This window comes from Lagopus muta, chromosome 2 (assembly GCF_023343835.1).
Source record: "Lagopus muta isolate bLagMut1 chromosome 2, bLagMut1 primary, whole genome shotgun sequence".
Taxonomy (NCBI): domain Eukaryota; kingdom Metazoa; phylum Chordata; class Aves; order Galliformes; family Phasianidae; genus Lagopus; species Lagopus muta.
The window spans coordinates 49,367,434-49,427,709 of record NC_064434.1 but is presented as its reverse complement, the minus strand read 5'-3'; the positions used below and the strand labels follow the sequence as shown (position 1 = coordinate 49,427,709).

The 60,276-nt window shown below is 39.6% G+C and overlaps 1 protein-coding gene across 4 annotated transcripts; it reads right to left on the bottom strand.

The window, feature by feature from the left end:
* Positions 1-6,024: 6,024 nt before the first annotated feature.
* PKIB (cAMP-dependent protein kinase inhibitor beta) lies at positions 6,025-58,617 on the bottom strand. 4 transcript variants are annotated; one of them, XM_048937040.1, is made up of 3 exons: positions 58,510-58,617; positions 11,311-11,488; positions 6,025-6,917 (listed from the first exon to the last, which is right to left on the bottom strand). In XM_048937040.1, the coding sequence occupies exons 2-3, from the start codon at positions 11,459-11,461 to the stop codon at positions 6,832-6,834; spliced, it is 237 nt and encodes a 78-aa protein (XP_048792997.1). In that variant the 5' UTR covers positions 11,462-11,488; positions 58,510-58,617; the 3' UTR covers positions 6,025-6,831. The 4 variants fall into 4 exon arrangements, with proteins under 4 accessions (XP_048792997.1, XP_048792999.1, XP_048792998.1 ...); XM_048937042.1 differs by lacking the exon at positions 58,510-58,617 and adding an exon at positions 33,142-33,365; XM_048937041.1 differs by lacking the exon at positions 58,510-58,617 and adding an exon at positions 27,786-28,333.
* Between the last annotated feature and the right edge of the window lie 1,659 nt (positions 58,618-60,276).

The following is a 60,276-nucleotide window of genomic DNA, read 5'->3' as shown; positions in this document are numbered from 1 at the left end:
GCTTCTAGTAACATCTTCCTCCAGACCTTTGAAACTTCCTTGAGCAGGTGGTGGGAGCTACACCCAGTGCTAAAGACACCCAGAGTCCGGAAGCAAGGAAGGGTGCAAGAGCAGGTCTGACTCACTCATGCCAAGATGGGCTTGGCTGCTTTGCTTAATGAAGGACTGCAGAGGGAAGTGACACAGCTTTCTGTCTTTTAACTCTTCTCACTGTCCTTTGTCTCCCCAACTTCAATTATTTTCATTCTTACATATCAGTATTTCATTCTATCTTTTATAAACTTAGCTAGAAATTCCCACTCCTGAAAGCTCATGTTAAAAACAACAACAACAAAAAAAACCATGAAGTCAAGAGATCGAAGGCTGTCTAAAAGGACATGCCTGGGATAAACTTATTTTAGCACTTCCTTACGTTGCAAAACCAGCTCTTTGCATGATCACGTGCTACTTTTCTCTAGAGCAACTTTAAGTACACAATGCAGTCTATTCAGGTTACAGCTCAAGCTGCAGACATGGTTGGCACCCACCAGATATGGCTGCTCAGGGCCCCATCCAACCTGGCCTTGAACACCTCAAAATATTGAGCCCAGCTTCTTTGGGTAGCCTGTGCCAGTGCTTCACCATCCTCTGAATGAAGATTTTTTTTCCTGAAAATTAACATAAATTTCCCCTCTTTTAGTTTAAAGCCATTCCCACTTGTCCTGTCACTATCAGGCTATGTAAAAGGTCTGTCTCTCTCCTGCTTATAACCTCCCTTTAAGAACTGGAAGGCTGCAGTGAGGTCTCCCCAGAGCCTTTTCTTCTCCAAGCTAAACAACCCCCTCCAACATCCCTGCATCCTTCCTATGCTGGGGGCCCCAGGTAGTACTCCAGATGGGGCCTCACAAGGGCAGAGCAGTGGGGAACAATCATGTCCCCTGCCCTGCTGGCCATCCTCCTTTTGATGCAACCCATGACAGTGTTACCTTTCTGGGCTGCAAGAGCACACAGCTGGCTTATGATCAGATTTTCATCCACCAGAATCCCCAAGTTGTTCTTTGCAGGGCTGCTCTCAATGAAATCTTCCCCAGATAATCTGGGATTACCTTGACCCAAGTTCAACACCTTGCACCTGCCCTTGTTAAACCTCATTAGGTTCACGTGGACCACTTTTCCATCCTGTCCAGGTCCCTCTGGACGGCATCTCTTCCTTTCTGTTGTGTCAACTGCATCACTCAGGTTGCTGTTTAAAGCACTACCTGGTGATATTGGATATAAGGAGGCATGAGGAGGTCTAAGGGAGCAAAGCAAGGGGCAAGCACTGAGGAGAGGCAGCGATGAGATTGATGCAAGCTTTGAATGGCGTTAATATGAAATTCAGGCACAGGGGAGGACCGGAATGGGCAGGCTGGTTGGATGCTTCAAGCAGAAGCTACCCGCTCGACGAGACGCAGACCGGCTGTACCGGCTGTTAGCAGCGGTAGCCGAGGCCCCAGCAGGGCGGGCGGCAGCGCCCTCTGCCGGCTGCGCTCGGCTCCCCTGTGGAGCGTGCTGTGGGTCCCTACAGGGGCCGGGCTGCGGGGCGCTGCCGCAGCTCACACCTTCGGTTCTTACAGGAAGAGAACCGAACTCTGCCATTTCTGAGGCGGGCTCGGCAATGAACACTTTCAGGGCCCGGCAGCTGGCCTGGCGTGGGCTCGGGCGCCATCTCGTGCCCGGCCTCGTGAGCGTGACCTGGTTCTCACCCAGCTGAGCAGGGAGATAAAGTGAAATAATAAAATAGCAGGTCTCCACTTACTGCTAATCATTACCCAGTATAGAACAGCTTCAAGTAGGGAAGGTGAAATAGTTCTCCTTGAAAAAATCAAAACTGTCATGTGGTGGTGTTAGCACCCCGACCCAAAGCACAGAGCAGGGATGTAACACTATGTGGGCAGACACTGTGCAAGGGAGTGAGCTGGAAGTGACACCAGGAAGGAGCAGTGACAGCGCTGTGTAGCTGAGAGTGTTTAGCTAGGGCTATTTTCCCAGCCTACATAATCCATTAGAGCAATATTCTCAGCGATGAGAGACTGCTGTTTGCAGTTACCTTTCTGCATGCTCAGAATCACATGACTCTTACAAGATGCACGGACCCCTAGTAAAAACCTGTGAGTGCCTCAGATAAACTGGACACATTCAATCTCTAGCCAGGCCAGCTGCCTCGCACTTTGCTGATTTTGAGGTTTCTTGATCACCAGACTCAGTTTATTCAAGCAGGCTACCTGGCAGGCTGAGGATCCCACTAGATGGCAGGACAGTTAAGCTCTTGCTGCTTTCAGCCAAACCGCTTTGGATAGCACAATCAGTGCACTCCAGCGGGCTCAGCCCTTCAGGTCTGTGCTGGGCTGACCTGGGCACCCCTCGCGATTCACAGCAGATCTGCAGCTCTTAGCAGAGCAAACATAGTCTGTGCAAAACTGGTGGAGAAATCAGTATGGAAATCTCTGACTCTTTAATTCTTCCTCATGTGTTTTACCACACACAAAGCACCAGCAGGCAGAACAGAGGAATACAAATCAACCCTAAGTAATCTGCTGCATCCTGAAATATGTAAAAGATATTTGGAATACATGATGGTAAAGTGTGGATTACATATCATATACCTACTGCTGTGTTGTCATTGTTAACTAATGCAAGCACAGTTAAGACTCCATATGATCACCACTGTATTTATCAATGTGTAATAACTGTGTATCCTCTCACTATCTGGGAATGATAGAGAAGATACACTTCCACATATCCTATTGTCAAACAGTAGGCCGTTGTGGTATAAGTATAAATGCACTGGTATAACAAGCAAAAATTAACAATCAGCTAATGTTTTGATGTGACTCTTACATAGAAGTAGCTAAGGATTATTTAAATAAATACATGGTATATACGCATATAGCAGCCAGTTTATCATTTATCATAATCTGTTTATTAACAGCATTCATGAAGTGAGTTAACTAATTAAAATACACTTTGAAATTGACTGGCTTGCATGGTAAACTTGAAGAAATATTTATATGCATAACTCTTCATCTGCAAGGCCCAATTTGGAAACATACAATGTATGCAAAACATTGTATATGTTTTGTCATTACTGTAAGTCATTACTGCCCTGTTATGAGCTGGAGTGAATGTTGTGCAACAGAGAATTGGTCACTGTGAGTAGGATCATGGATCCATATAATCAAATATAATGTCTTGGACAATGCAAAAGTGTGTGATGTTACCAATGAGTAGTTTCCTTGCCTCAAGTATTTGTTCAAGGACTTTACAGAATGGGAGACATTTTCTGTACACTTAGTAACTCCTGAGTTAAAACTGCAGTTGATGTAAAACAGTCTTTTCCTTCAGTGACAACTGGATATGACCTATACATTACCATCAATGCTTTGGAAATTCCTTATAAAGTATACCAGTGCTTTGATGATCATTTCATCCAGCATTTCTTTTTAAAGCTCAGCCTATGCAGTTACACCAGAATGATAGTATGTGGCACAGATGAAGGTAGCTAAATGAGAAATCATAAGAAAGCATAAATCATGAGAAATCATGAGAAAGCATAAATTAGATTGTTCTAATAATCAGTCCCCTACCTTAAAATCTACTTACTCCTTCATTGCCTTCCAGAAAACAAATGGAACTTTCCTAATTTATAATAACAGAAGATATGCCTCAGCATGTTCACTTGCCTCTTACATGGAGCTCATGATGAACAGCTGAACAAAAGAAAATTACCTTCTTAATGATATCTGAAAAAGAGTGAGGCCAATTTTTTTATGTGTTCGAAGAATCTAAATTATTACATTTTCTAATGTATGCACAATTAAGTTACAGAGTTTTATTTTCTATCCTTTTTTTTTTTTTAAGTATGCAGAGTGGCTGAGAATTAATCTTTACCTCATTGAGTTCTGAAATTTGGAGACAATAAAGTTACTGTTTTTGCTTGGTACTAAAATAAATGTCTTGGCTCTGTATAAAAGCCCAGGATGGTGCTTTTATGCTGATGAAAAAGATGCTATTACCTGTGCTGCACTTGCTGCAAATGGAAATTGGGATTAATGCGTTATAATACAAAATTAGCCTTAATAGAAGTTTGCTGCTGTAATTTATCAAGTTAATTAAATATGCACCTAATTTTAAGCACTAAGTATTTCTACTTACTTCAGTGAGACTAATCTACATTTAAAGCTAAGCATATTTTAAAATATTCTGCTGATTCATGGCCATAACTTTGTAACTATATGGATTAAGAGAAAACACTAGCATTAATTATTCATTATCTGAGCTAATAGGAAGGTGGTATGTCCTGGATATTAGTTAAAACTGGATAAACTGGCTCGGCAGGGAGTATTCAGAAGCACTTAGCTCTTTACAGGCACAGCTAAAGTCCAGCAGGAGTTACTGTCTATCTTCAAGATACCAGCAAGAAAAGGAACCAGAGCTTGCCCAACTCTAGCTATACTTTGGACAGTAACCCTGCTTAAACCCCTGATTCCTGGGTACTGTGGCCTTGAGGTACCCAAAGAGCTCAGAAGGGGCTTGGCTAACTCCTGTCTGCCTGAGTGAGGAGTAATACAGAACTAATAAATTCTTCTGGACCAAAGTTTTCAGCACAATGTCTCTCATGCCAATTGTTTTTAACTGAGTTGCATTTTAAATCTTCCTGTTTGTCTTTACATCTTATGCAGAGTTTCTTCTTAAGCTTCTTTCTACACTCTCAATGACAGGTTCATACAGCAAAAGCAAGCACCAATTCTCCTACTTGTTTATCACCCTGGTTAAGGTTCTAAATTCAATATCTGTGAGTAGTGGGATGTATGTATGTCTGCTGAGTAATTTTATAGACGGTTTAACACATGAATAATTTGCTAACTTTAATTGGTTCACATGATTGGTATTTTAATAGGAAAAAAAAACCAAAACCCTTCAAAGCTTTTCAAAGTAGAAAAATATTTAAGTATCTGTTCCTGTAACCCAAATTTCAGAGTCTGTTTAACGTAAGAGAAAATTCTAAATATATCCAGTGCTGCAACTGTGAAGGAAGAATTCAATATAGGCTATGACCCAGAAGAGCACTTTAACATACGCTCCACTTAAAGCGTATAAGGAATTCTGCTTCAGTAATACTCAACTACTTGAATCCCATTGGATCATTTTAACATCTTAAATTGAACGCTTTCATGTGTCCCGATGCTATTAAGGAGACTGGAGTATGAGAAAAGGACTGTAACACAGAACAAAAGTGTGCATCACAAATACAGTTAATTTTATGTCCCTCTCCATTGTGGTTTTCAGCTTTTGTCCTCTGCTAGCTCAAGTTTTCAGACTGTCTTAAGCCACCCGTTTTGCTACAGCGGAGTATGTTATTTCCTATTCCAAACTTGAAAGTAATTCTGGGATGCTGCACTTGTTGAATGAGCACAGATAGCTGGAGAGAACCCAGTGTTGCTTCAGCTGGATAAAATCTACCCTTTACTGAATGGTCCCTAAAAGACAGCCTATTAATAAATGCAAATGCCTATTATGAATGGTAGCTGTGTGGAAAAGCCTCTTGCAAGATGTCCACCAGCCATAAAATTCACAAATATTTTGTAGGTGGAATATCAGTCAATTGTGTGATGTGCCTATGTGGGACACTTCTTCCATCTTGCCCAGCAAGAGAGACTGTGTGGGTAAATAAAATACTTTGATTGTCAGTATTGGTCAAGTCTCACAAAGTACAAAAAACAGCCTCAGCTCTAGACAGCAGTAAGGGTGTCTGTGCATGAATCTTGGATTCCTACAGTAAAGGACTGCATGCTGGGTAGTTTCAGGAGCATGGCCTTCATCACACACACACACACACAAAAACAAAAAAAACCCAACATTTAAATAGATAAAACTCTGTAAAAATCACACTGGAACACTTTCATCAGCAGCAAACAGTAAAGCAAAAATGAGATGCAATAATTATATATTATTATGGGGTTTTGAGTCTTGTCATATAAAAGAAACATCAAAGATTCAACAGAAGACAGAAAATATGATAGCTATTTAATTTCCATAGTGAGATGAACAGTTTTAATCACTTACAAACATGGCTATTTTTTTTTTCAGATATACATGAACAGCTACAATAATAAGCCTCAAAACAGAAATGACAGAAATAGCAAGACTGCTAGGAGTGGGATAGATGAGATGATCTGCCATAATTAAATAGAGTGTAAAGAGACTTAAAAAATGAACACTGGTAGTTTAAATGCTAAACAAAATGCTTTGAAGTCAGGAAGAAGAGAGAAAAAAGTTAGTTTTCCTATTTGTCACATCCATCTTCTTATACCTAATGAGAACAAAAATCTCTGAAGATATACTGCAGATTGGGTCTGTAATCTAATACATACTTATTATCTTAAAGGAGAGTGAATACACCTCTGTGTAACAAAGAAGCTATTTTAGAAAATTAAGAAATAGGACTTTTATTTTAAAGTAATCATTACCTGGTACATCTGCTATCTATGTTCATTAAAACTCCCGAAGAAGATTAGTTTGGGTGAATAAAGTAATCATTAAGCAAACAAACAAAAAAAAAAAAAAAAGAAAAAAAAAAAGAAGCAGAACAGATACATTCTTTAGTTCTCTTCCCATTTGGATGTGTAGAACATTTTTTCTGATGAACGACAGCAGAAAAAACAGTAGTTCCATGTTAAAGCCATCTACATATAAGTGTGTCACGAAAGTCTTTCCTGTGCTGTTGCAATTGCTACCACACTTCAAAATAGGTAACAGGGAAACTCTGCAAAGTCTGTCGACAGGTTTCATCAGTCGAGCAGTCCTCAGGTATCAGGAATTGCTGCTCTTTCCCTCTGCCTCTTGACTTTCCAGCAAGGCTTTGGATGATGATACTTCTCCACCCTCTGCTCCTTCATCTAGAAAACAACACAAACATTTATAATGCACACATTCTTACAGCTTTTTAATTACAGTCAAATATTTGGGCTTATCGATCACTTCTATTTGGATTGGCAATTTATTACCAAACTCATGGGTGCTCTGGAAAGAGTGATAAACTCAAAATATAAAGAACCTGCACAGACATTGTCCAAAAACAATTTCCTATTGGTTCTGATTTCCATGCTCCTTGCACATTCTGATAAATTTTAAGCATCAGATCAGATATAACTTTTCTTTTTTTCTGAGTTGTTTTCAAAGTCAGGTTAGAATATAGCACTCCTCTGAGCACAGTTTGGGTTCTGGTAGATAACATTACATTTTATGAACATGTCCGTTATTTGTCTGACCTTCTTTGCCACTAAAAACATAGCAGAATTATTTTTTTTTTCACAAGATGAGGGTATATATATATATATTTGTAATTCTGATTTTGAAGTTCACTCTTTCATAGATCAGAATGGAACGATGACATGGCTAGTACAAATAAAAGCACACCAGCAGAACTGATTCATGGTTATGGTCATCACTAGATATGTGGAATTCTGCTCTGTCTCTTCTGAAGCCCATATTCTCTCACTGAGAAATGACAGCTCCTCTTGCCTTGATTTCCTTGCAAAGCACAATTATTTTCACACTATCCTCAAGTCTCACATAGCATTAACAATGGTAACAAAACAGTTTGTGTACTCAGACCTAAGACAGACCGTAGCTTCTGCAAATCTGGTTGTATCATCTTCCAACTTTTATCTGATTTAATAATCATAATCTAAGAGGTGAAATTTCAGGAATTTCCCTGGAGATTTGCCATTAACACATCACAAACAGACAATATTATATATATTCGTCACTGCTTACCACAGTAAATTTACACCACTGTACACAATAAACTGCTTGATGTTGTCTTCAACAGCCTCTGGTTTGGAGGCTTCATAGTTTAACACTGGTAAATTAAGAACTCAGTTATTTGACATTCTTCAGTATTACATAGCACAGCACTTTTAAGGAAAGGGAGACAGAGTCATGTCCTCTATTGTCTGCTTCTGTTTGGGGTTTGATGTCCAATATTAGTGGAGTCTTGTAGACAGGGTAAACAGAGTTTGCTAGAGGAAATCCAAACTCTTATTTGCAGCACAGGTGCTACAGGTGCTAAGCTGCTGTGTATCCAGACAGTTATACACAATTACCTAGAATTATTTTCACCAAGCAACATAAATTATTAGCAGAACAGACCCCCAAAGCAGATTACAGAAGGTCAGTGTAACCTCTTTGCTCTCAGACTTTTTGCAGATTCTTCTTTAATCCTGGAATCAGGTGGTGACACACTGCAACAGGTTGCCCAAGGATGTTGTGGATGCCCCGACCCTGGTGGCATTGAAGGCCAGGCTGGATGTGGCTCTGGCCAGCCTGGTCTAGTAGTTGGCAACCCTGCGCATAGCAAGGGGGTTGAAACTAGATGATCATTGTGGTCCTTTTCAACCCAGAACATTCTATGATGCTATGATTCTATGACTCTGTGATTGCTTAATATGGTTCCACTATAGCTTCCCATCAGACTACCTTTGGGAAGTATCAACTCTCCAAAACTAACACATCAGCAGAGGTGGGTAGGGTACAGATAGCCTTCCTGTCAGACTTGGGCTCTGTGAAAAATAGCTGATGCCAAAACATCTCCATTCATTTCAAAGTGAATATTAATTTAGTGGAATGTCCAGAGTGCACAGAAATTTGTATCACACAGCAATGGTCCTTGCATTTTCATAAAGAATATATGCAAAGTCTCCTTTATCTTCTAAACCAGACAGAAGGTATTAGCAAATCCCGTTTCTGACCTTTCACTCTGACAGCAAGTGACAGCTTTTTAGAAGGAAAAGAAATGTATGATCCAATGAGCATTAGCTAAATGTGAAGCAAGATGGAGAGCCCTCCTCACCATTCCCCGTAGTCTTCACTAAATCTTTCAGAAAAAAATAGGGCATGCTTTATATAGCCACATGTTCTATCTTCTCTGCTTTTCTCATTTATCTAACCTCTTTGTTCTGAGCTGGCAATGGCTTTCATTTTAACAGCTTATTGCTAAAGCCAAAAACACGCAAGTTTTGTCCATTACAGCCCCAAATGTATCACAAACAAACAATTTCCCAGTCATGGCATTGTAAACTTTCGTTTTATTTTGATGACTTTCCCTCAGTTTTGCTTGCTGCCCAATTGGAAGTTTAACTGACAAGAAAATGAGGCTGCAATTCCCATTTTGATGCTTGCGGAATTCCCAATTCACAAAAGCACCCAAGCAGTGCCCACTAGTCACAGTGTGTCTAGCTGTATCCTGCATTCACTTATTATCATGACTGCAAAATGCTGATAACAGCAATTACTCCTTCTGGGAGTGCTCTGGTGCCAATGAAAAAAGCAAAGGATAATTCCATGCTATGAATTGTTCTTCAAATCTCCTTTTGTTTTTAAGAAAGCACTGGTACATACTGCTCAAGCTAATGTAGCTGTGTTTCATTTCTTCTTAATGCACTTGGATGAGCACCAGGAAAGGATTACTCTGTCTGGAGTACTTCTATTATCTTGTACTGTAACATTTCTTTTAAGAAGACACCCACTCTTTCATGTTTACTTTTATGCAGGAAAAAATATATATATATCGGAGAATAATTTTCTATGCCTTAAAAAGTATATTATTTCCAATTTTCCAGAGTCAAAATGAAACAAACATGAGGAACTTACCTGTACTGTTGTATTTTTTGAGCTTTGTTTAACATGGTTTTATGTATGGCCCTCAAGGTTAATTGCTCTAAGCAGTACAAAGGTTAGTTATTCATAGCATAGCAATGAATATTCCAATGGGTTGCACTTCCCAGTCCAAGAGCTTTACTTCCACAATGTCAAATTCCCACCTGCCTCCTCTTTGACAAGGGAAACAATTCCCTCCTGCAGGAGCGTGGCCCCTGGTCACTGTGTGCAATGGTGCCAAGTGGAAGAGCTTTTTCGGAATTAAAAAGAAGATATTTGAAAATGAAAGCATTAAATGTTAATTGCCTGTCTATACTTTGGAATGGATTTGCAATGCTGCAATCACGTACACCAGAAAGAGGACATCTGCAAGGACATCTCAAATTCAAGGAGTCTGAACTGCGTCTCATCTGCTGTTACTGACCTGCATAACTTTGTATGCACTCTTAACACAGTGCCCTTCCATCTGCTTTTCCAGATTCCCCCAGTTCTCCTCACTACTGCCCTTTCACCTAGGCATATATAACTGTCCTTGCTGGCTTTCACTTATTTATGTCTGTCTTCTCCTCTTCATAAATCCTTGGCCTTTTCTTTTGCAAAAGTAATGCCTCCTTCCAGCACCCATTCAGATAACGTTTTTTCCTCCCCTTCCTAGTTTCAAGAGAGGACGTTGTGATCCAGTCTCTCTTTTCATTCCTCGTAGAAGTGATATCTCTACTCATCCTCTTCTTCACCCCCAGAAGTCCTTCAACAGGCCCCAGATGGGCGTGGATTACAAAAGTCCAAATACATGAATATAAATGAAATGATCAAAGCAAGGACAATTTGTAATCAAAGAATTTCCCACAGTTTTATGGTGCTTTAAGAGGATGTAAATTCAACACTACTTCAAGTAATATAGAAGCACGATATACACCCTTCGAGCTTGAGAATTTTCCTGTAACCTATTTCAGTTGGAATTCATGAGCCCTCTACCCTTCAGCACAGGCTTGCCTCCTACTCTGCTGCCTGCAGACCATTGCTGCTGCTGGAATTGGGACCACCTTGGGAGCGTCAGGCATGAGAAGAAGAATATTCTTCCAAATCAAGATTTAAAAAGTAGGAGCAACCCATGCTCAGAGGCAATCTATAATTCTCACTTCATCAGCATCAGAAATGCAGCACTGATCTCAGACAGCAAAGTCTGAAGCTTAGCAGGAGGACTCAGCACTCCTAATTTTTATCTCTAAGTTAGAATGATAGCTGTAATTGGATCAGCAGCACAGCTTACTGTCTTGTGCTAAGCTACCCTTGAGCAAGAGGAGACTCTAATTAATAGCTGGCATGGTGGTTTGCCAAGCAGTCCAGCAATGTTACTGTGGTTCCTCTTCTTCATGTGAGCCAGCATTCAGTTCCCAGCACCCTTCCCCAGACTGCTGCACAGTGAGTCTGTGGGTGGATATGGCAGACTCAGTCTGGGTTAAAATTAACTTGTCTTGTTAGGAGTACAAAACTGTTTTGGAAGACTGAACTTAAACCCAAATGAAGAAAGAACTATTGGCACTGACATCAAAATTACATGGTGCCAGAAGTCTTAAGGAGAAAGCAAAGGATGGCTACATGCAGATGCCCGCTTCTGGAACACACAGGTGCTACCTTCAGAAACAGACAGCTCGGCCAGTTTGTGCGGCAAGTCCGAGGTCCCGGCACCAGCAGGAGAGCCCAGGATGTCAGGTAAGGCATTGCGGCGGCCTGCCCTGCCCGATGCTGCGAAGTCTGTCACCAGGGGCTCCACATCAGTCATTGCTGACTCTTTTCCTCATAGCAACATCTGTAGATAGAACAAATAGAAGAAAAAAGGTGTAGCCTGGAATCAGAACACTAAACAGGTCTGCTTCTTCAGTCTGGATTCTATTCACCAGATCAACACAACAGCCATGGGCTTTGTTTGCCCCAGAGGGTCTTTTCTTAGTAAAGCCATGTACTTCAATGCTGGGTGCTAAAGCCTTAGAGAAGAACCTCTGTGCATTTCCTTATGTTGCCATTGGCACAACTGAGGAGCATAATGAGCAGTTGTGTATCTACAGGAAACCTGTAGATAAGGTCAGCAACAGACTGTTCTGTCCACCACTTGTGTGGCTTCTTACCACCCGAGCATCGCTTTCAAGTGGTTTTGCCACACTGCCATGGGGAAGGGAACTGAAACTCTGTTTAGTCATACTGTCTCCATGAACCATTAGCTTTTCTTTATTAGGAATCTTGTTTGGACTCTTATTTAGGATGTTATTACAACAAATTCCTTTCACGAGGAGTAAATTGTATAAAAAGGCCTCTCAACAAACTAAAAATAAAAATCTGCAAAAAATTTCTTAAGCCTACAAATACCAAACCACTTGCTTTGCTCTGCTCCTACGGAAATAACTAATTTGGTCTAACTCCAGCTCATGCATGTGCCTTTTCTGAATAAATAATGCAATCCTGTGCTTAACAGAACCAGTGGTGCTGAGTTTTCTCAAAGCTCATGGAATTGAATATGAAAATTCCTGCTGATGAAAATGGGCTTTGGTTAAGGCATAGACATGTGTGAAGGATCACACCTCAGGGCAGTAGCTGAAGTGAGAGCGCTTGAAACAGAAGGCAGATACTTCATCGCAAGTAGCATGCAAGGACAGTTTGAAAAAACTTCCATTACCCCTGTTTTATTAAGTATCACAAAAGATTATCATACCAGATGTGCAAATCATGACTTCCATTAATTAACAGAGTAATTCCTAATAATTTGCCATTAACTGCTCAATCAAAAACAATACTTGCTCAAATAAGTGCAGTTCTGTGTAGAGTGCAACAGGAATGTTGTGTCTTAGTGTAGCTATAGTAAGCACATTATGTAGGAAAGTGTACAGATGGGGTTGGAGACCATTTGATGAAAGAGTACCAGCTTGATTGATGACTGCCTGTATTTAGAATAAGAATTAGATAAGCAAAGTTCAAAGTTCCATTTTTACTGTTCTTCATGTAAGAAACAGAGCATCATGATCACCATTCTAAATTCCTGCTAGGGTTAGAAATTATTGGTACTCTCCTTTCATGGATAGAAAAACTGAGGCAGATCTTTAAATCAAACATAACCTATTCTGATGTGCAAGAAGGGAGCAGCAGCACTTCAATTACTGATGCTGCCCTTGTGTATCAACAACAAAGAGCATTTTCCTTTTCTCTCTCAAACTTTTTTTCATGTGTGATACTCCAACTACAATAATAAATATTCTTAACTATCTCTATATCTCTGAATACTGAATAATAAAATAAATGAATCCTACTTGGCAGGAAGTGATGACATGAATAAAATCTGCACATCTGAAAGATGACTTAACTAACAAATAATCAACTTTCTTTAAATAAAGTCAGTGATTAAAGGTTCTGACCTTGAGATTTTGAAGTTCCCATCTTATGTGAAAACAGTCAGAGCAAGTCCAAATGAATCCTTTCCATAAGTAGCAAAAACATTGAAGCAATAGAAAAATTTGAGCATCCAATGTTGAGAAAATATACAAGATATATGTATCACAATTCTGATAGGTACAGTATTATACTGTATATTCACTGAAATGAATGAGCTTGACACTTTACAAGAGATATCAAAATAAGGAGAATGAATCCAAATTCACAGACGCAGTCTCATGGGTTGCTCTTTTTTTTTTTTCTGAGTGTTCATATTCACTTAACTGTAGGTGTCCAACATATATTTCTTCAGAGTTGCAAGACACTGTAAATTACACTTCAGAACAATAAACAGCATCTTCCTTTGCTGGATAAAGCTGTTAAGTTTCGTTCCCAGTGACAAAATACCAGCATGGCCACAGTGCTTGCACATTCAGTTCAGCTCATGCAGTTGGTAGGACAACGCAGTTCTGAGCTGACTGCTACTCACTTAAAGATCAACAGACTGACATTAACGTTAAAACACAGCAAAGACCTTCTCAAGTCTGTCTTCTTCTTCTTTTTTTTTTTTTTTTTTAACTTTTTTTCCATTTTCCACCCCAGGCTCTCTCTCCCCGATGTAATCTTCTTCCAGTGCACAACACAAGGGAAAGATGATGAAGGACACAGTCTGACTTGCTTCCATGTACATGAATTTTGATTTATGTACTTGATTTAAAAAGCCTGCAGAGACAAATCTTGGAACATCTGTTGGGCAGAAAATCAGCCCATCATCTGTCAGACTGGTGGACGTAATTCAAATGTAGCTATGTAAAAATAATAAAAGCATACTGTCTTCTGAATAGCAGTTACCATTAAAAGTGAAGGTTTCACCTTCGCTTTTTTTTTGTACCAAACTTCAGGTATCAGAGACGAGGAGAAGGCTGAGTTCAAATGCTAAGGGCTTCTCACTGAGCTAGCACACTTCTAATTTGGACAGGAAAGGTCTGAACACAGACACTGACACTGTCCAAGTATATTCCAAAGAGAAGGGACTACTCCAGCAGGCTTATAATTGATGATATAAATCAAAACTTTGGTCCATTTATGTTCACATAAATCAAAACGTAACTCCAAAGGTTCAACAGACCATATTCAAAGTAGCTTTCTACTGTACTCTAGCCAAATGCCATTTCTTTCTTCCATTCTACGAAATTTGTTCAGTTTCATCCTGGTGCTGTCTTAGAATAATTTAGTTTCTTTGCTCTTTATCTGCCTCTAGCTTTAATTTTTTTAATATTTCCCTCAGGAAGTAACTACCTTTTTGAGGCAGGCATCTTCTTATATGTGTTATGTTTAGCACTTTTCTTGCTTCCTCACAGGGTAAATAATAATCACAGTGTGCAAGGCTGCAATTTTCCCAATGCCATTCCTCCTCCTGCTGGCAACATCTCCTGCAGCTTCACTGCACTCATTTTTCTGTACTCTTACCCAAGATAAATACACACATACCTTGCCAATGCCAGCATGCAGTTGCTTCTCTCAGCTTCTAAATTACTGTCATGTTCCTCCCATGTCACCACTCATTACACTATTGGCACACAGTTGTAAAAGAAGAGTGACAGATTGCTAGAGCAAAAGATTGCCTGCTTTCCTGCCTCTCTTATTTTATCACAGCAAGACCCATGTGGTCCAGACACTGAAAGGCACTGAGTGGGACATGAGTCACACAGGGAAGGTGGCTGTTTGCAAAATGTCAACAGAGGAAGGCAGGTGGACTTCCAAAAAAGCTCTCCTACTTAAATTAGAATCCAAGGTCTTTGACTGTCATGATAAATTACAAAAACTATGCCATCAAGTATTCCACCAGTACTCCATGACACCAGATTAACTTTGCTTATTATTACTGGGCCATGACACTGTGCTAAGGGGTTTTCAAGAGTGAGGAGTTAACCTTCTCCAATAGCCCTCCAAAATGCCTGCAGGACCACACAGCTGCACAACTGACCACTCTGGTGTACAAGGGACTAGGAAGCGTCTGCTTGTGCAAACTGGCTACCAACAGAAGAAAAAACTGATAAGCAAATCTATCAGACATTCAAGTGTCCTCAAAGAAAACTACCAGCATGTTTTTGTCTATGTGAGACAGATAGTTAATCTTTGAGTCCTCCTTTGTCAGCAGCATTGTCGTTCTCTTTTGAAGGACAAGTCACAGAAGCTGATAGGAATTCGTTTAAATAAATGACAAAGGGAAAGAAAAAATACTTCTCCTGAAACAACTCATGTTGAGGATCAAGGGAAAAATGCTTTACAATGCTCAATTGTAACAAGTACTATGATCCACATTAAATGTCAGCGCTGTCTCTTCCTCATCCTCTCTGCTAGGAAGTAGATAAATCATCACCATACATGTTTGTGAAGCATCTTTTTCTCTCTGATCTTTTCACTGTCTTACACAGATTGAAAATACTGGTTTTGTTCTCTCTAGAAGGACAAACCATTCCTCAGGAAATGTCAAAAATGTTTCTGACACTGGTGTTGTTGGAGCTCTGCACAGGAGGCTGAACAACGAAACACATCAGTCTTTGCCACTCAAACACACTTTTCTCCTTTTGGAAACTTTTCTCTTAGATCTCTGTCTTTGTCTGCCGTATTGAACAGAATGGTGCACTTCCCAAACATTGTTCCTTTTGAATGCCCATTACTGAGAATAGACTGGAAAAAAATGAAAACCCCTAAGAAGCATCTGCAAAACACAGTAGCTGTGTAATACTGCTAGAGCTGGACTGATCAATTTTGTGTCTTGATGGTCTCATGCTGTAAGATGCATTTCAGTATCCTGTGTTTATTTTCTTGCTTTACTTTTAAGCAGTAAGAGTGTTCTTCAAGCACCTTTTCTTAAGGTTTGTAGTTGCAGAATTGTTTCAGTAAGGAAAACAGAAAACTTAATAGAACTTCTCACTGTAAAACCCAAATGAAAACCACTTGATATACAATTGCCATGCTTTCACATCCTCTTCTGGTGCTGCTGCATCCTGCTGGCTTTGCTGCTTTTCTCAAAGACATCAGAATAAGAATGTTCTCATTTGTGTTAATGTAATCCTCATGCTTAATGCTGAGGTAGCACTGGGCCAAAGAAAGGGAAAAAATTAAGAACAGTCATGATTTCAATGAAAACAGCTCAGGGATTATGACAATGACTAATAGTAGCCTGTGCTGTTACGTTATATTTTTTGTGAGTAGATTTCTGTTTCATGTTTTTCCCCTCCAATTAAATTTATAACGCATATCTACGCCTAGTGCTAGGAGGCCACATGCATAGCATATCTCTATCAAAACCAGAAATCTTTATTGTTTTGGGCTTATAGATTTCTTAAATGGCAAGGTGAAAAAAATACAGACAAGTATACAAAAGTTAAAAATGAAGCACTTAGGCAAAGAAGTAAATTCTTTAGCTTTCAGGGTTTTTAATATATCACTGAAGTTGAAACAAGTTCCTTTTAATTGTCCATGATAGATTTGGCCTTCTAGTACCTTTCAGGTATTCCAGGGCATCTCCAGCTCAAGTCCTCTAAAAAATTTGTAAGCTGTTTTCCCATTCAGAGAAAATAAATTATTTCCTGTCTCAATGAATCTACAGTGTAGAAACATGCCTGGATCCTTCTGCATCTTTTATCTCAGCTGGGGGCCCATAAGTCATATGACATTTGCGGTATACCATCTGAAGGCTCAGTACGTTGTATAACAGGTTTTCATTCGGGGTTATTGGCAATGTACACAGCTGGACACAAAGCTGTGCTTTTCTGCTCTAGGTATTGGGTATGCTCTGGGTATGACTTACCTTTCCTCTTTGTTCCTTGGGCAATATAATCTGATAATGTGCAAAAGTGGATCCCAGATGAGATTTTTGGAAATTTTTATCACTTAGTCCCAAACCAGTCAGCCCAAGATAGCAAGATTACACAATTCCTTCATTTCCTGCCCTGGTTTCAGAAGCATTGAGTCAAAGTCCAATATCTTGATCATATTTTCAGGTGCTCATCAGTTTAGGGTACAGAATCTGAAAGCTTAGCCAAAGCTGCAGAATAAATAGAGGAGCTGACAGTTTGTATGCCTTGGTACAATTCTAGATATATCTTATCTGTGTTTTCATTAGAAATGGCTCAATATGGAGAATTAATTTTGTTAAGTATTAAGGACTATCATGAACATCTTCTGTCCAAAAGCAAAATATTGTTCTTAACCTCTACTTTCCCTTGTATGCAATACCTGAAAATCATCTATGTGCACTTGCATAGGTACAACAGTTGAAAGGACTGGTGTAAGACAGATTGCCAACATTACAAGGCATATAGGGTATGAAACCCCTTTCTATACAAATTAAATGAGATGGAAAACTGACCATATTTGAGAGCTTTCTTATTCTTCATACTGGTATACTTTTGATTGATTTTCTGATCACTTCCACACAGCCAATATTATAGTAAAGAAAAGAGAGAAAAAGCTACACAACTTTTTAGTTGTGTTGCTTTTTTACTTCTATGCTACAGTAAGGTTTACCTTCTACAAAGCCATATAGAGTAGAATAGGCTTGCTATGATATGCGTTATATGCACGATATGCATGGTGCTCTGATATACAGAAAAACAAATCACAAGACTAATAATAGCACTAAGTAATGGTACAAATGTCCTGTTGTGAAAAAAAATAAGGAATAAAGGGGAATGGGTCATAATACTGACAACTTAATCAGAAGTTCTCTACAGCAAGCGATAAATGAAGTGACAGTAGCTGAAGGCAGTCAATACCAGGCAAGAGAGACTATTAGTTTTGTTGCTATCATCATGCTCACATCATACTTTTTCCCCACATTCTCCCATCATTTTGTTCCCCAGCCTCTGAACTATGAATTCTTTGGGGGGGAATTTTCCCTGTGCTTTGATAGCTGTGGCCCCAGAGTCCCAGGGACACTTCTTGAAGCACACACAAATGCATAGCTATAAAAGCCAGCACACACATGCATGTCAGTACTGTATTCTTTATGAGATTCAGTGAGTGATTTAGTCCTCAGCTTGCTCTCCCTGTGGAAGGAAACTGCTTCAACAAGCCACTCAGTGTAACTGAAGCAGCACAGAAAGCAAAAGACAGGAGCACAGGGATGACAGAGAAATAGGAGACTATGACTGTGTTTGTTTGTACATTGGGAGAGGCAAACTGAAGAGACAAGAAAGGAGAGCTCTGAAAAATTACTGAAAAGGGATGAAATCATGTAATGAGGAGCTCATCTGGATGGCAAGTTGGATGCAGGCAAGAACAGTAACATTTGGGGATGTTTTTAGAAGATCAGCTCCATTGGAGATCGCCAGCAGAACCTACAGATTAGCAGCAAACTAGCTAGGTAGTAGTAAAGCAGGCATTTATTTGCTTAAAAGATTATATGTACAATTATCCCAATATGCCCACATACAGAAAACCAAGAGTCCATGCAAGAAAGAAGAGCTTACTTAACTACAGATTTCTAAATTTTATTTTTAGAAGCATAAATAATTTTGTTAACATGACACATGATAGAACATTTTGTTAACTGATGATGTAGTATCGGTGATGGCCTCCATCAACTGACATTGTGTGAACTCCTCAAAAGAACAAGTAGCTGCAAGGTGAGCTTCTGCAGCAGCTCCTTACTAGGGAGCAAGGTCCCAGTCTGCAATATGTTCAGACTTCCAGAGGGAAGCAGAAGCAAGTTTGAAGAAAAACCTGTCCTGCCTTTATGAAACTCAGTCCTTCTTTCCAGCTAGTCATTAGTTAGTGAGAAAGGAATAATGTATGAAACAGCAGGTAGCTGGCTAAGTCCCTAGGCTTTTAAAACATGTAACAATTTCAATTAAAAAACAATACAAGCTCTCAGAAGCATTTTATAATTTTATTTATGCAAATGAAAGCTGACATTTGGTTTTCTTATCTTTGTCATGGTTAGGTAACATTTCATAATTATATTTTAAAACATATTAATCATTATCTATTTGCATGATTCTTCCTCCTTTGAACCTACTAGCTGTTTCTTTCAGTTTTTTTAAATAACAACAAATATTTGAAGTACTGACTTTATTGGTTTATGAGCACTTTATAAAACTACATAAGGCTATGTTTTGTCCTTTGTTACTGCAGCGAAACTCAGGGAAATTCAAACAAATAGATGTACACTGGCTTAAAAGACACACTATGTACATTAGTAAAGCACTTTTTCATATAGGCAGCGCTAGACCCAACCTCAGATTGAACTGGACTGAACCTGTAAAATAGTGCACCCTATGTACATCTGAGCTTCTTCCCTTTTCAGGGTCAACTGCACCTCACTGATGTGGAAACACTTGTGTTTAGCCAGTTTTGCAATTGCTTTCCATTATGCTTCTTTGTCTAAAGACAGGAGAGGATACTCTTTCGTGAGATGCTATGTATAGTTCATGCCTGCTGGATGTTTTGAAAGAGCTGAAGTGTACTGAAATCTAAGCACCAACTTGTCTCCTTATGCTGGAGTAAAACTCCTACTTTAGTTTTTCTTTTTTTCTGCATTCTAACTTCATAGTGCCAAACACACAAGGAGAAATCACTGTTTCCAGACTAACAATGTCACTATTTCCAGACGAATAATTACTTGCAGCAGTTTTTTCTTCTAAAGGAAAAAATGAAAAACCTGAAGGGATATTTAGCATTTCATTGCTAATTGCTCATACAGGTCTGAATACAGTATTTAAAGTTAAAACAGCTTAACCCTCAACTCCTTATTGGGTAATCAAAGAACTAATGTACTACCAAAGTAGAAAAAGCTAATTTTATTTTCCTTAACAGCAAACTGCAACAAAACTTGCTTGTTATTTTCATGAAGGAGTTTCTAAATCTAACACTGGTCAAGTTTTTATTATTTGACTAGCTTCTTTAAAAACCAGATTGCAAGGCAAAGTGGATGACAACTTCAGATAATTGACTAGTGCTTATTGTTGATGCTAGCACCTATTCCACTCTATTCACAAAGAGCAAATATCAGTTCAGTAGCTGTTCGGATGTTTGATGTTTGAGTGAAATACTGGGGTGATAGCTACAAGACATGGCTCTCAGGGTTTCCATCATCTCAAGTTCTTCAGTTTCACCATGAAGTTCTGCATAACTATTTTCCCTATAGTTTATTCTGTCCCTCACTTTCTTCTTTTACCCACAAATGACTTGGTTTTCCTGAAATTTTCTTCTAGCTCACCCACGATTCTGGAAAACCCAACCAGAATACTGCATTTGGCATTCTTCAGTGGATAGGATGCTGGAAAGCAAAATGTGTTTGCTCAACTGAATCAATGTTTAGTTAGGTAATAAAATATTATTTTATTAGCTCAATGCTAGTAAAAGGTCTTTGACTTTATAAATATAAGAGAGCTATTTTAGGATAATTCTAAAATACCATCTCACTTTGAAGGAGAATTAGTATACCCAAAAGTTCTTCCAAGGACATTTACCTAACTAATAAAAGATACTTTCTCCTCCAAAAAAACTCTGTCTCAGCCACATCCTTAGGCCATCGCAGATGATGGAAAGAAAATCACTTTTGTTCAGTCTGCCCTCTGAAAAAGATGAACCAATGGAGCCTTCTGTGTTTTTCACAGTAATCTGAGGGCTTCCAAGTGAGCCCTGGAAGAAAACAATCACTTGCCATGTGAAGCCTAACACAAAGAGAACAGAGCTAACTCTGACCTGCAAGTCATCCTGATGCACTGAAGCCTCCTACTGCTCATCAACCCAATGGCTTTAACATTCACACAGATATAAAGTCAATAGAATGTAAGGCTACATTTTGAGAATTTGTGCTATACTGCATTTCTGCATTTTCTTCTGAAATTGAATTCTAAATCTCAATTCTCATTTCCACCTTTTTCCCTTGCTCTGCACGTTGCATTTATATTTTCCTTATGCTTTAGCATTTATTTTACCTCATTTACAATATTTCTTCAGTATCGAATTAATAATTTTTCATTTCAATTTCACTTTACACCAGGGCAGTGGACAGAGCTCCAGATGTTCAAGAAGGGTTCAGACATAGGGTTTGAATTTCAGGCAGTCCTGCGTGGAGCCTGTGTTGGACTCAGTGATCCTTGTGGTCCATTCCAACTCAGTATGTTCTATGATTCTAAGACACTGATGTAGGAATATGCTCTCTAACACTCAACAACACATCACCAGGAGGGATTTCTCCAACTCTGATTTGTGGAGACAACACTCATCTCCACTGGATTAGACACCTGCCTGTTCAGGCCCTTGGTGATTTGTCTACACAGAGATGATCATGGCTGATGTAATGGTCAGAGACTTTGGAGATCTGCGTGTGCATACAGGCAGAGAAGCTGAAAGTGGGGCAAGTCTTAGATTTACTCATCTGTGAGAAAAATATGAGACTGGAGTAAAAGCTTGTCTAAGTTTTCCACAGAATAGTGGCATAAATATTTGAGAGCATCTTGTCCCTAAATTTCCTGGGAATAAACCAGCTACAGCCTGCTGCACTGAATAACACTGCAGAAATAAAATTTCAAATTATTGAGAAGAAAAACCAAAAACCCTGAAACCACAATTTCTTGAGGACCAGTGATGGAAACAAGTAGGCTGTATGATTAAACACGGTACATACTAAGAACTTTTTCCTTGCAATTGATTTGGATTAATTTTACACTCAGGTGAAGGGTTTACTGTAGCACTCAACTTGCTCTTGCCTTCCTATTTTTAGATGGTTCCATTTTTTTTCCTTCTGCAGCTCTCCTAAAAGCAATCACAGTGATTTATAAACTCCCTGACTTTTATGCTATTTCAGAGCGTCTCCTTTCCCCAAGAGAATTGGCCTAATAGGTGAAATTCATACTAGTTATAAGGCTAAACAAGTCAGTGGAATTACGCTTGGGATTCATTTGGTTTAATACTTCAGCCTTTCAATGTACTTCCATTTTATGAAAGTATGAATCAGCCCGATTACCCTCCAGTGCCCTTACTCTAGGATATTAAACAGCCTTACTGTTTTAGACCTTCACAGTTACAGAGTAGCTCGGTGAAACAGACATTTTGATCAAAATCTCAGTAAAATATACTAAGGAAATGGTTTTACGGTCTCACTGAGTTTATTCAGCAACTGAGGAGAATTACTGTCACTTCAAAAAAAAGTGAGCTCTAAAACCAAATCTCTACCACCAAGTACTATGGCCTGCCTGTTATACAAGAATAAACACCAAATTGCCATTTCCAAGGCATGTACTGCGCTGGCAATCAGAAAATTTTCACATGATTGATTTAATATATTGTAAATTAATTCAATTAAAAATACTTCTAATCAAGACAGATCACTCTCAGTCTTTTCCATTTTGGTATATTCTCCTTCAGTAAACATGCCTAACTATAGAAACATCTTTTAAAAAGCTTTAAATAACAACCAAGCAAAAACACTTTTTAAGTCCCAAATCATAATGAGGCTGTGAAAACAGCCAGTACAAACAGGACACTTAAAAGTTTGCAGGGAGAAAGTGAAAAAAAAAAGTGTGCTTTTAGAAAGGAATTGAATCAAGCATGGCTAGATCCTTAAGCTATTTTTAGCTGGAATGCAACCAAGCACAGAATTTTTATTTAACTTTCTTAATCTGTACGGGCCACCCATGCCTAAGGAAAGGTGGAGGGATGGAAACTAAAACATAAAAAAGACAACGAGTCTTCTTCCTGTCTGTCATACAAATAACTTCAGTTTGCAGGCCTGCATACTAGTTTACTTGATGAACATTTTACTTTTAAAAGTTCAACCATCAGCTTTCATTTGTCCTTTGTCCTCATTATTTTTAATTTAACATTTCTGTCTGCTGTATTCTGAAAAAGTGAAAAATGGGTTTAGTTTTGACACATCAGACGAAAGACCTTCTCCCACTAACAACAGAAAAAGGAACAAACAAGACCAGTCTGAGAAAGATTTTTCCACTCAGTTTTTCTTCAGAGCAGAATTGGGTAGGATTTCCCACCGAGAGGGAGGGAGTTAAACAGCAAGCACCATGTCTGTGATCAGTTGGAAAGTTGAACAATGAGTGCCTGAGAGAAGCAGTTTCCAGTTGGCAACGGATTACTCTTCAGCACTGACATTTTGTAGCCCTAAGGCTTTATATTAAACTGGAATACTGCCATCATAAGCTACCAGCGTCCGCAGCAATTGGCCTATGTGCACGTGCGTGTAACATGTTGTATGGGATCAGGAACTGCTGAATGCTCAGAAACAAAATATTTCCCATCCACTTCAGCTAATGACCTTTCCTAAAATTTCTACATGCTCTAAACATTTCCTTTGTTTTATCTTTGCCAGCCTAATCATATTACAGCATGATACCTGGCAGTGTAAATTAATTTTTTATTTCTTTTTCCAAGCAAATCCCTCAGACTTGAATTTTCCCCAATTTTGTCTTACTAAGCAGGCAGGGAGAGAAGAAGGAAAATAGATAGGCAATATCACTGAGCAAAATTTATTTTTTCAGATGGATTTAAACCAACACAAACACAGTCTTGGAGGATGCACTCTAAAAAGATGAATTTTTTCCCAGAAACACAGAGACTAAATTGCATTGCTTGATGGAAGATCCAGGAGAGTTTTGTTTGCACAAATACAGAGTTATGATTTTCAAAACAAAACCCTAGATATTATAATAACTGTGTTAGCATAACTGGGGCTCTGTTTAATGTTGTTCTAGCATTCCAAATATTTACTTTTTATTTTGCCTCCTGGCATTTACTTCTCCATTAAGGCTTGCATTTTTGAAAAGACAAAAATAAGAAGGATGCTTGCTATGCTTTCCTGCTCAACGTATATCCTTAGAGACAGTGGATTCTGTTTTTCTAAACTCCAGTCAACATTGGAGATGAGTACAGCTCTAAACTTTCAAGTGAATCTGAGTGGAGAACTGCAGATGATGTGATTTCAGTCCACTTTTTTTTCTCAGATGATCACCTGGAAGAGATACAGAAGGCCACAGGGAACATGGGACACTTTTTTGTTTGATTTTCTTCGCCACATTTGTACAGGCTACTTTCAAGTAAGCTGTTGCAAAGTTTATTTTTATTTTATTCATGAGTTTTTCTTTAAAAAAAGAAGAAGAAATAATTCAGATTTTTCTTAGTTGTAGATTTTCACTGAATAGCCCTCTATGCTGCACTAATATTCTGTTCCTTGTAATATCAGTCACTACAGATTTGTTCAGCAAAACAGAGGTTAAGGAGAAAGCTGATAAAAAAGAAATCCCTGCAGATATCACTCCACAAAAGACTTGCTCATTCATTTTGAGGGATTAAAAAAAAAAAAAAAAAGAGGCAGGAATTGTTCCTGCCTTGAAAACTGTAAAAGTCATCCCAAAATTTTAAGTCCCTGGAATTCACAAGGACTGTGTGGAGAACCGACAGGGGAGGTCCAAGGCACGCAGTATTCTTTGTTCAGCTCAGAGTTACTTATGGTCAATACCCCATCTCAGGCTCCTCCTGGCTATGGGGCACTCCAAAAATCTGGCAGTGATACAGGTCTCTCAGTAGGACAGCCGTGACAGTCTGCGTGTGAAGGGCCACATAAACAGAGGCTTTCCCCAGACCTGCCCGATTAATCACTCTACCTCTCCGAAGCAGGAAGAAATGCATCCACAATAAAATTGAACCCACTTCTGCACTTCTCAAGAGAGAGCTCTGTAAAGCACTGACACTCACAGGCAAAGAATAAAATGCAGACATAAATCTAGAGGTTTGGGGTTTTTTTTAATCCAACCACATTCATTATTCCAGATAGATACTTACTCTAATGTTTAAATGGACAGCCTACGAAGACGAAGAAATCTTTGTTGCGTGTATGTAAAAGCTAAGCAAGAAGGAAAACATCAGCAAGGCTAGGAACTTTTGCATTTAAGAGTTCTTTTTCTGTTTGCCTAATTTGTTAACAGCAACACAGAGACATGCACAGCTCATTAACTAAAGCTCCTTAGAAATGGTGGACATTTATGAAACCTCATAAAATAATTGCTATTGGGGTTTTTACGCTTGTTTGCTTGTTTTATTTGTTCTGATTTTGTTTGTTGTTGTTTTTATTAAATCCCTGCCTACAAGAGGTAGAGAATTTAAGTGACAGAATATAGCAGATGAGAGCATAAGGACAGCAAAATGAGAGCTCACAGGATAGCAAAAAGGGGTTACTGAGTATCACAGGAACAACTAAAACATGATCTCAGTGTCTGACTTTGAACTGACTATAGCTTTCCAAGGGAAAGCTGAATTATTGCCAAGGGGGAAAGAAAACTTGAACACCTTTCAAATAAGTAAAGAATACGTCCACATACAAAAGGATCATATGCCTTGGCAGGAAGCCTTTAAATCTTCCACATTTTCATTTAGGGCATTTATGGTAGAAAAATCAACTTTCTACACTCAGTCCTTAACAACAGTGTCTTAGAATGAATTCTCCATCCTCTGGTAAGAGTGAAATTCTCTGCACAAGCTGTGCTGCCGCATTCACTCCAAAGGTAGTAATTACTGCCTAGATGCTACATAAGAAAGCAAGCTGTGTCTATTCAATGGCATCTATCAGAAGTGATAATTCAGAAGATGTCAATAGCCAGTCAAGACAACACTGCAGCATAAAAACTGCTTTCACACTTATGAGATAAACAATACTTTTCCACCCAACTTGCAGCAAATGTCTACTACAACAGATATTTCAGCATCTACACACTGTGTCACAGCACTCAAAAAAAGCTACCTGGAAATAACCACATTGCTTAATTTTGTATTAGATATCAGCACATTTGTGTGGAGAATCAACTGGCCTGCAGGGAAGAGAATCAGCTGGCCAGTCTCGTCAACTAAAATGCCAAGTACATTACAGTCCATGGTTCAGGCATGCATTCGGCCCCCAAAATGATTGTTCCTGAAGATGTGCTGGGTATGAGCTAGCAAGAGGAGAAAGCCATTGGTGGAGCTGTGAGCGATCACAGCAGGGAACATCCAGACAGGCAAGGGTAGCTTGGCTTCCAGCATCTCCTCAGAAATAAACTGCCAGTACACATCTACCAGAGAGGCAGACTGACATTGGAAAAGCCTCCCTGCTTTTAAAAATCTGAAAGGCTGAAACAACTTGAAGCTATACAAATAATAAAAAAAGCTCTTATATGCAGAGTGCATCAACAAGGAAAAACAAGAAAAGGAACACTGAGGAAAAACGAACTTCTCAATCAAGAAAATGACTCAACCACTTATACAAAGACATTTTCCAAGGGTCAGATACCTACAGCTAGGAAACCAAAGGGAAGATGGGGTTTTATTTACTGCTGGGTAGACTTCTTCTGACACAGGACCCAAGTTGAATTAAACTACTGCTGTGAATCTGGGACAGTGCCTCTGGGATTGCATTCCTCCAGATGTATGTAGATCACTCTGAAAGTAACCTCCTATTTATTTTTATGGAAGCTACAGCAGATACAAAGAGCACAATAACACTGTTTGATAGAGCAAATTCTCACCTACAAAACACTGGTTTTCAACACAGTCACCACCTTTAGCTATGCATTTTCATGAGTGATGAAGAAGAGCTTGCCTGCTGCGGTCATAAATATCTGCACACGAGGAGGTGATTCACTGCCACTGTCACCACTGCTGAAACGTACTGCCCACCCCCTCACTGTGCTCACATCCACACTTGGTCTCCAATGCTCAGCAAGTGTCCACGAATATCAACAGGTGCACTTTTTTCCACATGGAGAAATTAAATGACACACCTTTGCTTCATACACACTTCCATGCCAGATACCAGAGGCTGCCCCTCTGCTGCCATCTGTCACATGGCAGCAAGATGTACTTGAGTACTGATGGGAAGATTCAACCTCCACTGCCAGGCCACCAACATCTGCCCCTGATGTTGTGGGCGGACAAAATAAAATAGAAGGCATTACTTTTGGAGCAGCCCTCATATATCAGAGCAACTGAGATCAGGGTCATCCCACAAAATGTTCACATCAGCCAATTATTTACTTACTAAAGAGAAAAAGGCTTACATAAAACAGGATATTTGAGTAGATGTCACTAGAATCATAAGTAAGTTAGCAAAAATAGAGATCAGTTTGCATAGATTTACATTCCTTTTTTGCACTTCATCACCTTAGTCAATATTAATTCTTGAAGCTCTGTACAAACACAGTACAAACCCCTGACCTTCCAAAGGTACTAATTATAAAAAACAACTGTCCAGAAAGTTACTAGAATAGTAGTATGAAGATCAGCATTTTGAAGTAGATGTGAGTTCATTATGGAGATTACTGTATTTCAAAATGATGCAGAATCAGTTGTATCACTTCTTGACCTCCACCTCAATATTTTTGTAACAGTAACTGCTACCATAAATAAGCAAACATTTACATGAAAAATTGCAGCCTTCCCTGCAGCCTTTAGCACCTTCTAAATTAGTTTTGTTCTTGTGTTTGTCAATTATGCCTATCTTATTGGCTTTGCTCAATTAACATAACCATCCTTGGTCACATACAAGATATACTTTGTTGGTTTTACAAATACAGCTTTAAGTCAAAGCAAGAATCGAGTTCTAGTTAAGAAACAGGATTTGAAGGTAAAACATTCTTTCAGTCCAAATCTCCTTCTTTCCTGAATACCGAAAATCATGTTTTTACCTGAGCTGCTGTATTACTGGACAGGCAGTGGGTACAGACAGTGCTCCAAGCCACACCCTGTCTGAAATGCTTTTTTCACATACGTGCCCTTTCCGATTTGACATTTCATTTGTTGATTTTAGATGCTCTGTATTTACCTAAATTCTGAGAGAGGAAGAAAAAAACATGCATACATAAAAAGTCTGTCAATGAGTTCTCTCTCTTCTATTCTGAAGTTCAGAAGCACATATATTCTACACCTTTGAAGCTCTCCAGGGTTTTCACCAGCTTTTCACAAGGACAGGTTTTTCTGAGCTGTAGCTGCAGCTTCTGAAACTGTGACTCAGCAACAACACTTTTGGCAAGTGGCTTGGTGCAAGATAAGCTATTCTTCATCTGACAGCTTCCTTACAAGTAGCAGGATGCTCTGATTAAAGTTCACTCATTACATATGTAAGGACAAATTATTTGCTGTAAACGTGGATAAACTTCATTGGTCTTGCAATGCTCAGAGTAATTACAGTCTCCCACACAACAAGATGTTTGGGCTGTGGAAAGTCTATTCTGGCATGTCATCATTTATTAAGAAAGAATTTTGCATTTCCATTCCAAGAAATTTATTTTCCAAATTGTACTGCTCAGACTTTTCCTTGCTGACTTTTTCTACAGTAAGAAGTTTACTTATTATTTTTTAAACAGATGAAGAAAGTTTACAAAGTCTTCTCAACTTAAGCTCAGTATGCTTGAGCTCAGTTAAGTCTGAGCTCAAGAACTACTGACTATACTTCAACCAAGCTATTCTTTACAAAATCTTTAAATAAATTAAAGCTAGAGCATGAGATACGATATTTATGTCCAGAATGCTCTTAGTTTTATAAATCAAATGCTCACCTATGCATACAAAGGCCATTTCAGGTCATTTAGCATTTATTTTGTATTATATGGACATAATACACACGCTTCTACATTGATGTCTGAGGACATATGTCATCTAAATTATTTTTCCACCTTGTACTGTTGCAAAGGACTTTAAAGTAACGTGACTATGGATGAAAAGAGACTTCTCTAAATTTGACTGGCTATGGAACTGTTCAGGCTCATACTACACCTGATGAGAAAAAAAAAATCTCTCTGAAGTGAGCAAAGATGGAGTAAATTGTATTAATTGAATAACTTACATATTAGCCATATACAAATTAAGCTTTTTGTGGATTGTCACTATGAAGGCCAATACTGTCCCTGGACTTTATCATGCCTCATTTCTTGTTCTACAAACTACAGTTCTTCACAACATCTGGGTCTGGATTCTTCTTCCTTTTTCAGTGTGTGCACTTAAGATGGGTGCCACTATACTTTCACTCGAGGTACCAGCCCTGCAAGGTAGAACGAATCCAAATCATGCAAGTAGATGCCAAAGCACCAATGTGATTGATGCTTCAGAAAACTGCTTCAATCTACAGATCTCACGTATAAAAGGAGAGTCACCTGAAACTAGTCAATAGATAATACCTGGGAGAAAGGCATGCCTAGGGATCCTTAGCCATTGCAGACTTGGCTTTGCTGAAGAAGTGCCTCCATTTACTCACCAGCAAGTTAATCAGATGAAGAAATAACCACTTCTGCAATGAGTCATCTCCCTATTGAGAATAGGTTGAGAGAGCTGGGGCTGTTCAACCTGGAGAAGAGAAGGCGCTGGGGAGACCTGGCAGTGGCCTTTCAGTATTTAAAGAGGGGTTATAAGGAAGGAGGCAGATTCCTTAGCAGGCTCTGTGGTGACAGGACAAGGGGAAATTATTTCAAACTAAAAGAGGAGAGATTTAGACTGGGTACAGAAAAATGTTTTTTACAGTGAGGGTGGTGAAGCGCTAGAACAGATTGCCCAGATACGCGGTAGATGCCCCTTCCTTGGAGATGTTCAAGGTCAGGCTGATGGGGCTCTGAGCAACCTGATCTAGGTGTCAGTGTCCCTGTTCATTGCAGAGGAGTTGGACTTAGATGACCCTTAACAGTACCTTCCAACTCAAACAATTCTATGACCCCTTCAAATCACCAAGCAGGGCTCAATCCTTTTTTTGAAAATATGCCTAGAAGAGCACACTTAGAGTTTTTAAGGAAAACTGCCTTGAGCTTCTGTCTCCTGGGTGAATGCTTTGATAGCTAGGGAAAAGATTAAGCTGACCAACAGTACTTTCCAATGTGCATAAGACAGTGGAAGTAGTCTAAGTGAAATTCAGTCCTTTCAATGTCAATTAACTTTTGCTACAATCTTCACACTTCAATGACTAATATTCTAATATATTACTTTATTTATTTGATTATAAGTAACAATGTCTTCTTTATAGGAAAAAAAGTGGCATGCCACAGAAGTTGAAGTCAGGATTGGCATGTCAGGCCACCACTTGAAACAGAGGGAAAATATTATGCTTGAAATCTAGACTTCTTCTATGATTTGTGCAGTGACTAGTTCTTACAGCAGAAGAAAGAGCCTTTGGTGTCAGTACAAGGTTCAAAACTCCCACGTTTTCCACTAAAGCTGTTAATGACTGTACTCATTTTGCACCCCTAAATCATGAATTCTTGCCCGTCCTCTTCTTTATTTAGCTCCCAAAAAGGCAAGTAAAAACATCCAGAGCACTGAGCTGTTAGGAGGAGTTAAAGAAAACATGAGCAAAATGAAAACAAAATTAAATTAAAAACATTGTCCGTTTATTTAAGTAAGACTTGACACTGAAAACATTGATCATGTTCCAAGGGACTGCTAATGATTTCTCTGAAACAATATTTTCTTTGTAGTGCCAGTATTACATTGGCAAAATACTGATAAAGAAAGCATTCCAACAAGATGCTGTGTTAGAAGCAACAGTTGCAAAAGATCTACCTTTTTTGTAACTGAAAGTAAATGAGATGAATCACAAAACAGACCTGCTAATCTGATTATAGGACAGTTACAATTTCCTCCGTTGACTCATGCTCTCTTGGCTCAGAATAACTAATAGTTTGTCTTATCTCACTCTCCTTCTCTCCCTACTTGTTAGAATTTGTCCATGGTAGTAAGAAAGAAACAGGATTAAGAGAAAACTGAAGAGTCAACTGAAGAATTGAAAGATTTTCAATTACATGTATTAATTGCAAGTACCATATTCAATCAGTGATTATTTGCTCTGGAGGAACTTCTAGACATTTCTAGGGCAACAAAACTTACAAGAAAATTAACATTTTCATCTTGCTAGTCTTAGTGAAGTTTAAACGCTTTGCATGCATGAATTTGTCCAAAATGTTGGAGTTAGGGTCCTGAAAAAAACAGTAAAGGAGATCAGCATAAGCTGTCGAATGCACTGTGCTTGAGAAAAACTAGTCTTTAATACTCATAAAAATGAATCAAAGACAATTAGGTATTTGGTTTGGAATTTCTGAGTGTCACCTCTACATCAGCTGTGTTTCTACTATGAGTTCAATCTCCAGACACTCAAGTTGCATTTGTCTTTCTAGAGAGATATTCTCAGTTACTTCTCAAGTTAATGACTGAATTTGAAGTCAGTGAACTCTTAATAACTGCTAAGAGAACATTCACTGTCAGCCACTAGCAAATTTCAGCCCTCCAAAGATGCCTTACTAAAGATTCAGGACTGGTCCAAAGAGAAAGTGTTATATTTCATCACAATTTTAGAATAATTATGTATCATTAACCAACTTTAGAAATAAGACCTGAGAGTCCTCTAATTTTAGGAAAGAAAATAAATTCTGCAATTTTCCTAACTTTATTTCTGACTTTGTTCCTGAAGAAAAGCATGAGCTTTTTGAGTTTGTCTAATATTTTCTAATAGGAGGGAAAGGAAGCATTAGCATTAGGAAAAATAAAATAGTTCAACTTCATCCTGCCCAGTCTTCTAAAAGAGTTCTGCATATGAAAATGAATTAGGGTCACCACTTTTGGGACAATCGAAAGCTTAATTAAATCAAAACAAGATATCCTACTTGACTTTGCGGAAGACTTTACAAATAGATGGAGTGAAGGAGCCATAAAGAAATATCTCAGGGGAAGCAAACTCTGGTGGTTTTTCAGAGGCTGCTTGTACATTCTTCTGAATACTAAACAGAAATAAATTTAGGAATATCCTAAAATGTCAATGTCTGGGGGGAGAGGGGGTGCAGTAACCATTTATTTCACATTGAGAACAGGCTAAGAGAACAAGTTTTGCTATTCAGATGAAAGTAAATTGATATGGCAAACAGGTGGAAATTAATAATTTACTCTTCTGGTCAAAGCCATCTTCTTACTAAGCAGTTAAAAGGCAGCAAGGATAGAGTGGCATATGTTTCAACTCTGGTACAGAGCCAGTTGAACATATTCTGCACTTCACTAATGCAGAAAGTCACTCATTCCCCTGCCCATTACTGTTGTATGGTCCACAAACATCTGTCTTTTTGTCTAAATGAACATACACTGTTCATTTGACATTCAAAGATACTGTCTTTGGCTCATTTCCTGCTTCTACTCTCAGAAATTCTTCCATTTAATTTTGGACTCTGAACACAAAATCTTTGAACTTATTTGATGTTAGAACTCTTGAAAGAAATATTATTTCTTAATTTGTAAAAGCAGAAATAAAAGTTATTTTTTCTATTTTTCTTATATCAACTCATCCAGGTATTTGTTGAAATGCATTTCTGGCAGCATGGAAGGAAAACAAAAAGACACTTCCTGTTTGGACAGCTGCCTACTAATCCTAGTTAATCACCTCTTTTAAGAAGTCAAGGTAGGGTTGTCTCAAAGTAACAGTCTGCCAACACCTCAAAACCAACATACTTTCTATCATGTCAAGGCTCACTTGACAGCGAACAGCAGTGATATCTTGGATTACTCACAGGTCTCCAAATGGGACAGGACATGCAGCCAGGAGATGTCTGGGACAGAGCCAGAAGCACAGGATGAAGTAAGGCTAAAAACTTGGTGATATATATTAAAAGAAAAATTCAAGTTGGAAGGGACCACATCTATTCCAACCTCCTGATCAAAGCAGGCTCTACTATACGAACCAAGTTGCTCAGGGATTTGTCCAAAAATTTGGGTTTTGAATGCCTCCAAGGACAGAGACTCCACAACCTTTCTGAGCAATCTCTGCCAGGACTTAACTGTTCTCGTGGCAAAAAAGCTTTTCTTTACCTCAAGTCAGAATCTGCCACGTTCTAGTTTGAAACCACAATCTTATGTCCTCTCTGTTGTGCAACATTATAAAGAGCCTAACTCCATCTTCTCAGTAATCCTTTGTAGGTAAGGGAAGGCCACTCTCAGACCCCCCTAGACTCTTTTCCAGGCTGTGAAAGCCCCAAACCTTCAGCCTCTATTCACACTGCAAATGTTTTTTCCCTGACTTACCTCATGGTCCTCTGCTCCAGTTACCAACATCCTTCTCATAAGGCAGAGGCAAAGTGAGTCACGTTCTTCCAGACATAGTCTAACAAATGCAACTCAGTATCTCATTACACCTTCCTTGTTGCCAGCACAGTCTCCCAAGTAACATTAAGTTCACTGAAGGCAATGAACAAAGCAGGATTAAGACCATCACAGTTACTGAGAGTTTACAGACTGAGCTGCTCACCCAGAGAAGTGCCCAAAAGATGGAGAGCTTTCAACTGAATCCACATTACTTTGCATTCTGAAAACCTCCATCTTTGTGAAACTGGCATAGCACCAGATTTCCTGTCAGGCAGAGCATGTGATATACAAATCAGGCATCAAAAAATCAGCTCAGTTATTCTGAATGGGGCTGGCACAGATACTGGTTTCCAGATGGTTTTCTGTTGTGTGTTTCTATTACATAGGGGAATGCAGCAAAATCAGAATTGAAAGCCTTTCCCAGAGAGAAACAAGAAATCAGGGAAACTGAAGCAAAAATGAAAAGACTAAGGCAATAATCAGTAAATTAAGTAACATCCTGTGTCACTGTTTTCTCAAATAAGAAAAAAAAAAATGTGAAAGCTCTCACTTTTATGCCAAACAATTCAGCTGACTCTGTGGTCCATAGCAGCTTTGGCTGGCATTTTCCAGTCTCATTTATATGGCTAGATGCAAAGCAGCCAATTACCATGTTTATTTATAACTTTATTAACAAACATGGTCTTTGAAAGGACAGATGTTGTTGTTTATCATCCCCTTGGATTTCAACCATCTCCATATTGGTGTCTGTACTCTGTGCTCTACCAAGTCTGACTTGTTTTGCTCCTTATTTGCTTTTGAGCAAATTTTTCAAACTGCTTGGTGCTTGTATTAAGGACTGTCTAAATCCAATTAGCTGATAAATACCATTAAAAATCAATGGGAAAATTAAATCAAATAATTTAACTCTGGTAGTAATCCTGGCTTCAAAAGGAATGGCTGATGGGCACATTCTTAAAAGAGTAGGGACATGGGAGTGCTGAATTCACCCACCTTTAGCTATTTTACTAAATTCTGTTTATTTATTGTATTAGAGCCTACTTATTATGTAGCAAAAGAAAACTCAAATACAATAGAGGATAATGTCAAATCACTGAACTGAGCTACAGAGCAATATTAAATCAAATGGCACATTTACTCTAAAGTTGTGGCTCTGTACATCATTGTACTGCATAGCTCCAGTAGATTACAGCATTCAGACGTGTTTAATTTTTGTAATTGCACACTTAAAAGCACACACATAAGCACTCTGTTCAGCTGGGGCCATAATTGCTCATTTGCTCATATTTTCAAGTTTGGTCTTTCAAAATAGCAGTCACAAGCTTAAGACCATCAGGGACAACAGGTCAAAATATGCAACTTTATATTCTTAATGCTGATAAGTCCTGAGTATTTTTGAGTTCTACAGGTATTGGGGAGAGCTGAAGTTACTTAATGACTTAAAGGATCAAGCTCTACTAAAATTGTAGCAATCTGCAAGCTTTCATCATAAGTTTCTGTCATTAATAAACTCCAAGGAAAAGTTATTTACTAACAGGAGTTCATTCCCTGTGTTTGAAAGCATGTAGCAGCCTGGTAAGCCCACATACAGGCAGCCATGGCCCAGAGCTCAAATCCTCTGAGAAGACCAAAAGGGCCAAGGCACAAAAAACAGGATTCACCTTGTTACTCATACCATCCTGTTAATGCACAATGAGAGGAGGTGAGCATGAAGCTCCTTGCTGCTGCTGGGCAAAAATAGCTGGGGTGGAGGAGCTGGGACAGAACAGCACAGAAACCCCTGACTGCACTGCTTCTTCAGCCCATGCCTCTTGGCCTGGAAGCCAGGTCATGGTTTCCTCATGCTTTATCAACCTGCCTTTTTTCCTTCCATCTTACTAACACAGAATTCAAGCTAATAAGCTTTGTGAGTTTATTACTCTGTGAAAGAACTATATATTATTTGGCTTGAAGCAGAAATCCAGGATCTACAGGCTATGGAAACTGAGCATAGGCACTCTACAGAGAGGGATAGTTGCAGGGCTTGGGGCACAAGTTAGAATTTTGTGAACAAGTGTATCACTACTGCTGGCTGCACTGTGAAAAAAGCAAATGTATGGCTGCAGTGCTAGGACCTAAGACATACAAGGGATGAGCAAGGAGCATTTTGAAGAGTAAGTTCAACTTCGGGAAATTTAATTTTAATTACCAGAGATTCGTTGAAGACTGAGGAAGAGGTCCAGGCTTATCACCGTCCACTGTGCAACCGGGGAGATATTAGTGTGGAAGTAAGAAAAATCCCTTTATTCATAAGCCCTAACACAAGGTGGACATAACTGAAAGACTGTGGACTTCACCAGAGCATCTACAGGCTGGATCTGCTAGGCTGCGACACAGAGAAAGCCACAGACTCAAAAGTAGATGGGAAGGGACTCAGCTCAGAATGATCTCATCTTTTCAGCTGGTAGCGCTGATCCTGCCTATTTGTCACACAGAAAGTGAGAGGGAGAGCAATCTCCCCCCAAAACAGTCTGTAATCTTTGGTGGTTTGCAGTTGTGACTCAGTCACACAGATAGACCTAAATCTGAGGGAGGCTACAGCTTATTTCCGTGCAGGTTATCATACTGCACACAGGATTTTTTAAGTGCAATTATGGTCCCTGACATCCTCTCTAAAAAGAGTTATCACCATAGTAACGCCTAAATCACACGGCACTGCGCACCTGATACCAATCAATCTTGAAAACATCTTTTTAAAGAAACAGACTCCTGGAAAACTGCAGGTGGAAGTTTATGGCTACCATGAAAATATTCTCTTCTAACAAAAATGGAAATTGTACATTATAATCATTTAATTCCTCCATTCAACCCTAATTTTTATATATCAATTGAAAAAAATGGTAGAAAATAAAAAAGGTCAGTGGTAAAAGAGCAATGGTTCTGTGCCAAACAGAATGGCAAGCAACAAAGTGCAGCATGTAAATGATACCTTGCATTTTTTTTGCCTTGAGCATTAAAAGTGACTTCTGAGAATACAGCCATACTCTGGTAGCTGAAACAATGCATAAATATTCCCACTATAATGCCTCTTCACCTTCCCAAGATAGCAGTCTTTACAAGTGCTAATTAAATAGAAATTTCATCAGTTTCTTTTCCCTTTCTTTCCCAGCTTGTTACTTACTTTCATTTTTCATTAGAAATGTGTTCCTCTCTCTGGGTAAAAATTCCCGAAGAAAATGATCTTTACGACAACGATTTCTGCATTCAGCTTGCAGGGCAAATTTCTGCCATACTCATCCCAGAAATATCCAGCAGCCAAAGCATCAGCAAAGTTGCTGATATCTCTACATTGTTTTTTGTTTGTTTGTTTTTCCCCTTCCCCTCCCTCCCCCCCTCTCCACTCTAGCAGTTTCCAGCTATAACTGTTTTCAACAGCCTGCTGCCTGTCATTATTCTAGCAGGCACATTACTAAATGTGGATGAAAATAATTCCAACACAAAGACCCATGCACAAACTTCAGCCAGCCTCAGTAAGATAGTCTTGGTATTGTCTAATTGATTATATCCCTAAATATCACTGCTTTCTGACAGCCTAGCACTTTGTAATTTTCCTTCAAAAATGGAAGCCATTTGAACAGAAACAACCACCTCTTATATCTTCCATTCATCTATGTTTTATTTTTCATGTAAGTCTCAGGTGTAAACATTTATTGTGTGACAGTGCCCCTCTTTCATTAGGCACAATTTCAGAACAGGACAGCAACTGAATCTGCCAATGCCATTGACTGATCATAGCTGTATATCTAGCTGTCATAATGCTAGTAACAAACTTGCTTGAAATTCTTACAGCACCCTGGAGACGTGTGCAAAAATACTGTGAGTAGACACTGGGTCAGTGGGTAGTGGGTAATGAGACATCCTTCACTAAGCTTACTGAAGCCTGTCCCACCTTTGACCCACCAGAGTAAGTTACATGCTCATAAGTTTTTGAGCTTATCTGGGGTGATACACAAAAATAGCTTACAAAAATGCTCCCACAACTCATTCCCAGACAACTGGTCAGCTCCAGGAATAACTTCTTAAATCATTAGAAGATCACTTAGAAAAAAGCTGTAACTTCTTCCATTCTACTACTTTCACTAGGGCTGTCCTAATCTTTGTAAAGTGGGCATTCATGACATATATATATGGCAGCTGTTAAGATAGATAAGTGCTTGTATCACTTTGCATATACTACAGCTGAAATGTCAAATCAGAAAAAGACACAGATGTTTATTTTGCTTAGATAGGAAAAAAATCGAGTTGCCCTGAACTTCAGTGTGCTGTTGGCCTCTTTCTTACATGTGTGTTACATGAACAAAACGAGGAACAGAGATAGAACCAAGCTGCATGCTGTTTTGAAGCTAGAAAAATAAAGGGAATTGATGATATGTAAGCCTTTGCAGCAGAGTGTTAATACACCTCATTAAAGTGCCAATTTGGTGAAAAGCAATCATCTCTGTAGTTTTCTCCTACAAATTAAGTTCGGCAGTATTTCACTAACAAGTAGTCGTGAAATACAGATACCTCCTGAAAGCTGTTCAAGGTATTTGTGCTCTCCGTAACGCTTCAGGAGTAAGGATAGGCAGTCACAGAGTTCCATTACGCACAAGGAAGCTGTGCTTTACATCTGCTTTCATAGTGTGGAATTAAATCTATTCAGCTCCACTTCTGTCTTGTCTCTCAGCAGGTGGCATTATTGTCCAGCAGGGCACCAGACCCCAATAGGTAAAATGTTTGTTCCAAAATCAAAATTCAGAAGCCGCTAATGATTTCAGTTTTAAACTATGACAGGACCAAATTATGGTTTTCAAACTGCATAGGAATCAACTGAAGAACAGACCCACTGATGCTGGATCATCCTTACGATCAAAGACCATACTTTGATTATATCCGTTACATTTTGCAAAGGGAAATGGCAAGGGAAGATCAGAAACATGCAAGTAAGTTGTTAGAGCAAGTGAGAAAGCTCCCTGAGCTCTAACAGCCAATAAGAAAAAAACTAAAAAGCCACAATTCCAAAATCCTTAGTTTAAAGACTATGCAGTAGAATGAATAGAAACAGTCTACCTTTGACCTGAAAGAGTTTTGTCATAAATAACTCATTTACCATGCAGGTCAACATGGAAGGCATTCCCATTGCAGGCATTACAGAAAAACCCAGTAAAGAACAGAATATTGCACAATACTATTGTATTTGCCACACCAAAATGATGATTCATTTGTCTCCCACATTCATTTCTAAAACCAAGGTCATCATTGAGACAAAAAAAAAAAAAAAAAAAAAAAAAAAAAAAAATACAGCAAGTAAGGGTCACAAATCTCATGAATACTTTCATTACCTTCTCTCCATATGCTTTTGCTGACTTCAAGATCACAAACCTTGCACTCTTATGCAGCTGACTCAGCACCACTGTAGAAGCCATTAACACTGCAAGTTTAGAAATGCTAAACCAGTGCTCTGCTCCAGCTGCTTTTCTTTACTGCTATCTTTATGTACATGAGCCTCAAAGACATGATATGTGCCTTTTAGACTGTTTCCTTTTTACTCCCAGTGCTCTCTTGGAAATACAATCTTTATATAACTACATCTACTCTCTGGCTCTTTTGTTTCTTCTGGTGTTAAACAACTATAATTTGTATAAACAACTATAGTAAATAGCTTGCTGAACATTTATTTATATGACTACAAACAGCAAACCACTATATTTGATAATATACTTTCCTTCTGTACTAGTGTAAGATTGTAGTGGAATGATATTTGCCTGATAAAAATTTGGCCCATAAAAAGCAAACATAAGCAGAGCACCAGAACAAACAAGCAAAACAAGTCAAAAATTCTACCTTTTGTATTCCTCTTTCAAATTCAAATTTGTTTCTCTGGAACCTACATCGAAGGCTGCGTTCCCCTAGCCCAGTTCTAATTTCTAAACTTCAATGCAACCACCTGGAAGTATTCGCTAGCTTTTTTTCCCTTCTCTTTCTTTGTCTCAGAGAAGAGCAAAAAGCAAAGACAGAGCTTGGCTTCCATGACAGATTTGCCATTATGCTGTGATAGATGATGCTGACACTGATTCTGTTGAATTTTTTATTATTATTTAACCTTGAAAAACATTAAAAACTACATTTCTCAGGAGCAGTGAGGAATAAGGGCACCAACAGTCCATGCTGTAGCACTGCCCAAATCTTGTTGAACAGCCTCAAAACCATTTGAAGACAGAGACATGCCTCCTAAGAGAGAATTTATGGTTTACATTTACTTGTGATTTAGATGGAGCAACCACCAGCAATTAGCAATTAGTGAAACATAAGAGGAATTGCTACCCCCTGCAGCACACCTCACCTCTCCGCCAGCCACACCAACAAGCCCTGGGTCCAGCCTGCAGGTTAGCCCTCCTCACAGGATGGGGGCATCTATTTTGGGAGTCCTTATTTGAACTTCAGATTTAGTGGGTGGCAACCCTGCCCACACCAGTGGGTTGGAACTAGATGATCTTTAAGGTCTCTCCCAACCCAAGCCATTCTATAAGTCTATGATTCTATGATCTTTGATGCATCCCATCACATTCGCTTCTGTCTTTTCACAAATAATTTTACCTATTCAGATAAAATGGAACTTCCAGGGGATTTGAATGGGCTAAATGTAAAATACCTTTGAGCACAGCTTTAAGGACCCAGATGTCTGATTTATGTGCCATGAAAGTCACAGCAAACGTGAGTACGCTTTCTAGATGCTCACCTGTCACTGCTCCCCAAGGTAGACTTGCCTTTCCCAATCATTCTCAAGATAAATTATAAGAGGTTACTGACTTCAACAAAAAAATATAGAAATTACATATTAGTGCTGTTCTTTTGATTTTAGTATATGTTCTGTTTTCAGAACAAACCAGAAGCTAAACTAGGCCAGCGAGAGCATCTCCACTCCCAGTTCCTGCTTACTTTAGAATGAGGAGTGAAAGCTTCTCCAAACACTTATATCAAATGTGCATCTGTTCCTTGTCCACCATGGACTGAAGAAGAGTAACACAGAGGAGACAGCCCTGTCCCATCATCCACAGAAAGACACAGCCTATAGATCATACTGATGAAGTGCTTCTCAGTCACAGGATCCTGACACACTTAGTATTTGGCTCACTCTGCCTTCAGGTCACTTTTAACCGTTGTTAGGAGTCAGCCTCCAGAGTACTGATCTCACCTGAAAGGCATTTAATGACAACTGTGGAGATCCAGAGGCTTGCTGGCTGGAGAAAGCCCTACAGCAGATGAAGGACCAAAAGTTCATCCTAGGGACAGAGCTGTCTCCTTCTTAGGTTTCCTACTTGCTCCCATGACAGTAATTAGAGCATCTCTTTGGCTGCATAAGGACAACTTGCTCTATCTTTGGAAATACATAAACATGGTAGAAGTTTAGTTCATGCAGTGCTTTAATAAGACACCTTAATATGCACACAGAATAGCTTTACAGATTCCACCATCCTTTTTTTTTTTTTAATGAGTTTACACATGGTCTCTCCAATGCAGAAGTTCTTTATCGTAATTCCCACCTTGTATAACTTAATTATATTGACTTTGGTGTCAGTGTTGTCCACTTCAGTGTTGGGCCTATGCAGTACAGAGAGCTCTGAATTAAAGAAAAGGGGGGCAGGAAGTATCTGTATTAAAAAAATAAATATATGAAGTTAACATGCATTGAGCACCTAACTCAAGTCACACTGAAATCAGGAGAGCCTTCTCAGGACTTCAGATTCAGAATTGAGGGATTTTATCAAGGCTTGGACTAGCAGTGCAGAATTCTGCCTTTGGTCAGACATCTCTGAATGTCAGGAAGGTGCATGACCACTTAATCCTCCTCATGCAGACTGTGCTAGGTATGAAAGAATATTGGCAGGCCTGATTTCCACACTGTAAACCCACATTTGAGAAATTTATCTTAAAAAAAAAAAAAAAAAAAAGGATGCAGCTTATCAATTTCCACATTTTCATCATTCCCGGACAGATATGAGAGTTTTACCTCAGAACAGATATAAGAGGTTAATTTAATTTCTGATCTCATGTTGTAAACTATTAAGCTACATAACTTGTGTCATGAGCGTTATCTATAGTGAAATAAGGAAAAAAAAAAACACCCATATTTCAGAAATTCTGCTTCTATTAAGTTAAAAAGAAAAATGTCAACAGAACATCAAGAGATTAATAGTGCTTAAGCTGCTTCTATTCCCTGTTGTAGCTCCTTCCTCTACCAGTCACTTGCCTAAGCAAGAACATTCTGCTGCATTCAGAAGAAATTTCACAGCTGCAGATGGAAAAAACTGTTTTTCATATCCTGTGTTACTTCAACTTATTCATAAGTATTTCAAACATTGAGATATTTAAAGTCTGTTCTCAACATTCAGGAATGAATACCCCCCAAAAAAACTTGTTTCCAGCAACAGAAAATCTTCAAGCCCAAGTCATTCTACATGAAGGAGGCCAAAGTAACCATCCTTCTCTTCAAAACTTCTGGCTGTGTGTACTTACTGAATATCTGATTTGAACTCCTGCTGAATATCTGCACTTCTCATATGAAAACTCTACAAACATGGGCAAGTGACACAGTATAGAAATCATCTACTGTAATTAGGCTTCAGTTTTAATGGCACTAGTTTAGAAGCTACCTTTAATACACATTTTCTTCTGTTTGACAAACAGAACATTAAGTAGCTCTGTATGCCTAAACAGCATGTTAGAAATCACCAGGATTATTTTGGTTTCTTCCAGAGCAGTGACAAGTTCCTATTTCATTCTTCTCTAAGACATCTGAACGTATACCTTCTGAAACCAAAAGAGTAGCAGCTAAATGATCTGAAGGGTGTTCAGTGCACCTAGCAACTCATCTCACCTCAGTGCATCTTTATGTGCTGGGAAACAATGTTCCTGCCCCCAAAACTTCTTACTCTATAAGGCACCGGCAACTTCTCTACACACCTGAACAAAAACAGTGGGCATATCTGGGGTCAGGACAAGGAGACAGTCACACAGCTGGCAGAAGACAGTAAGGAAGAAATAAGAATAAATGAAAAGAAATAAGGATAATGCAGTAGTAAGGCTCGGCTTTGAAAAGACCAGGGCTTTCATTCTGTATGTCTTGTCACTTGGCCAGGATCCATGTTGGAAACCAGCACTGCAAATTCCTACACCTCCACAGGTGGGTGTATGGCTTGCTTTCCACTGCACGTGTCTTAGCATTTCAGATGTCCACACAATCTGGAAGTTGTTACAAATCTCAATTGTTTCCCAAACAGAAGTTGGTTGGTGTCACACAGGTGACATTAAGTAGCAACACCTGCATGTCTATAGCAAATCTATCCTGGATGTGAACATCTGAAGAAATAATTGAGGAGTCTAGCAGGTAAATAATAATATATTAATAATTAATAACAGCCATTCAATCTGATCCAGTACAATTCTTCTTGTAATCTGTAGGAAAATATGAAAATAAAATAATAAACTAAAAAGACACAAATGAAATCTCCCTCTAGGGAGCCTAGAACTGGACACAGTATTCTGGCCTCTCTAAGGCAGAGCAGAGGGGTAGGATCACCTCCCTCAACCTGATGGCCAACTCTTTTTAATGCACCCCAGGATACCACCAGCCTTCTAGGCCACCAGGGCACGCTGCTGGCTTATGACCAAACTGTAGTCCACCAGGACACTCAGGTCCTTCAAATAATTTAGTCTACACTGATATAGGTAAAACCATCCCTTTCCAGACACAGCACAGCACACACAGGCGTTGATGTTTGCAGCCTTGTGCTGAAACAAGGAATTACATCAGATTTTCAGTGAAAAGAAGAGCATAAAAAACATCTTCAGTTTTGATTTTCCACTTCCAGTAGCTGGTCCATGAGATGTCCTCCAACTAGCCTTACAGTAGCCCTCCAGATGGGAAGAACCAGTTTCTCCTGTAGCAAGGAAAACTCAGATTGTCTGCTGATTTTGGAAAGGCAAAAAGCAGAATGTGAAAGTGGCAAATTGCATGGGTATTTTGGGCTAATAAGACATTATAGCTTTCAAGGGAAAATTATCTATTATCTGTTCATTTGGTTTGGTTTTTGATTTCAAAAAAGAATAAGGGAACGAAAAAGCTCTCTAGTGATTGAAAAAGCTCAATCAGGAAAGAGCATAAAGATTATCAATTTTGTCCTCCTATTGAAGTTGTGTGACCCCTGTACTTGCACTGAACTCTGCTCGAATGAGAAAAAGTAAGTTTTGCAGAGTATATACAGCTGAGTACACAGGTTTTTCTGTATCGATCATCCCCAAAGCCCTGGCACTCTTGCTGGTGGCTGCAGAGGCAGCCTTACAGGGCTGCAGGTTGCCCTTCCAAAAGGGCAGCAATCAGTTCCACAGGCGGTGCCCTTTCAAGCAAGGTGACACTGTGGAAATTTAAAAGGCAAATGCTCCAAAGGTACAACACCTGCTCTCCTGCCTACAGAGACATCCCTGACATTGGACAGTCAGGACATGACGGCTTATATGCTGCATCTGTTGTAAATAAAGCATGGATATGAGAGCTGAAGTCAGCAGTTCCAAAACTAAAACCCTCTTTCAAACAAACATGTTTGAAGGAAAAGGATGCCAGAAGCCCACAGCCACCACAGCCACAGCTTGCAGTGGCTTGCTGGTGCTCAGCTGCAGAAATCTGCTGCTCCACCAGGGCTTGCCTAAGGCTGAATGACATTTGGAGGTGAGGGGCAGTGGGCCGCTGGGAAAGACTGTAAATTGTCTCTGATCCCTTAGGAGGTGTAGAGGGACAACAGAAAGTTTTCCTTGGATTTTGTTCTTAGAATACGCAAAGCTTAGATCAGGCACAGCTGCAGCCCAAGGAGATCCCTGAGGATTAAGACTGCACCTCTTAGCCCTCCCTTGAACAACAGCATTTCTGCAAAAAGCAGGAGAGGGAGAGCAGGAATCGCTATGGCCCAGCCCTACCAACTGCATATTCCATTATAGTTCATCCACAAAACTGACTTTTCACAAGTGTTTTGCAATTCCCCTTGCAAGACTTCCTGGCACTATCAGTAAGAGAATGCAATTGTACACATCAGAAAAACACACTATTTGCATTTTCACATAGCAATGACAACAACAACAATAAACATAACTGATGCTAAAGCAGGAAGATGATAAGCCTAAAAAGAAGTGTGTTTGAAAACTGCCATCTTATGTCCAGATTGACCACAGCATCCCCCACTCTATTACACTTCAGAGATTTTCCCTCCTCAGTTTCATGCCGCTTTATCAGAGCACTTTCTCCCTCCATCTCCTGCACAAATCCCTGTGCTTGTTAGCACCTGAGTTTCTGTCATGCAGGATCCGCAATGATATCTGCTACAGTTGCTTTTAACCTAGCAGGCTGATCGGCAGCTCGTTGTTCCGCATCAGGTATCGCTGATATCAAGCCCCAGATAAGCCCTGGGAAGGAAGGAACCCTTGGCGCCTGGTATCTCCAAGGATATCACATTGATGATAACTAAAGGTCACCTCCGGATTCACTGTGCTATGAAACCAAACCTCAGGCATTCTAATGGCATTCTTGCCTTTCTGTCTGCTATGTAAATCGTTTATATATGACAGGAGACTACTTATGTGGCTTTTAGCAGCCTGTAAGTGAATGTAATTCTGATTTTAATTCACCAACTATTATTCCTGCTTCATCTCTCAAGTATGCACAGCAACAGGAAGAATATGTTTATGTACAATCCACTTTGCTCTTAATAGAACATTTATAGCTTACATGAATTAAAAAGACATCCCATAATTCATTCCCACTGTTCAGCAGTGGCAAGGCCAAGCCATGACTGCTGTGTCCAATGGCAACCCAGCACCAGAGCCCTGCATACGAGGGTAGACTGCTGGGGGACACGGCACGATTTAGGGGGCTGGAGCAAACGACATACAAGGTGAGGCTGAGCAAGTGGCACCATTCGATCCAAGACGCATCATTCACAAGGGAAGTTCAGTTTGGGCAAAGATTGGTAGTGAACATGGTCAAGCTGTGGAAATGGGGCCCAGAGTGGCTGTGAAGCTTTTTCCTCAAACAGAAAGCCCTGAAGAACCTGCTCTCGCTTTGAGATAACCTGTGAGGTGCAGGATAGATCTCACAGAACCAAATAAGCATGTGGCATAGCCCTCATGATTCAGCCAGATTTCCTCTGGGGTTGCGTTCAGCCTCAGAAGAATGCATGCCCATACAGCCCCACAGCCAGCTTCTTCTGTATGGTACTGGGTCTTCTCTCACTGTTTGCACTTAGTGCTTCTGTGGTATTCCAGAGAATTCTCAGGGCAGCATGAAGGAGAGGAGACAGCACAGAATTAGCAGCACTATCACATCTATTATCTAACATGAAAGCTACTCTGCCACAAATACCACTGTTCAGTTCTGTGTCTGTTGCTCATTTTTCTTCCTACCACGGGTTTTTCTACAGATGCATCAGTCAGCTGGTCTTATACTGTCCTCTCAGTTTTCATGCTCACTAAATTTCATTATTTATTTCTAGAGACAAGTTCATTTTGAAAACATCTGGGGCCATCAAATTATTCAATGAACATATGAAATTTACATCTCTATGAAGAAAAAAAAGCAGCACCATTCACAAATAAATCGCTCTCCTGTAATTACAGTTTTTCAGCTACAGAATTGGAGGTTGAAAAGTTGTTTCCAGATACCATATATTGACGTTGACAAAATAAACTAGTCAAAGGATGGTGAACCTGAAGCTCATTTTAAGTCCATTGCAAGTGGAAGTTTTACTTGAGACTGTAAACAGCTATAACAAACAAATAAATAAAAGGCAGGATAAAACAACAGCCTTACTGAGATTTCAATCAGCAAGAGAATATGCTGAAGCTACATATCCAGAAAAGCTATATTTAATAGATGCGGTTTCACACAGCAGTCATTTCAGATTGCTTATTAAGTAACTCAAAATAGTTCATTGGAGATGGTTGTAGGGAAATATAATTAAAGTGAAATAATGGACCTCAGTCAGTGTGATGTCAGATCACTTGGATTATACAGAATGCTTTACTTATGTGTCAAGAAACACCTGGAATTTTAAACTTTTTCACAAATAATGATTTTCCTTTATCATCTGTTTGGCACAACTGAACCCTGAGGATGTCACCCATTTGCCTCATTAAAGAAAAGAAACTATTCAATCTTTCAATAAAGTTTCCCTGTAACATTGTCTGTTCTGCATTCTGAAGGCTTTGACTTACAACTCAGAAGGTAAAGTTTATTCTCAAGACTATGACTGATTACAGGGCAACTTGAAATTTCTTCATGAGAACACACACTTTCCTATAGTCTGTTTTACAGGATCTCAGGCCTGTAAAGCGTTCTCAGAACCCTTTCTTCAGACTGAAAACATACTGCTGGCCTCTGCCAAACCACAACGGGGAGCATCTGTGCGATGCCACAGCCTAAACTGTGAAAAGTCACCTTTCCTACAGGTGTTCAAGCTTGATTACAGATTTATTTCCCGATTATGTAGACTCACCCTGTATGTATAGCCTTTTATTACATTTCCTGTCCAAAAAAATGGTACATTGCAACATGAGAGTTTTCCTGAGCTGTGAAAGAGAACAAGGTAGTGTTTGCAACCAGAACAGAAGAAGCTTAACAGTACAGGAGGGGCAAATGCTGTTTATAAGGGTGGATAGTGACAGGACAAGAGGGAATGTTTTTAAACTGAGATAGGGGAGGTTTAGGTTAGATGTTAGGTGGAATTTTTTTGCACAGAGGGTGGTGACACACTGGAACAGGTTGCCCAAAGAGGTTGTGGATGCCCCATCCCTGGAGGCACTCAAGGCCAGGCTGGATGTGGCTCTGGGCAGCCTGGTCTGGTGGTTGGCGACCCTGCACATAGCAGGGGGGTTGAAACTAGATGATCATTGTGGTCCTTTTCAACCTAGGCCATTCTACAATGCTATGATTCTGTGATTCTATGATACAGCTCAGAACTACTATCAAAGTGTCTTCTACCTTGGCAGAGGAAAATAACCTGCCACAGTTCCTGAGCCATGTGTTTAAAGGCAGGTGCAACTGCATCCTACAAACTCAGTGATCCAAATGAGAAGCACAGGAACTTTGTGAGCTATTTTGCTGCTATTTGTGACCAAATACAGCACAGTCCAAGGCAAAACAACAACAAAAACAAACAAAACCTATGACTGATTTTTGGTTCTCTAGTTTAGAAAATGAGGAAGCAATTTTCTTCAGAAACTAGATGCCACAGAATTTGGGTTGTTTTTTTTTTTTTTTTTTTTTTTTCTTGATATTATGTTCACAGTTTAAACATTGAAATTGGAGTCTCAGTAAGTGCTTGACTGTTCAGCACAGTTAGGTTCCATTTTTATTTACAGCAGGATCATTTCACGTGTCACAGTTCACCAAAAGATACAAAGCACCACATTCATGTAGGCAAGCGTTTCTGCTTGGAGCTCCAGCTCCAGAGCTGTTACTGGAAATGCCTTTTTCTCCTGAGCAGCAGCTTTTACACTGAAACATAATTAACAATATAACACATCACTGCACTCCTCTGCAGCTTCAATTTGCAAACAAACTGGTGCTTATCTCCATCAAATCCCAGCACTGCTGTCTCCTCAGCTTCCCTTTCTCCCCAGCCTCCCTCTCTAAATTCAGAGTCATAAATATACAATAAAATGTGTGAAGACACTTTCCGAAGAGACATAAAATGGAGAAGAGTGCCTGTTATGTTCTTGCTCAAAAAAGCCAATGTGCCTTTTAGACACTGCAGCCCATATGCTTATTTGCTTAACAAGTTTTGAAACTCACATACTGACACTAGCCATAGATATGCTGTAATATTCTTTACACAGCTTAGGGGTTTTTCCCTCTCCGAGGATGCACACCTTTGAACAGCCCCAGAACTACTCAAACTGCTCACAACTTCAGTGCTTACTGTACCAACTGACACACTCCTGCTGGATCTGTGCAAGTACAGATCCCAAAACACCAAGCTGATTTTAGCTCCCACATTGCTTTAGACTTAGCGTCTTCCTCCTCATCACATCCCATTTAGTGATGAGCCATCTATTCTCATGCTTCTGAACCCCTACACTCTCTCTTGTGAGATCAAGTCTTGAAAAGAACTCAGTTGAGAAAGCATGTGTCTCCACCAGCTCCTTGCCTGAAAATATAGGACAGGTCAACATGAATACCAGAAAAATCAGAACTAGGTCTTACTCTGCACATATTTTGTTCAGCTGTCTAGATTGTCTCATTTTCAGCTCAGAATGGCTGGAATGGAGCCAGAACCACCTGCCAGCTCAGCTCATGTGTGGTTTGTTGCTGTCACCTTGGAATTTGAAAATGTTGTCCAACTACAGAGTCACAGGCATATCAACCTGCTTACAAGCTTTTCAAAAAGAGACTGGGAGCCTTGCATCTCAGCAACACAATTCTTCCTCTCACAGGTCAATAGGGCTAAGCATCTTTCCTCCATGTTCATCCCCTTTTTAAAAACATGTGCTCCCATTCACTGTCAGACCGATTACTCACTCACTCAACACATCCATGAGCTTTCAACAAGCTTTGAAAAGCATTGATTGTATTTGTATCTATTTGCAAGGCACAAAATCAGAGGGGAGGAGTGTTTGCCTCCATAGTCCAAAATGTGAATTTACATCAACAACAAAACACATTTGCATCCACTGTAATCTTAAACACTTTTTCTTAAGCTCTAGGCAGAAAAATTATACTAAAAAAAGCACAGAAATAGATAAAATAATGACCATTTCATAACATATGCTTAGAAAACATTCATAGTCAAATACTTACAGCAAAAGCTGATCAAGCAATCAAATATATCTTAAAAGTTCCCTTTTAAAAAGAAATATGTCCCTGCATCTCATCTTTCACTTTTTCCATAGTATAAATTTGTAACCAGTTTTAAGCAATAGCTTTCTATAGAAATTTAAAGAAATTTTATAGAAATTTAAGGAATAAACAACTTTTAAGATCTTTACAGTACAAGGCTTTAATTGATATTGTTTGGATGTCAAAAGAGACAAATATCACTTCATGTGAACTTGCAAAATAGGTCAGCTGGGTAAATTAGTTCAGTTTTCTTCTGTTCTCTTTAAATGCTTCAACAATTACTACTTCTTTCTAAAGGAGGATACAAATTTGTTTGTTCTCTTTACGTGACATAATTAAACTCTCTACAAATGTTGAGTTATTAACCAGTCACTTAATTAACACAGAGACTATACAATTAAATCTTTTACTATTTCCATTCAAAATAAATGAGTTTCCCGTAACAGAATTTCCATGGTGAGAAGCATGATTTGTTATAGCTCACTCAAAACAAGTAGCTGTCCCTACTTAAATGGGATTACAGCAACTAGATTTCCATCTGGAGTTATTTTAATAATCAGTGAAGTCTAATGAATTTGTATTATGAATATATACTTATTTTACTTTCAAAACTTGGTAGAACAGAAAAAAAAAGCTGGCTCTATTAAATCTGTTTGAGAATTTGTTCCCATTTATTCTATTTTAAGTGCTACTTCCAGCTACGTCTAAGTAATGAGAATCTGGAAGGAGCAAAGGTAAACAAAAGAGGGAATCTATTTATAAAAGAAACTGCATGGAGAGTGCGTGCACTCTCTGCAAACTATCAGTAACAAAGCTACCAAATTCAGAACAGCAAAAGCTACCACTGTCCTCCCAGCGTCCTTTTTTGTAAGGACATTGTGCCCTGGCTCTGTGATATGTGTCTTTCACATTGGAGTGGAGAGCTTATAAACACATCAATAAAGGGATGCCTCCATTAGTAAATGGAAGAAGTTTTTTATTCAGTTTAATTCCTTTCATAATTCTAGCTTTTCCAGCAAACAAATGAAATCTCAAGGGGAGAGAAAAAAAAATATTCCTTGAGCCCTCACACGCTCATCTTCTTAAGCTTTTTTAAGCTCTCTGATGTAAACAGCAAGCACTGCTAGTGACAATTTCCAAGTAATGAGGGGGAAGAGCAAGGAGGTGGTTGAAAGCACCTCTGGCTTGTTAACTCAAACTCCTTTATACTACTCGGGAACATATGTTCAATTACTGCTTATGAACTAACTTTGACAACACTGACAGGAGCTTTTTGCTTGATATTTAAGTGAGACTGTGGAAGCAATTGCTTTTATTTTGCCTTTCTCTCTCTAAGTAGAAGCAACCTACAGTCTTAATAACACAGTAGTGAGTGACTGTCTCCTCCAGAGACTTCATCCTCACAAGGTTTCACTGCATTCCAGCTCCCCTGAGAAGACACTTAAAGAAAACACAAGAACAGTGGTGTAGAATTTTTAATATTTGAGTTTTACAAGAAAAAAAAAAACAAAAAATGCATGTTAAGGAGCCTATCTCCACCAAGAGACCTTTTTCTTCAAAGCCTCAACATCACATCTTTACAAGTGACAACTACTTCCAAGAAAGCAAGAGAATTAGTAGAACATAAGTATCACATGCAAACGCTCAAGCAAAACATGTTTACAGAAGTCCCTGCTATTCATAATAGTTCATTGTGCTCTGCAGAAAGCTTTTCTTAGGTTAACAAAAGCAGCTGCTCACTGAGTTATACTTGAAGCCTGAAACAGAGCACGTGGAGTACATTTACAAATGATTTCACAAAATTGAATGCAATCGTATTAAATATATTGCTAATGCAATGTAATCTCTTTTAAAGATGGGGATTGCAAACCTGCATGCTGTTGTAATGACCTCTTTGTTATTTCTTAATAATTTGTCACCGTCCTTCTTCTAGTCTGGGAAACAAGGGTCTCTCTTTTTTGTTGTTTCTCATGCGCAGATGGCAATGAGATCTTGACAAGAACCACTCAGAGACTTAGCTTTGTACTTCGGATGGTGGGATCTCAGGACAGCTGGGCCTGGCAGGGGTGCTTAGGATGCTCATGGCCCAGCCCTGGAAATAGGCTGAGCTGAGGCCAGGCCAGGTGCTCAAGGCTGAGTGTGGCTGGGGCTGGAAACCCTGAAGATGGAGCCAGCATGGCCTTCCCTTGCAGCTTGCTCCACAAGGAGTAAATTTTTCCCTTGGTTCAGATGAGATTCCTCATATCTCCATCTCCCTTTCTCCACCACCTCCTTAAGGCTGGGCCAGCCCTGGTCCCCCAGCATTCCCTGAGGGAAGAAGCCTTCTATGAGAGGGAAATGGGTCATGCTGACAGCCCTGGTGAACTTGAGCTGCAGCATTATCCAAGTACATCCAAGCAAGTCTCTGCTCTAGGCAGGACTGCAGGCAAACCACCATACCTGGTATCTACCTCATCTTCCAGCTACAGGTTTTCTCTGTAAGAACACCCCATTCACTCTTGGAATAATGGCAGCAGAAACAAAGAGCTTTGTTCTGCTCCTTGGTTCCAGAGCAGCTTTCCTTTTTCCAAGGACTGTATATAAAGCTAGTCCTCCAGATTTTTATTCATACAGCAGCAGAAAAGCTCCAGTATTCCCACTGTACCTTAGGCTTAAATTTAAATGAGATGCCACATGATTGCTTAACATCCTGTCACACCAGCTGCCAAATCAAACAGTGCTATTCAAAACTGCCTGAGCCTTGACATATGTCGATATACTTCAGGCACTGAGCAAGCCACATCCTTCTGTGTGGTACCTTCAGGGAAACTCTAGTTACATTGCAAATACTATTTTCAGAACTGCTTTCCACTCGGAGATAGAACTTCCAGATATCCTCTTCCTGTCTTCTGCTCCTTTTATCCCTCACAGCTAACCAAACACTGTCCACAACAGACAGAAGAGACCAAGTACTTCATATAAATACTTCCATGGCAAATCTTACTGACACTGTTAGACAAATACTCTCTTTGTTAAGGACTCTAATATCCAACTTTGTAGTTACTGATTACTTATGAACAAAGCATACTACGTACTGACCAAGAATTACAGCTATTTTTTACAAGACACTGGAAGGGCATATATTCAACTTAGAAATAATCTTTCTGGCATCACACGGTGGTGTGTGACCGAACACTTTCATTAGCTTGTGTGAAATATGCAGCAGCTGCCAAGACTTCTGGTTCTGCCTAAGCAGACACCTTGTAATGAAGACATCATAAGTACCAATGGGTGAGGATCTCACCTAGAGAATACAAATTAAGCAGGACTCAAATCTAGGCAAAATGGAATTTAAAGAATGTGTCAAATCTGAACAAAAAGGAATTCATTATCCAGACAGAATACATAGTTGCATAAATTTTATTAATGTCTGTCTAGTATCTCTTTCACTGAACAACGGTACAGAGCTCATGAAATACCACATTTTCAAGTCTTTTCTGTAGCACATGAATGTACTGAAACCCACAGAGCTCCTAAGATACCTCTGCGAAGCTTCCTAGTTGAAACATGCTATATCGTGGCAAAAATTTACAAGCTCTAATGCAATAAAGTCTGCGAAGTACAAAGAAATAATGCTATTAATGCTTAGGGCACACAGACTGAAACTTCCTCCTTGGTTTTCATCACTTGAATTTTTGTTGATTCCTTTTCTATTAAGACCTACCATGTGAGCACTGGTAGTCACTACAAATTTACAACTGACTCAAGATGCTTTGGAGGATATCCTACAAGTCAGCTTATTCCATTTGGAATAATAATCATAAAGAGATCTGAAAGCATTTAGATTTGTTTTATAAGAATGTTTTGTGCACTACAGCAATATTCACTTAAATACTTGTTTCTTGACTTACTAGCTCCTCCTTACACAAAGAAAGGTGCATAAGTTCAGTCTCACTCAAGGCTGCCTCCAAATCAGCTTTGATTTAAGAGGAAAAGCTGCTCCTACATCTCTTGCAAGGATGCTTCAACAACTCTGCAGTTGCATGATTGAACACAGTTTCGGGTTGTTCAGGAGTCTATTGTCAAACTTGTGGTTTCTCCATGGAATTCTGTGATCCAGTTTAAAAGTAACAAAAAAAGGCTAATAAATGGTGGTCTGTTTGTCCAAGAAGGCTGGAAAGTGGCAGAAATGATTCCCCTGTCCTACATCAGTGTGTGCTTAAGTCTGCAGACATAAACGTCGTGAGCAGCAAACCCACTTCACCTTCCTCATTCAGATGGAATGTGCAGACAGGAAGGGGAAAGCCAACAGAGAGGAAGACAACTTGTTGCTAACATAACACATGTAGCAAATACTGCATAATGTGGATTACAGAAGAAAAAAAGAAGGAAGTGCTTCCCGATCAGCAATTGTTTCCCTGGGATCCTCCAAAAGACAACACAGTGAAATTGCATTTTTAATTAAAATCTGTGTCTTTGCAGCATAGCCTAGCACAGAATTGCCATTATCAAGGAAAGATCTGTACTATATATCCAGGAAAGCACATAGAGAAGAGCTTCTGCTGCAAACATTCAGTACTTACTGTGTTGTGGAAAGTGAGCTGTAAGGGCTTCTGTACAAATGCTTAGTCTCTAAGTTCAGAGACTGCTCAAAGTACACATCTTTCCACAGGAACAGAGATCTGACAATTTGGTGGAACCCTTGCCTCCTTCTGTTGACACTCTTTTTCAGGCTGAAGCCAGCTATGCTGCTTTGTCTGCAGCTGAGTCAAGCCAGAAGGCTGCTCAGAGCCCAGCTGCTGGTTGTCACATCCCAACCCACTTTCCTGGCCTCGGGCTGTTTCCCTTTCTCTGCAGGATGTCACTGCCCTTCCTTCCCAGACCTGCCGACATAACCCCAGGTGTTTCCACACCCTATCAGATCTGCCAAAGAGATTCACATTAAACACTCTCACTGGCAAAGGTTTCCAAGACCCTCTGGATCCAGCTTAACTGAAGCAGACTGGGTAGCACCTACATGTGGTGCTACATCCCATGCTCCCAGAAGAGAGGCAATAATTCGAGGTGCTGGCTGGGGTGGAGAGGCAGCAGAGGGAAAAGCCTCTCCAACCAGCTGGGTGATGACCAGAGGAGCAGACCTGGCCTCACTGCATGCAGTAGTGGGCACTGCCATGGAGCTCAACTTTGCGAGTGCCAGGAGGCCCTGACCCTTGCAGTGGGGAAGGTGGCTGTTCATCCCTGTCACAGTACAAGATGAGGAGGCAGGGCAAGGTGTCACACCTGCATACATTCTTGCTTCTGCAGGAAAAAAAACCAAACATTTTTATGTGCTTCATTCCTTCTCCCTCTGACTAATATAAACCAGTAGAATAGAGTCAAATGTAATTGCTATTCAAGCTCAACACTCTGAGTGGAGAATGCTGATTTTAATAATATTTAAATGATTTCTATAGTATGTAAAGAAGAACTTAACATGACCTGAAAGCAGATGAATATTTAACAAGAAATCAGCATTAGCCACTAAGCACTTTTCTCAGCTGATTTAATTTGTATACATTCATGCACAGACAGCAAGTCCAGTCAATAGGACTTGTACGGTAGGATTAAGCTAGCAAATCAACTAGCATTAAAGCTTTCTAGATCCAAACATCCAAAGTTATTTTCAAGAGAAGTAATGAAAGAGAGAAGAAAGGCAAATACTGTAATAGCATTAAAACAGGAAAAGCAAGAAAGGAGAAAATTGGTAATTATCCATCAGTATCCCACAAATAATTCTCTTAACTGCAGTTATGTAACAGAAAAAAATAATTAGAACGCTTGCCACTTAAAAGACAATAAGAGCAATAGTTATTTATAAAAAATAAGCTAGATAAGCTTACGACACATTTTCCTATTTATCCTGATTATCTTTCTGCTGTCATAATGCACACATTGTTTTGACACCATTCTATGAAAAGAAAGCAGAAGAGGAAGTTCAGATGCAGACGTAACCAGAAGAAACAGTAGTGACAGTAGGAAACAAATAACATCCTGATCAAAAACTTGCATGAAACTCAGAGAAACTGACTGTGGAAAGGAGTACATTTTATTGTGCTCACAGCAACCAAGTGTTTGCACTGAGACAGGACAACAAAGAAAATTACTCCTCTGTAGGTTATTGACCTGTATCAAAAAGTATTAAATTAGGGGTTAGGAAAGCAACACATCAGATTTATAAAGTTGAGGAACAACAGCAGCACTGCCATCTATCTCATTACTGGAAACATCTCTGACAAGAGCTTATTTGAACTGACTACAGAGAAGAAAAAGCATGATCAAAAGATCCCAGAGACTCTGCACTCCCAAGGAGCACAGAAATTGAAAGCTGTAATCACCAACCTTGTGAGCAGCAAAAGCTATGATGTTCAGCATCCTATGGAGTACCTACAAGATTCTTCTGGTGCCTAATAAGCTGAATGCTTGCCACTGCCCTTCCCTCAGTGGGGCATCAACATCACCTCTCTTATCTCCCTGGTCACCAGCAGTCTTGAGGTGTGTCAGAATTTTATCACTTTGAAATCTCTGCTCTTATATTTATACTGGTTGAAACTGATAACAAGGGGTAAAAAAAAAATAATAAATTACTGCAGGGCTATGAGTGGAGTTATCAATTGGACATCATTATTATTTCAACTTCATCTCTGTAGGAAAACAGGGGAAAAAATATAGTCAGGACAGAAAGCAAGAAATAATATACAGAAATCTCAAACTGGGAAACCTCCCACAATTAGAACTATTATGTCTGGTAAAGAAGGTATTATTATATGCGTGGAAAGATAGATTTTGGAGCTTTTCACACTGATCACCATTCTTGACTTCCTACAATTTCTGCTAAGCCACACTCACAGGTTGCAATGAAAATCTGGATGATCTCCACGTCCTTGCAAAAAATTTAAATGCCAGAATCTCAAGCCACTCTAACAGAGAATATTTGACTATCCCAATTCTAAAACATAAGTACTTGACTATTCAAATATGCCTACCAGGAAAGATCTATTGGATGTATTTTTATAATTACTGCCTTTTGGTGCAGACTGTCACAGAGCAAAACAGTCCCATGGGTGTGGCCAGCCTGGCTGCCAAACAGTGGAATAAATCAAGTCATCAGCAGCCTTTGAGAAATGTACACTTTTAAATGACAAAGACAGACTGAGGATAAAGCTGGTATGGCTGTCTTTCTGGCATGTCTGGTATTAAAGTGTGCTTCCTTATTCTCCAGAAAGCCACAACTTCATTACGTATCTTCTGAAGAGAAGTCACTGCTCGAGGTTACTCAAATACAAATCGAGTCAATATGATACAATAACAACTGTTGGCATTTCCAAGCCTGACATAATAGGTTGATAATTCATTTCCATGTGAGCTACTGCTCAATTCTTAATCTTCAATCGTTTCACTGCTCACAAAACTGTTTGAGAAAACAAGGAACGTGCTAACACGTGCAGTGAATGAAAGTTCTTCAGCACTCAAGAAATGGAGAGAGAACACAAATTTCCCTCACTGTTTTCGCAGAGCCTCCCTTTTCTCCAAAACAGAGGTAAGTAAGGCCCTGGAGTACACTCACCAGAAAAGTAAATCAATAAATTGCAGGAAGAAGCCCGATAGGAGTTCAGACAGTGTTCAGTCTCACAAGAGAATCATCTTTAGCTGATGGAGAAAAGTACACAGGATTCTCCCAGGTTTTGAAAGCCAAGGAAAGAAGGTACATTCTGAATGATACATTAAAAACATCCACTATTACACTGGCAGAAAATATTACTTGAACAGGATCAACCAACAAATGGATGTAAGGGAAAAATTTTGCTCTCCCAGGCACATTAACAATATGCAATGAGTTTTTCTGTCTCTGTATTTTGTGACTTACATCAATATTTTTTTATATTTGTCTTGATTTTGAAATTCATTAATATTTTCATAGTGTGCTGATGCATGTTGTGCTGCTTTGCTTAAATTTGTAACTGTCTTGACGTATCAAAGACAAAATAGATCAGTCTATTCCAACAGGGTTTATTTCAAAATGTCTATAGAATGAAACATGCTAATGGTAAAGTGATCGTTTTCAGAAGTTAATTGGATATTTCTAGTGAAGTTCCAATTTATTTTTACTTCCACATAAATAGTTTTTATCAGTCACAGTGTAACATTTCACAGACATCGTAAAAAAGACATTTATTATTTCAAAGGGAATAATAACAATAGAAAAAAAATACCCAACCAATCAAATAAACAAAAAACATCTAGACCATCATCCTCCCTATGGCTTTTTCAGTGAGGAAAGGTAAACAAACAGTCATGGCTTTTACTTCACACATTTTCAGGCTCCAATCTGGATTTTGCTGTGTAAAAAAGGGGATGAAGGTATACTGGGTAAGCCAGCACACCCTATCTATTTTCACATTCATCATTTCTAACTCTGCTGCTCCCAAAGGCAAAGATTTTCCTGAAATTACCAAAATCTCACTATTTTCCAAAATTCAAACATTCAAGAACTGGGTGTATTTGTACCAACCAAACAGCGTCATGGAGACCACTTTATGTATCGCTGCAAAATATTTATAATATTTTCACTTTTTCCTTCTCTGAAAGCCTTTGCCTGGCCTCCTGAGTCCACAAAGAACTTTTCACAAATGCAGAGGTGCATCTATTCTAACTGAATTCAGAAAAACTGTCACGCTGCCACAATCTTGTTGCAATCAGAAAAACTCCTTCTTGACAGTGTTCAAAATACTCTTTTATAAGGACTCTCCTAACAATCACAGAAGGATGGCAGTCAGTGATGTATTTTAACTGACTTCTCAGGGCCATCTTCTGCATTGACAAACTAAGGGTTACTTCATTCCCTTGTCACTCAACTTCAGTTATAGACATTATGCACAAGACTTATTTTTCAGAAATTTATTTTAATCTTACTAAGCAGTACCACCACGTGAACAGAGCAGATTATTTTAACTCCGTACTTTTCTATGTTCCTAGTACTGATTAATTGTAGAAATAGAATCTGGGAGAGAGAAATCGCAACAAGAGCACTTCTGATTGCTTTTCTGCCTGAGGAAAACGTCACTTTAGTTTTCTCCGCGATGAGATGCAACCTCCCGATGACATCTACTCGTAGTTTCTCCCGGCAAATCCTAAGCGTTAGAACACAGCCCTAACAACATCACACCTGGTGCCGATCTGCAGGGCAGCGCGGCGCAGACTCTCCCGGTGACACGGTGGGACGCCCAGCAGCAGCCCCCCTATACACCAGATGCTCAAATTGCCCCGGAGCACCCGGGCTCCCCTCTCCTGCGCTCACTTCTCCCCGTCCTCCTCCCCAGCCGCGTACTAGGGCAGACCCGAGCCGAGGGGATGCCCGCAGGACCGGCCGTCCCGGCACGGACACGCGTTACCTGCACGCCTGTAGGTCCCCGTTCGGCGGGGCTCTGCCGGCCGCAGGAGCCCGGCTCCGGGCGCAGCTGCCCCGCCGCTCCGCTGCCGCCCGCTCGAGCGCCGCCCCCGCGGGAGCCCGGCCCCGCCGGCGGCCGCCCCCTTGCCGTCCCGGGGCCGCGCTGCGCCTGCAGCCTGACGGAGGGCTCCCGCCCGCCGGGACGCGCCTCGAGCGGCAGCTGGGCAGCAATAGCTCTGAGTACTCTTCCCGAAGTGCTGCCCTGGGGACAGTGTAGCAAGTTCTGGGTGTGAATGGTTGCTTTGCAATGAAAACTCGAAAGTTAAGACCTGGCTCGTTAGGGTGTATGGAGGAATCATCCAGCCCTGCACATCCGTTTGCGTAAGATTGTATTATATTACTCAAGCTTTGAAAGCTTCTTGAGTGATCTCGAAATTTTAGACATTGATTTTGATATAGTTTTTACGTTATTGCAAAGGACTCTAGACTATTCACTCTGAAATCCTTTTTTGGAAGTCTCATTACAACCGGTGCAAATCTACCTGAGCCCTTATCCTTCCATTAACCTCCAGCCAAATGATGAGTGACCCTCACAGAGGTTTTCCATGTATAGATAATACTCAGGACTGGACAGGTTCAGCGAAAGATGGGTATTACATGTGGGTTTTTCAATGCTTATACTACAAAGCACTACACTACACTATACTATGTCAAGCTTTTTATCATCATTATATATGATAATAAATGAAAGCAGCGGAAAAGTTAGGATTTTATACTATTTTAAATTGGGGTTCTGAACCTAAAATCCCCTTATTTTACTATCTTCATTTTCCTGATGTGAACAAGAATGCCTGGAATCTGTTGTCAAGATTTTTTATCCATTTATTACAGTAACTCAGTTTACAATGGGAGCTTTAAATACCTGAGAACTCAGTGGATGGTTTAAAATTGGTTGATTATCTTGCATTTTTATTAGACCTTTCCAAATATAGTATGAGAGCTCCGGTTTGGATTTCTGCCATTACATTCTCGAAACTCTAGAATCCTTTTTCCTAGAATATAATTTACTACATCTCCTTTAATGATTAGTCACTTTGTCATTTATTTTGTCACTGGGTCTTAAGGTTTGCTTTCTCAAAAAAAAAAAAAAAAAAAAAAAAAATCACCAACCCCCTAATGACTACTATTTTTAACTTAATTATGGAAATAAATGGCAGACATCTTTCATTTTCTGAATCACAGAATCACAGAAACATCAAAGTTGGAAAAGACCTACAAGATCATCCAATCCAACCATCCACTTACCACCATTTAGCTCTACCACTATTTAGCTCTCACTAAAACATGTCCCTCAACACAAAATCGAACAGTTTCTTGAACACCTCCAGGGTTGATGACTCCACCACCTCCCTGGGCAGCCCATTCCAGTGCCTGACCACTCTTTCAGAGAAGTATTTCCTAATATCCAGCCTAAATCTCCCCTGGTGCAGCTTGAAGGCATTCCCTCTAGTTTTATCACCAGTTACACAAGAGAAGAGGCCGACCCCCAGCTCGCTACCTTAATGTAGTTATAGAGAGCAATAAGGTCTCCCCTGAGCCTCTTCTCCAGACTGAACAATCCCAGCTCCTTCAGCCGCTCCTCATAAGCCCTGTGCTCCAGACCCCTCACCAGCTTTGTTGCCCTTCTTTGAATCTGCTCCAGGGCCTCAATGTCTTTCTTGCAGTGAGGGGCCCAAAACTGGACACAGCACTCGATGTGCGGCCTCACCAG

Coding starts and splice junctions, on each gene's coding strand:
- PKIB (XM_048937040.1), bottom strand. CDS start 11,461: ATGACTGATGTGGAGCCCCTGGTGACAGACTTCGCAGCATCGGGCAGG. Junction 6,918..11,310: donor GCTGTCTGTTTCTGAAGGTA/GCACCTGTGTGT, acceptor GTTGTTTTCTAG/ATGAAGGAGCAGAGGGTGGA.